Source organism: Stegodyphus dumicola, chromosome 6 (genome assembly GCF_044657685.1).
Source record: "Stegodyphus dumicola isolate Sdum_Otavi_A_Nest chromosome 6, ASM4465768v1".
Lineage (NCBI taxonomy): Eukaryota > Metazoa > Arthropoda > Arachnida > Araneae > Eresidae > Stegodyphus > Stegodyphus dumicola.
In genome coordinates, this window is record NC_140773.1 from 29892811 (window position 1) to 29964899 (window position 72089).

Consider the following 72089-nt stretch of genomic DNA (forward strand, 5'->3'; position numbering starts at 1 on the left):
TAAATTTTTCTCTTGAGTAAATTAGAAATATTTGCTTGTGCATGAAGTCTGCTTAAAGTTTCACAAGAGTGCTTTATTTCATAGAACACAGAAGCCTTTTTGAAAACTGCTCCTTTGAAACGAACAAAAAACCTAATTTTAAAATGCATACGTAACAAATAATACACACGTAAATTAGTATAAAACATTAGAATCTAATCTCCATGGGCAGACTCTTTTTATTCAATTATTGAATATGCTGACTATCTTAGAAGGAAAAATATGCACTTTTATTTAGCAGAGGCGTTCTGATAATAAATGAAACCTTTGCTTCCATAAGATCCGACGACAAGTAAAGATTTGATTGCTATTGAAAGAAATATTCTGGCATCCTTTAAGCCGATAAGCATTAGAAGAGTTGTATTAAATAACATTTCGCGAATTGAATGCACAGCATAGCTCAGAAGTCAATAAAACTTTAAACAATTTGTATGCACTTCTGTAATCTTAACAAACTGTCTAATAATACCTCAAATGGAAGAAACGTGCGTAAAATTACCTGAGTATTTAAAGGACTATTATTATTATTATTATTATCGTTACTACTATCATTATTTAAATTTCAATTTCATTTGCAAAAGATTGACATTTCACGCCTAAAATCCCAAACTCTTGCAGTATATCCGTATACTTTGTATTTCACTTGTTTATATATGCTACAGTGAAAATCATCATCTAAATAATATAAATGTCTAGAGCGTAACCAAAATTTTGTAAATAGCACCAACTGAACCAGGGACATCAGAAAATGAATCCTGCGGAACATTGATAACAAACCATTATCGCCAGTTTCATATTTGATGATTTCTGGCTAATTTTGAAGAAAATTTGGAACAGTCTTTAAAACTAGTCTCGTGAGCACAGAAGAAATCTGAAACGAATTTTACAGAGAATGTCAATGATTTTTTTTCCTTTCATTCATTTCAGAATTAGAACTAAATGAATGAGGCCGCAAATCCTTTTATATTGAATTTCTTTTAAGTACTATGAATATTACCGCCTTTGCTCAGTGTGCAAAGCTGCAGCTTTACTACGCCTTTTGCTCTCTGAAACTGTAATTTTCTGGGAGTAAAAGTTCCTAAAAATAGGTAACCGATCAATTATTTAAACAGAATTGGCAATACCCATCCTGTTTAAACGAAACATACAATAGTGTTTGCTTGAGCAAAGTTTCACTGTATTCTTCATTTGCATTAATTTTTATCGTTCAGAATTCAGTGGTTTTTCCCGTTTTCTTCTTCATATGGCTTCTTTATATCAGGATACTCTATCACCCATAAATGTACTTAAATATTCATAAGTACAAAATATATTATCGGAAGCATGAACATTTAATACATGCTGTTTTACGCTCTTTCTGAACTGTTTTATGACACTCGATGAACAGGAAACAATAATTATGGGCAGAAACGCAACATGTATATTTTACGTCTTACATAAAGTTATCTTAAGAAATGTTTTCAAAATAAATAAATGTTGAGAATAATTTAAGATTTCTCATCAACTAGCATGAAACGTACGCTAAGTACGGAAGCAAAAATTCAACTATCGCACAATATTGTTGGTCTGCAAAGTATATTTTACTTTTATTTTTATTTTTTAATCACTCTACGACCCGAAAAACAAATACTGTCCAACTGGTGTATTGAATTTCCTCGAAGATTTGCTTAGCAATGAAAAATCTTTGTATTAGGCTATGCTAATAATTCCATACCATATTTATAAAAAGATCAACTTTTCAACAAAAAAATAACTTTTAAGCTGATTAATGTTTTCATTTCTAGATGGTAACGTTTGCTTTATTCTATGTTTAATTATTTTTCCTTCCCCTTTATTATAATGTTATTATTAATTACATTTCCCGAAAATTCGTTAGTTTCCGATTGCATTATTCGTTGTATTGTATTCTGATTGTATTATTTGTATTATTCATTTTATATCGTTCATTGACCGTCAAGCATTTACCATGTATAAATTAACGTTGAAAAGAACAGCATCGAAAGATGCAGCTTATTGGGTAAAAAAGTATAACAGAAAAAAAATAATGTCCTTTAGAAGCGTTATAACTTCAATGCTCTAGGTGATCAATGCTTATTACTTTGACAACATCGTCTGAAAAAGGCCATGGGAGAAATATACACCTGTAATTGGCAGATATGCATCTAATTTGAAGGCAAGTCAAGCAAAATGATATCGGTGCGAAGCATAACTATTGTATGAGCGATTTACGAATCGTGTTTGTCCAGAATATTCTACTTCGATTGTGTTGTTAGTAGGCTGTATGAAAGCTACTCTTAGCTATCGAAAAGAGAGATAGAAGGCGTAAACGATGAGTGTGGAAGTCAGAATGGAAGAACCTGGCTTGAAGAGATTTACATGAGCTTATTCAACATGTATTCGACATGTGCCATTAGACTTTAGTATTTATCGGTATCGAAATACGGTACGGAATGTTGTGCACAAGACATGCATGTAGTCCTTCTATATGCAAAATATTGAATCTTTAAAATGAGATGACTCTGACTAGATTTTGTGCCATGGAATGCTCCAGATGACAGTTAACAGTCCCCAATTTTATATTTTAATTTTATTCATTAGTAAGGTATTGTGATGCTTCTTTGGCGAAATGAAGCAACTCCAATGATAGGACACAGCAATAACTTTTATTTAACACTAAAAAAAATGGAGTCATACAAACAAGAAGAGAAAACGTATTCTAACATTTAAAAATAAATTACATTCTTCGTGCGAGAGTCGCACGAGGCACTCGAGTCTGGTTTCAAATATTGCCATTCACAAATACCTTAATGTTCATCTATTTAAATTATTTAAACTACAAGATTTTAATATTATTTAAATCTGTTACAACCTCTCCCCCAATGGAGAGACTTTTGCCGAAGGGAAAAGTTCTGTAAATTTCGAAAGTTTATAAGCTCGACTTGCTCAATTGCTTAAAGAGAAAAGATAACTACTCTCTACTCTCATAAGTTTCCAAATTTCCAGGCCGAAAATTTTAAGTTTTAAACAAATGTTTTTACACCACATTTAAATAGAAAAAGATGCAAAATGATCAAATTAGTCTTCGATTTTTCCTTGACGGCGCCTAGATTTTTTCCATGGTGGACCAGTTCCTCGGCTATAATTCACAGCAAAGCATTTCCTCAGTTCATCTGTGCCTTTTGGATAATATTCATTTGTCATTTGCTTTCGATAATTGTTTTCTTCATCTATTAGTAGCTTCTTTGATATTAAATCAAAAGCCGAAAGATGATGATAACGCTGCATTGCAAAATGATTCTCAATATTAATTTCTTTATCTTTTTTCAAATTTTAGTGAACATCTTCCACGTTTAATTCTGGTGATTTAACTTCTTCAAATACATCTCTGGATTCTTTATTTTCTTCCTTCATCGGTTCCAAGATCTGCTCTTCAGCTATTTTTCTTTTCCTTTGAGCTCTAGTAGAAACTGCATTAAAATGGTATCACTAAGTTTACGTTCAAGTGATAAACTAATAAAATAAGGCAGTTCAGTGTTAACAGGAAGTAATAACCTGATATCACTAATATTACGTTCAGTGATGAACTAATAAAATAAGGCAATTCAATATTAACAGGAAGTAATAACCTGGTATCACTAATATTATGTTCAGTGATGAACTAATAAAATAAGACAATTCAATATCAACAGAAGTTACGTTCAGTGATGAACTAATAAAATAAGGCAATTTAATATCAACAGGAAGTAATAATCTGGTATCACTAATATTACGTTCAGTGATGAACTAATAAAATAAGGCAATTAAATATCAACAGGAAGTAATAACCTGGTATCACTAATATTGCGTTCAGTGATGAACTAATAAAATAAAGCAATTCAATATTAACAGAAAGTAATAATCTGGTATCGGTAATATTGCGTTCAGTGATGAACTAATAAAATAAAGCAATTCAATATTAACAGGAAGTAATAATCTGGTATCGCTAATATTATGTTCAGTGATGAACTAATAAAATAAAGCAATTCTTTATGAACAGGAAGTAATAAACTGGTATCACTAATATTATGTTCAGTGATGAACTAATAAAATAAAAATACGCACGATTATTCGATCTTGGTCGGTGCCTCCAAAATAATTAAGACTGTGATGCTTCTTTGGCGAAATGAAGCAACTCCAATGATGAAACACAGCAATAACTTTTATTTAACACTCAAAAAAATGGCGACATACAAACAAGAAGAGAAAACATATTCTAACATTTAAAAATAAATTACATTCTTCGTGCGAGAGTCGCACGAGGCACTCGAGTCTGGTTTCAAATATTGCCATTCACAAATACCTTAATGTTCATCTATTTAAATTATTTAAACTACAAGATTTTAATATTATTTAAATCTGTTACAGTATTGTTTATACAGGAAGGCATTTTCAACATTCGCAAGAAATATGTCTGCACTCCTAAAAATTGCCTGGGTCCATCATAACTCTTGTTAAATTATCTGACTGGTGCACCATACCGTGCCGGCTTGTTGGAATTTGCCGGGCATACCATCCTCATAAACGAGCAAATGGTATGTGCAGGATGAAACCCTACCATACTTTATCGTCACGGTCCGACATTTCATGAATGCCATATTCATAAAACGGCTTGTGGGATGTATTGGACTTTATCCTCACTCTAACAGTACCTTAATCCACTGAACTTTAATCTAAAGGGTAACATATTAAATAATTGGTGCAAACTACACATATTAACTTCACGCAACATTTCGTCGTGATAGTCACTTGCTGCGGAAACGACGAACATAACATGAACATAACATGAGTTTACGAGAGGATGAGTTATTTCTTCATTCGCTGGTTACAGCCGAAAACATCGCGGACGAAAACGTCGCGGAGAAAACAACGCAAGGCAAAAACGTCGTGCTACAAAACATCGTGTGAGAGAACATCGCAAAGAGGAAACATCGCAATTCTAAAACATTGTGGTACAAAACATCGTCGTCGAAAATAAAGCAGTTCAAAAACTTCGCAGTTTAAAAACATCGTCGAAGAAAATATCATGGTAAAAAATAAAGTGTCTACAAATCATCACATGACGATAACATCGCAGACATGCTTTTTTCAAGTTTTAATGATTGTAAAGGGATATTCCTATAATAATTTGTGAGCGCAAGATGTGAAGAAGGATAATTTTTACTTTTACATTTTTTTATAAACTAATAATTTTTTGCTGAGAAAATAAGAAAACTTAAGCATAGAAAATTAATACAACTTATAAGCACTTAATAGAATTTTAAAGCGACATAGTTAACTAAAAAAGGCCATTAATAAATCATTTTTTATAATGATTTAATAACTGGTAATTTTTCATGAAAAGTATAATCTATAAGTTGCATTTAATTTTCTATGCTTAAGTTTCCTTCTTACTTTTTTAAGCAAACATTTGTTAATTAATGAAAAAATGTGAAAGTAAAAATTATCCTTCTTCACATCTTGCGCTCACAAATCATTATGGGAATATCCATTTACAATGATTAAAACCTGAAAAAGCATGTCTGCGATGTTATCGTCATGCTATGATTTGTAGACACTTTATTTTTTGCCACGATATTTTCGACGACGATGTTTTTAAACTGCGAAGTTTTTGAACCGCTTTATTTTCGACTACGATGTTTTGTACCACGATGTTTTAGAACTGCGATGTTTTCTCTTTGCGATGTTTTCTCCCACGATGTTTTGTAGCACGATGTTTTTGCCTTGCGTTGTTTTCTCCGCAATGTTTTCGTCCGCGATGTTATCGGCGGACACCTCATTCGCTGGTATGAATCTTTGGTCGTCCCTTCAGATTTCGCCACCATTTTGAGGAGCCATGATCTGTCTTTCACTGATATTAATCGGATCAGGTATAGCTTAGCATTCTGACATTCCTCTTTGATTCATTGTGAAAAGTATACTTAAATCTATGCTTTTATGACGTTCTGAGTAGAATGCAGCCTAGATTTAGTTTGAAAATATTATTCGTTTTGATTATTGTTAACATCCCTCTTATTCTGTTTAAACAGTTTACGAATATCATGAACATAACATTTTCAAAACTGAGCGCCAAACAACATTGTTTATCTGTACCTAAATAAATATTATTTTAATTGTTTAATGCTTTTCTAATTACTTTATGATTTTGGAGAGCTGTAATGTGATATTTGTTATAAACCGTAGTTCAAAATTTATCTATTTTTCCTCTGCATATATTTAAAAAGCAACTTAAATTATTTTTAGCTTTAGTTTATTCTAAAGCCTAAACATTGTTAAAATTTTTGCCAGAGTAATATTTATACAGTCAACAAGAAATATTGGCTCCATTCAAAATAATCTGTCTGCTGCTTCATTCAATCTGGTTCAGTATTTTCCAGAGAGAAATTGGTCTGAAATGATATTTGACGCTGTCAGTAGGCTTGATTATAAATACGTTTAAATAAATATTTGTTTCTTAATTTTTCACAAAACTATATTTGGTAATTGTTTTTATCCACATATCTTGTGAACAAAACTGTTATAGGAAAATGTCAGTTTGCAGTAGTCTAAATGTAAACAGGTTCTATATCTAGGCTTTTCCTTCGTTATAGCAAAGACTGATATTATTCATCAAATAACATTTAAAAAACAACGCCATTCTTTCCTTACGGCTTTATAAACAAAACCTTATTGTCAGAAATTAATTGATTTTTTAGAGCTAGAAAAGTTATTGAGTGAAAAAATTATGGTTATCTAGCACGGCAAAATTCCAGATTTCCTATGCAAACATCACGCGGAAAATAATCTGAAGGAGTGCATATTTACTCAACTTTAATATCCACCAGTTAATTACGTTTCAGTACTTATTATTTTACGATATAGTTGCAAAATATAAATAAATATGTCTTATATTAATTAAATGTGTAAAACATGGAATTTTTCAAGAATGGTATGATGTACTTACTGTTTCAAGGTTTTGTAAATATAACATGTATAGTTGGACGTTCTGTAGCTGTAATCATTTTCCTAAAGGTTTCAAGTTCATTAATACTTATTCCGGTATAATTTAACTAGTATTTCCAAGTCTAGATTTCCGTATCGGAGCCAATTTCTTAGAGCAACAGCACCTACTTTAAGACAACCTAAATATAGTTAACTATGGTGTACTTACTCAGATGATCAAAGGAGAAACTTCTGCATATGAATCCGAAAAATTAACGGAAGGAAGACAGGCGAATTTAGTGTAACATAAAAATCTTCTCTAATTTTAGATTTTATTTCGGTTTTCACTCTACCATATTTAGTCAAGCCATTATTTTGCTTTCAACGCAGATTTAATTATGCATTTTTTATATTTATTTAATTTATATAAGACATGTTTCATTAATATTTTAGGATATTAATTGTGATAATTACAGAAATTTTCTTTTTCTCTCGAGGTTCTAAGTTACAGGTTTACATCAGATAACATGTTAAATTTTTATTGATTAATTACTGTAAATCCAGTTTCTTCCGTCTTCCGTCACCAGAATATATATTAGTTTGAGATAAAGTCTTCGCAAGCGCTCGTATCGTGTGCAAACTCGAGAAAGTTAGCGTGACTCTGTGACTTTAAAGGGGGAATTTTATATATTGTTAAAACGTAAGGTTAGTATCTTCTTTAACTGATGCCGACTATTTGAGCAGGAAATTAAATAGAAAGCAGGAAAATAGCAGGAAATTAAATAGAAAGCAGGAAAATAACAGGAAATTAAATAGAAAGTAGCATCTACTTAAATGCGAAATTCAGTGAAATCACGGAAGTAATAGTGGCTAGTATTTATTAACTTTTGTAATTCAAGATATTATTTTAATAAACCGTTTAGTTGACATTTTCTTTTGACAACGTTTTTAAGGTTAATTAGATTTTTATTTAGATGATAACAAATTGAAATTGATTTTAAGATGATAATTTGTCAGAGCAAGAGGAAGTTAAATATGACGAGCTAGATAGTTAATTCGGTTTTAATGTTATAAAGTTACTCACAGGTTTTCAGCTTCGTTTATTGAGTTCTTTTTTCTTTTGATTGAGGTAGCGATTAAGTATCACTTTTGCAAATTCATCAAATTGAAAAGAAACACTTGAGTTTGTAATATTTATGATTTTAAGGTATAGTAACAATAGCTTTATATTAATTCTACTCCTATATCCTTTACCTTATTATGGTAATGGCAGATGCAAACGATACGGTGAGAATTACAGTACTGCCATCTTGAAATCGTATGCGGAATTGTAATAGTAGCTATCGAAGATTTAGTGAAGCTCCCTGTGTTGGAAGCTTACCTGTTTCTCCTTGATATATCAAAGTGTATGTAGACTTACATATCAAAGTACATAGGTTCTAATGTTGAAAAGGCATCTTAAATTTAGCATTCCCACAAGTAGCTGTATTCTAAGTTAACGAGAAACTGAAATGTTTCATTTGTTTCTAATTTTCGTTGCGTTACTCTTAAAATCATGGTTAATAAACTTACATTTTAACTTGAATCTTAACATATGTTCAAGTAATAACTTAACATAAGTTCAAGTAACAGGTAATAACTTACCAATCTTTGTACATTTCTTCTAGTATCTGCCGGTAATGTGAGGCCAAGTAGTTCCAAGTTAATTTTAATGCCTTAGAAATTATAAATATAGGAAAATGGTTTCCTTCTTTTTGTCAAAATATTTTCGCTTTTCGCCCATCCATGAATTGTAGTTCTTAAAACAATTTTTAGTGTTTATTCATCATCAGTGTAGGTGAATAAATTGCTCATTAAATAACCGTATTGCAGCTATTAAATATTTAAAGCATGAATCATATTTATGGTCATCGCTGTCGACAATATGAGCTGTAAAGAAACTATTCAGATTTTACAATAAGATATAGATACCACTGGAAATTTCGTTTCAGGTGGGATTTGAAATAGATTCAGCATCAGGAATCAAAATTAGATCTTCCAGTTGCTAACTGCACATACTAACACCCTACATTTAGGACACGTATGACAGATTACAATAATTTCTTACATTACTTGAAAACCGACTAGAGAAGTTACGAAACCTGTTGGACGAGTCATTATCCGCCACATTTTAATACGACAGTCACTGATAAGACTAATAGGTTTACCGAAATCAGGAAAAATGCTAAATTCATCATTGTGCTCGCCGTGATTCGAATTACGGATTACGACCACTTTACTTTTCCAGATTACTGATGGAAAAGAGTGCTAATTCATTTCAAATCGACTAAACCTTGTCGTAATGCTGCAGAAAACTATTGGTATTGTATATTATGTTAAGCATACTGTACTTGTGTTAAAAATTTTTGAAAACATTTACTCAAAATTTACTTTTTTTATTAGATCCTTTTCAGCAAAATTTTGAACCCATTTTAAATAAAAGTTAGTTTCATTCAAAAACTTAAAAAAGGAAATATCTCTTGAGATTAAATCTGACAGTCAGGTAGGTTATAAGGTATTTCCTTCTTGCTTCCTGCATGCCTATGTGGTGTAGTTGTTTCACAGTGCGTATTCGAGAGGTACAGATTCGAGTCCTAGCTAGGGCATTGTTCATTTTTCATGTCTCCCGCCTAAAACAACTGACACTAAAAAATGAACGTATTTCCAGTTTTGAAACTGAAAGAGTCTCAGTTTGGAAACCGCTATCGGTGGATAGAAAACCACATCCATATGTAAAGAAACTCAATCCCATTCCATAAAATGATACATTCTCAGCAATATTATCACGAATGAAAATAAGTTAGAAAAATATTTACTAAACATTTTTAATATTCCATGTTTCTGAATAAATTTCGTGATTACACAAACAAAAAAATATTTAAACATATTTAAAAAAAAACATGTATTAATTCATAATACCTTCAGCTGTTAATTGAGAGGATCGAACTGTAAGCAATGCAACGTGTTATGAGTAATAAGTAAAGAAAGATTATGACGAAAAGACTAAGACAGCTTGTAAAAATATTAAGCTTTTGGGAAAAAGAAAAAGCTGAATCAAGCATGGCCTCCCTGAGATTTGAACCACAGATCTTCAAAATATTACCCATACGTATTCACCCAATAAACGACGAAAATATTCTGTAGAATACGATAATTTATATTCTTCTCCACTTAGAAGAGAAATAGGGAAAGATATGAGAACTTCTCGAAGCGATCCAGTATATGAAGCAGATCGCTCGTCATATTTTTAGTTCATGCGTCCCTGAAGTCCCTGAGGATTAGACGTTCTGAAGCGAGAAATATGTATTAAAAATCCACTATGCGTTCGCGTGTATTCTACCCAGCGATCTTCCAACTGCTACCTAAATGAGAGCTAATCATTGGACCACGACTGAACGCTCAAAGAATGCGATAACCTATGAAATATTCAAATTCTGAAATATAGAGGGAAGGCTAGATTCGATTTCTGCTCGAAGGTACAATCTTGCATCTAATCTGCATCATCTGTGCATTAACATTGATTAAAATATTTTGATTTGTAAAAAAAAAAAAAATGCATACTTGGTATAATAGTTGTTAATGAAAATGCATTTCGCTTAATATGTAGATTTCCAATATATTATTAAAACGACCCTATGCTTACTCGTTAACATGCAGATTAACTACTAGCCGGTAGACTAAGTTAATAACAATGACTCTGCTGAAGAGAATCAATGCGAGTCTTAGAGAATTTTAGAAAATCAGTTAAGGCTGTGACACATATTCATTTGTGAAGAAAAGGTTCTATTTTCTCAGTTCACACTGCTTTATTATCCAGCATTAATAATTCTAGCCGATGATTTTACCGTAAATCAACTTGTTTGTGTTTTTTTTTTTTTTTTTTTTTTTTTTATTTCTGCTGATCATTGGAACTTTAGGAAATATCAAAATTTTATTTTATTCTTGATGATGATTTTTACGGATTCCTGATGATGATTTTTACGGAATATTTTTTATCAATAATGTTCATGTATCACTTAACTATTTGCATTACAGGAATATGTTATTGCATTAAGGTTGAGATTATATTTTAAAAATTTCAGATTTTCTCTAACGGTGCTTCACAATAATTCAGTTGCTCAGAAAAGTACCTACAATAATTAATATATATATATATATATATATATATATATACATGACAATAGTAGAGTTATGACAACCCCACCGGCCAAGTAGTAAAGTCGCTGAACACTGATAAGTTGACTTGAATTCGTTTCTAGACGAACATGCTGGCTGTTTGGGCATTTTCGCAGTTTTTCCTATGTGTAACATGTATTGAATGTATTAGAGCCAGTTTTCCTTACTCTCCCCTTAGACAGATAACCTAGAGCGTTTTGCATTATTAAATAAAACGTACCAAATACAAGTTATATGATACTTATTTGATTGTATTTATAGATGTTTCTTGTACCGTATCACCTTTACTTATTACTCGTATAAGGTATTTCTCTCGCTTTCCTAGCGTGCCTTCGTCATTTAGTTGTTAGCAAACTGAGAAGGCGATACAAATTTTGCAATCTCTTTTGCTTCCGAAAAAAATCCTAATGATTCTACACTGGCGCCCGAACTAAAAAAAAGGGTGTTGGAGGATGATTCTGCTCACCCAGGATTTTGCGATTGGGTCCCCCAAAAATCCCCATTCGCCCTTTAAAAGGGGGGTATATAAGGTATTTCTCCCGCCTTACTAGCATGCCTTCGTGGTGTAGTGGTTCTGCACGCTGGCCCGGTATTCCAGAGGTCCGCGGTTCGATTTCCGGCGAAGGCGTTTGCTAATTTTTCATCTTCCCTACTTCCGAAAATAAACCTAATGTCTCTACACTGTTGCATAGCAATTGTCATAAGCAAATCTTTTTATACACGTATATGCTCATTTGAAATCGTACTAATCACAGTTCTGTAGAAATATTCTGATTACATATAAGTACTGTCTACCTTTTTGAGATTAAAATGAAGAAGAAAAATTTACTCCAACTATCTTTGCTTTATATCCATAAACATATATAGAAGCCTAAATTGGACATTTTTTGGGGGTATAAATCATTAAATTATACCAATGAAATCATAATTTCGATTTGTTTCATTTTACCTTTCCTGTAATTTTACATTATAAAGCTTTTAATAGAGAATAAATACAGATCATGACTTAAAAAGTTTTACTAGGCAGTGATTTGCGCTTTAAAAATAATTTCAGTAAATCTGTACAAAGCAAACTGCTCACACATTATTTATTTGCTTATTTTGTTTGCCATAAAAATTCTCTCTGTAGCTGTATTATACGACTTACGACTTAAGTGCAGATATAGATTACGTACACATTGCTCTTGAGAAAGGTTATAGAGTCATTAGGATTTCTGAAGTGAAAAACACGAAAAAGGAGCAATGCTCTCGCCGCGACTCGAATCTGGACTTCTCGAATAAGTGAGGAGTGGGCTATCGTAACACCACAAAGGCATGCAAAGAGGAGGGAGAAATTATCTTATATACTCACTTTTTTATAAGGCGATTGGGAATTAGAGAGCCCAATCGCAAAATCCTGGTGGTGATGAATCATCATCCACGCCTTTTGTTTCAGTTCGGGAGCCACTGTAGAGTTTTCAGGATTATCTATGTCAGGATGCTGAAAAATGTGCAATGCCCTCGCCGGAACTCGATCCTGGACTTCTCAAATACGCGCCGAGTGTGCTAACCGTTACAGCATGAAGGCATGCTGGAGAGAGTGGGAAAATACCTTATAACTTAAACATAACCTTGAAATCTGTAATTAAAAATGCGTATGAAACTGATATATACAATTTATTATGAGTTATATTCTGATTTTAATTACCATATTAAAGTAAATGAAGAAATATTTAATTAAAAAGGCAAAGCCTTTCTAAAAAAACTTCCCCGTACTTTCTTAAATAGTTTAATTTTTCTTTTAACGTATTGCAGATCCAAGTAGATATAACCCCTCTGAAACCCTCTTAGTTCATTTTATTATGCAGTAAATGCTGGCTATTTCTATGACATGTAATTAATCCATTGATAAATGATATTGGACACCACATTCCTTGTAATGAAATTTGTTTTTCTTTTTTTTCTGTTTGCTATTTAATTAGTTATATTTTTATTACGCAAGAAAAACAAGAAAATAGTCATAGAAAAGATTAAATTCTTCCACGTCAAGACAATTTTAAGTATAGATAACATTTCATTTTCAGGCTGTAATTTACTAATAAAATATACACTTTATAAAGTGCCATTTGTAAAGCTAGTAATGATTACGTTAACCTGTTTTGAACCATTATCACATTCTTAAATGCCAATCAGAAATTTCTAATCAGCCTACCATAACTAATTTAGTTCTCGTGCTGTAGTTTATAAAAATGGTCACTGGTAGTCTCGAACTAAAATGCCTCGAGATAATCGTGCTGGAAATACATCATAAACTACGAAATAACATGTTAAATAAACTTTACACTTAAATTTACCCAGACGCTAAGTAATTTCCTTTCCCTCAGCGAGCACACATCTAGCCCAATGAACGCTACTCAAATGACAAATATGCTGCCTCCAAAGTTTTCCTCTGATACCAGCAGATCCGTCATCTCCATCTTTTACCCGAACTCTTACCAGATGACTTCCCCTGAGAGGAGGGGGGGGGACTCATGCAACCTAGGAATATCCCCCAGAAAGAAAATCTTTCCTGCCCCTTTGGGTAATTTCTCGAGAATTTTCATTAGCTAGATAAAGCCCAGAGTTTAGTTGCTACCCTCGGCACAGTTTACGATGCAACTGGGAGGTATCTCGCTTGCAATAGCCAAGGTAAGCGTTTATGCGCCCTTGTGAATGGTTGATGGTTATGAGCCCCCCTCCCCTCTTTTTAGTTGTTCCGGGACGTGAAACCCGAACTTGTAGTGGTTCGACAAAATATCATTAGTCACATGAGACCTTGGAAAGACGTTCTAAACAGTTTTCCTGGGGTATCAGATATCAATCCATGTGAGTCACATATTTCTTGATTTCTTTTTTAACCTCCCGTTAACCGAGGCACATAAGTAACAGAGGTAATGTTTCCGGTCTAACAAAACTCACGCTTTCAGTGAACAGTATGTTTTCAGCAAGAATTAGGATCCTCACAAGTTCTCTTTTAATAAAAATATTCTTTCAAACCTTTTTCGGGTTTCTATAGTTACTTCAGACACAGCCATAATTACGCTTTACGTCTGCTAAGAGTTAGCAACAAGTTTATACTCCCAAAGCTAGCCAAACTCTTATATAATAAAACTTCCAAAAATTTCCATTTTCTGTATTTAAGCTTTCTGCATTCATATAAAAATGTGATAAGATTTTCGGTAAAACTGAGAAACGGGAAATGGTAATTTGGCTAATCTTTGGAATATGGTAACAGGTAGTTTGGCGACATTTTGGTAAGGCGATAAAGATTACTAGGTAAGAATTTAGCAATAATCTGAGAAGTACACAGTTCGAATCACAGATTATTTTGTCTCAGAGAAATTAGAGATCATGAGACATGTTATGTGACATTTTCCGAAAATTCCGATCGTGATTTTAGCTAATAAGCACTTAAAAACAATTTCGCTGCTAAAGTGCAGAATCGCTTATATCCACTTATTTGTTTGGCGCTTTTTACAAGAGCAAGAAGAATTCGATTTTTGTCAATTTTCCTTGACTTTTTCAGTAAAAATAGGTCGATGTGTACATGGATAAAGTCAAGAGTGTGCGCAATGTCATTTTTGTGCAATTCTGGGATGTTTTTTAAGTGAAAATAGGTCGACGTGTACATGGATACCGCGTATGTGCAATTCTTAAAAACTCGCGAAGCAGTGGGCGATTCTGCACTTTCTCCCAATTTCGCACCTAGTCTTCGTCATGAGTAAGCATTTTTGTTCCATGAAAGCTCTAGCATAAGCGTAATTCGGCTAGCAAATTGTTGGAAAAATGTTGTGTAAAAAATGCCTTTACTTCGTGTATACAAAATGGCGTCCAAAAAAAACTAGCAGGTTGCTGTAGCAGGTTTGGTCGCCAAAGTTTCGCCAAAAAATCGCCAAGCTACCATAATCCGAAGATTCACCGGTAATTTACTTGAAGCCAACAGCAGTTGTTAATCAAAAACTATATTAAAACATAACCCGAATTTTTTTTTTTTTTTTTTTTTTTTTTTTTAATTTAGTATTTAAGACTTTTATACAGGAGGAAAAGCATATTAGATTTTGGATACAATTGATAATGGTATTTTACTCGAAGTTCCGGAAAGATTTTCGTGAAAAAATTATATTGTCATACAGTCTCCCAGATGGTATAGTGGCCAAATGAGCCTACTACGATACCGAAGGTCTTGGGTTCGAATCCCGGAGAAGACATGGCTGTTTTTAAATGTATAGTGTATTAATTTTCAAGTTTTAGTTTTCCGCCTGAGTAAGCGTTCAATGCATTCATTTAGTTCGTTTGCGACAGTGGTAATTCATAACAGCACAGCAAATTTAGACAGTTCATAAGAACAAACGTTTAATGAAACCTCATAAGATTTTAAATTTAACGCGATAAGATACGATGAAAAGGTATTACATATCATCTGCAATGAAATTATTAAAATCATATTTAGCTGCTGAAAGTTATTTCAAGAATAACTAATCTGCTATTGCTACCCAGCGTCTATTTCGGCAACATTTCAACTTGGGACGTTATGGTAAAGTTTCAGATGGACGGACCATTGCGAAAGACATTTCCAGGTAGAGTAATTTCCCGTTTTGGTGACATTTCCTCGTCGCCTCGCTCACCTGATCTTTCAATGTGCCGACTTTGGGGGCACCGGAAGCAAGAAGTTTTCCGAACACGTTGTACCACCATTCCTGAGTTGAAGGATCGTATCCGAACTGCCGTCGCAATGTCCTAGGGAATACGTTACGCCGAGTTATGGCAAGCTTCCAACGCCGCCTAGATGAATGTCTTGTGCAGATGGGGCATCATATTCAAAAAGTAACCACACAATGGACAGACTTACACATTAGTAAATGGCATACTTTTAACTATTAATTGACAAAAGAAGTAATAAATAAATTATAGTTACTGCCTTATGGTGTGCGTTTACGTCTTCAGACATTATGATGTGCTTTTACGTAATATCCTACTATGAACGCTGCCGCACCCTGTACAATTAACGGAAATTATCAGCTTTATATTGTGCCCGAGACATTCTCTGCGTAATTTGAATGCAATCGATTTAATTATAATTTTAATCAACGTTAATTTCAAGTAATTGACAGAGATGAAATATGCGGATAAAATCAGTTTGTCATTTTATCTGATGATGCTGTTTTTCATAAGTTGTTATATCGATTATTTTTTTCGTTACTGGGTAGCGTTATTCTTAAAAATTAATAATAGATAATCTGTAATGTAGCCTGGATATTTTGCCGGCATTTGAACCTCAGATATTCCCTTTGCTAACTAAATGTATTAACCACATTACCACTAGGGTTTGCACACATAAAAGGGAATAAATAATTGCCCGAATGAATGCTATACTGGTTACTATTGGAAGCTTTTGAAATTTAGTGTTAAATCCATATGCTGTTTCACGCAGATTTTTTTAAACCGAAACTGTTATTCCTTTCTATGCAAATTTCTAGAATAATCAATAAAATTGGATCAATTTTAGTGCATATTAATTTGTCCAAAAACATGAAATTTGACATATTAGTGAACCGCACATTCTGCATCTCTTTGCTATATGCTTCGAGATTATTGAAAAAAGTCGCAAGTGTTAAGAATTTGAAGTTCTCTCGCAGAGCATTTGCCTTCGTGGAGGACTCTTTAAGAGAAACTGCCTTGTATACACGTTACAGTTAGGTAGACCACGAAAACCATCCATTCAATCATCCCATTAGCCTGGGTTCAAATTTGGGATAAACTGCCATATTCAGCTACCTTTAACAGTTGTGGCACTAGTAGAGCAAGAAGCACGAGGAATTCAAATTTTCGTGACTAAAGATGATAAAATTTTTAAATTTTTATCCGGAATAATTCAGTTCCTAAATAACCACAGATCTTAAATTTCCATCACTTTCCATTGGAAAAAAATCGGTTGATTCATTTATAATTTTAGCAGGATTAAGAACTTAATTATTATGTTTAAGAAAATATTATTCTTTAAAATAATGAAAATTAAAAGTACATTAAATATGTAAGAAAACATTTATTCATTAAACTTTCTTCCTCAAACGGCTCGATTAAAATTTTAAAATTAAAATGTTCTCACTAAAAATGTCAAATAATTAAAACTGTTCTGAGGGCTTTGCTTTATTTATTTTTTATTTTGAAACTACAAATCTGAGACAAAAACATTTAAAAGATTATTTAGATATGTAATTCTTTTGAAATCCACTGATATGGTTTTGCGTTTTTTATTTGCTTTGCCTCTTAAATAAATAATTAAAACTGTATGAAAAGCACATTTTAATCACCAAATCAGGAAACCATCCGGATCATAAATATAAAAATGCACGAAATTACGGATATCTCAGTTGTTTTTGAAAGATTCAGCGGGATGGGCCATAAAAAGAATAACTTTGATCTTATGTTAATGTGGGATGGCATCGTTCATTATAATCGGATGACGCGACAATCTGTGAGAATAAATCTTTAATTTTCCGATGATAGAAGTCAGACGATTCCGCCATTAAGACGATGATGCGACTGAAAGATGTTTACATGTAAACGACGGTCGATTCTCTTCATCTGTAAATATCATCTATGTAAATTCATCCTTCTACACATGTAATCATTTTGTAGTTTGTAGCAACTATTCATGTATCCATTAAATATTCAAGTAATTTGTAAATTGGACTAGTTTATTAGCCCCTAGACAGCCACAAAAGAAGTAAGTTTACAGAAATCATATCCCTAGACAGTAAGTACCGATTCTACAGATTTGGGCGCTCAGGCCACGATAAGCCTAGGAAGAATCATGATGAATATTACAAAAGAAATGAAGTAAGTTTTGTTTCGATTATTTCCACATTGTTACTTCTAAGAATAATGTTCTACGATACTGTGAATTAAGATAACTACCTTAAGTTCTATTCCTAGTATTTCAAGTTCTTTAAAGACTGGGCGTACTAAATCAACCAAACTTTTACATCAAATTGTGCTTGGAACTTGGGTGATTGAAAAAATAGAGCGAGATTGCGTAACTTTTGTGGTTTTCCATCTGATTTTAATATTGAAGAAACAAAACAAAAATTACTTAAAACTCTTTCTGAAAATGATTTTATTTCTGTGTGTAATTTGTTACATCTTAATAATTATGATTCAAATCGTGATAAAAACTGTGATTTAATATTGAATACTCTTTGTGATTTTAAGCTTTTAGAATCCGAAAGTGATAACGATGATGAAATATCTGAAAACGAAAGTGTTTATGATTCTGATAAAAATGATGATGTTAATTCTGTTAGGTCAGAATCACTTCCCATAAATATTTCAGTGGATGAAAACACTATAATGTCTAGCAATATTTCCCTACATTTTCGTGATATCTTTGAAACTGTTTCTGAATTTAATGGCAACTAATCCAGTTGAATCCTTCATTGGTGATTTAGAAGAATCTTTTAAATTATTTAAGTTATCGGAATTACAGAAAATTGTGTTTGCTAAAATATTGCTTACTGGTTCTGCTAAAGTATTTATTAGGTCTTTGAAAGGTATAATATCATGGGACAAATTGAAAGAAAATATTTTATCTGAATTTGGTTAAAAAATAAACAGTGCACAGTTTCATAATTTATTACAGAAACGACACTTAAAATCTGGTGAATCTCTTTCCGAATATTTAAATGCCATGCGTGAAATAGCCAGTCGCTGTTCTGTTGATGATTCATCAATTCTTGATTATGTAATCAATGGGATACCATATCAGAGTAGTAACAAAATTTTGTATAGGTGTAAAACTATTTCTGAATTTAAAGAGAAATTAAAAATCTATGAGAAAATTCGCGTTCCAGATACGAAGAATAAGGGTTATGCAAGTACTAAGACACAAAATAAAACACGCGCTATTCCTAGTAAGATTAAAGAGCCAAGGTAGTATAATTGTGGAAGTTTAGGTCATAAATCTAATTCGTGTAACATTTGGTTAATTTGCAAATTGATGCTTTAATAGATACTGGTAATCAAGTAACGCTAATCCGAGAAGATATACATAAGAAGATGGGTTCTCCTGAACTTAAGTCGGCAGATCTACAGTTAACGGGGTTTGGTAATGGGAAAATTAAGCCTATAGGAAAATTTGATGGTGAATTCGAAATTGATGGTTCTTACATCAAATATTTGTGTTATCGCAGAAAACAAGGAATCTGAGAATGATTCTGAAGAGCAACAAAAATGTTTATTGCAATGGAAATGGTTCTGAAGAAGGATTTGAAAAAGTTGTTAATTATAATTTTTTACTTCCAAAACTAGAAACTTATCCTGTTCGTATAGTTCCTGTTACAGTACAGAATGTGATCAAACTGGACACTTCATCTACAATCAAAGCAAGTGGCATTGATTCCTTGATTGTGATTTCTGATGATGTCCCGAGTGACGCAGATTCTGCTGTAAATGAAAATGATGCTATTAAAGATGAATAAGTGGAAAAAAGAAACTTAAGCACAAAACAATTAGATCTGAAGCCAACGAGGAGAAACGCCACAGCAGAAGGAGGTTCTGAAGAGAAGCATTTTCCCGAAGAAGAGTCATTTCCTAAAGATGATGAATCAAAAGCGAGTTATACTAGAACAATTTCAGTAACATACCAATACAGAAGCAAAAGAAGCCACTGGAGACAAAGAAACTACATAGACCATCGAAGAAGAAGAGAAGATTGAAAAGCAGAAGTCAGTTAGAAAACCTGATCACAACGACGCTGATACGGAAAGCAAAGACGGAACAAATAAAATTAAAGATGGTGAAAAAAAGAAGCGAACAAGCAGATTCAGAAGGTCCAGGAAGAAAACAAAAAGAAATAAAAACAAAATAATGAAATACCGATTTTGATGATTCCTTATTATAGACTTTTTCCCAAGTTGACAAATTTTCCCGATTTCACTAATGAACTATTGTAAGAATGAAAGGTTTGAAGGAAGACGGCTCCAAGAAGATGGTATCTAAGACGAAGCATTCAGAAGACGTATCCAGATGATGTTTAGGAAGACGTAAATACGAAGACGAATCCAGACGAATTGTTCCAGACAACATGAAAGGAAGACGTGTTTGTGAAATACATGTGTTCAGATAGACTGTTCAAGATGAATGAACATTGAAAGAGCATTTAAGAAGAGCTAAAGCCGTTATTTTTTAAGATATTAAGATGATGAGGGAAGACGGCTGAAATAAACCATTTAAGACGACTTTTCCCTTTGTACTAGCTATTTTGTTTTCCTATTTATTTCATTTTTCAGATCCCTAGATGTTGATGGTCTTATTACGAGAATGCGAGGCCGCATTCTGTCAGAATAGGCCGAGCAGTTGTGAGATGGCATCGTTCATTATAATCGGATGACGCGACAAAGCTGTGAAAATAAAACTTTTACTTTTCCGATTATAGAAGTCAGACGATTCCGCCATTAAGACGATGATGCGTCTGAAAGATATGTTTACATGTAAAAGACGGTCGATTCTCTTCATCTGTAAATATCATCTATGCAAATTCATCCTTCTACACATGTAATCATTTTGTATTTTGTAGCAACTATTCATGTTTCCATTAAATATTAAAGTTATTTGTAAATTGGACTAGTTTATTAGCCCCTAGACAGTCACAAAAGAAGTAAATTTACAGACATCATATCCCTAGACAGTAAGTACCGATTCTACATTAAAAAAGAAAGGCGAAGAGGAAAAAAAAAGTGTGTACGACGTGAACGCACTCATTTTATCCTTGCAAGGGTGAAAAGGAATAACCTATTCTCCTTCTTCCCACAACATTAAACAACAGGAAAATTTTCCCCATACGCATGCGGTGCGCTTATCGTATCAGAAAGTGCATTTTTTAGTTTGACATGTGGAGAAATGTAATATTACGTCTTAGGCATTATTATAAAAGATTCACAAAATTTATACTAAAGTCATTGTGAAGTTTTTTGTTAATTTCATGCGTTTATTTGTTTTGTTTTAATTTTACTGCTTTACTGCTCATTGTTCCACAGGGCTTGAGTTATGTCGTGAAATGAAGTAATAGCATGAATTCTCTGCCTTCTTTTATTCTTTTTTTAGCAATGGTGGATAAGTTATTTTACATATTTTAATCTTTATTTATATATTATATCATTTTGTTTGATTTTCATTTAATCTTATCACCAAGTCTCAAAATTTATGAAAATCTTCAAAGTTAGATTTATTCTCTCTTTTTTTATTCATCCATTCTGATTTCATATGGTAGAGAGAGTTCGCTTATTCAATTCATTAAAAAAATGGGGTTTATTAATATGCTAGAAAATATTTTTGACTAGTAACATTACAGGCGATTATCCTTCGTAAGTCTAATTTAAAGGTCCTTTAAACTTTACTAGACTGGCAAGCGAGTTATACTTTATCTGCGAAAGTGTAACAAAGTCCCAAGAACGTTTCTAATTCTTTTTTAACTTAAACTTGGACTTAATCACACAATTTGTGAGTACAAATCAAACTCCGTTACTTGCGGGTATTAAATATCAGGAAGTTGAAGTTACCAATTAAAGTGGATTCGTAGCTGGAGACTGCAGTAACTCGCATAATTAAACGTTAGCACAAATTTTTATTTGCAAGAATTCACTTCGGTTAGATAAATGGCTAATGCCCGAATACTGATTTAACAGACAGAGGCGTGAGAAAGTACAACTGCAATCATTTCTATCAAATTCTGTCTCTCCAACACTTTCAAGAAGCTCGTTTTAAACACCCTTACTCGTTTGCATCCTGGTAAGGATCAGTGAAAGAAGTAACAGTACAGATCTACTTAGCAGTAAACCTCGACGAAAGGACTGGCTGCATGGGAGTTTTCTTATGTGTAGTTTCAGTATGAGTAAATTCATCTTCAGACATTTTCAGGGAGGTAAACCTATCCTTAATATGCTAAACCAATTGTACTTTCATATAGCCCAATGATTTTTGGAAAATGGCTGTAAGCCAGAACTCACACAGGAATATTCAGACCTCACTTCCCAAGAAAGAAACTCAGCACAAATATTGCAAATTATGCTAATATTTTATAATCATTGTTATAAAGCAAAAATGTTTTGAGTAAAGAATTCGCATAATCGCTGCCTTCCCAAGAAACACTGAAAATAGTGATATAGTTCTATTATTATTTGAAAACACTAACTAAAGCAGTCATATAATGACATTAATATTTCAAATAAAAAGAGGAAGATAAGAAATATGAGTCATCAAAATGAAGTCATTTTTAAATTCCCTATTATTTTAATTATCTTAACATTTACCCATGACTACATATTGCAGGATATCAATTTGTGGATCTTCATCTTCAACATGTGTCTTTGTTTGGCCACATATACTATAACTGCAGTCCTATATTCCTTTCGATATTTGGGATTATGGTGCACTTTTAATGCTTTGAACACCTCTACAAAATAACTGGAAAAACTGCATCAGAAGAGTAAAAGGATATATATGAAAAATAGAAAACAAAAATAGCTGGGGGTATTGTTAATAAATAATGCAATATCAATTTTAAAATTTTAAGAATTCTCTTCCTTCCACAATTATTTCATTTGCTTTCATGTTGATGTTTTAAACTCAGAATATGAGACAGCATAAATATATAATAAAGTTTCATTCACTACTTAAGCATAAAATAGGATGTGTCTTCAAATTATTGTCTCTTTTGAAGTTTAAAAATTCAACCTCAGTGATGTGGACTTGCTTTTTTAGCACTATTTTCTGTTTCTGTGAAAGAAAATGAATGAATGTAAGGAAAAGCAAAACGTTTAAGGCAATCCAATGGAAATTTAAAACAATTTCAAATGTTTGAGAAAATGCTTTCGTCCATATTGGTTTCAATGTTTCTGGCATATGAGAAAGGGATGAGAGGATACAAACTGGCGATATGAGAAAATACAAAAGTACAATCAGCTTATATTCACCATTTGCGCATCTTGAGTAAAAACACTGTCCTTCTTAAAGTTACAAAATTCCACTTAGAGGTGTTGAATTGCCTTAACACCGTATTCTGAATTTCTCCTACAGATACGCCCTTTTCAGAGTAGCTTCCCGCTGTAGATCTGAAGAGATGCACATATATTTTTGAATGAAAGTGCAAAGTCAATAGAGATGTGCTGTATCACTATGATCGTCTACCGACAAGCCCCCAGCTTTTGAAAAAAGTTTAATCAGAGGCACAATCTTACCTCTGAAAATCGCTGTGCCTTAAGCGTCTTCTCTCTGGCCTTATCTCTTTACAACATTTCTATAGATTCCATTGTGAAGTGAGGACTAGGTGTCAAATTGAAAATTCGTGTGAAATGCATTGAACAGGAATAAAAATGGAATCTTAGCTGAACTTTTAACAACTATCTATCACATTGACAAGTCGCTGAAATGCTCTCGCAGCACAGTTCTCTTCGCTAACTTCAAAACTTCTCAAAATTTCATATGTGTTCAACGACCCCAAAAAATCACTGGAGAGGTATAGAGCAGAAAATGCATTGGAAAAATATAAAGGAAAAGAAATTCCCTGTTTTTTTTTTTTTTTTTTTTTTTTTTTTTTTTAAGATATACACAGAAGCAATTATCTATTGTGATCTTTATTTTAATAACTAATAAAATAAAGAATGTTAGTGATTTCATAATTATTTACAGTAAATTTACAGTAAAGGTAAGCTGATAGAAAGTATAAGGTCACAGGCTGCAGTGTGTTCCTCAACAAACTTAAAACTTTTCTTGCATATAATACCATACCAAATTAATCTGGCTTATACTGTGAAGATATGCAAGAAATCCATGTATGCATTTGTGTTTTAACTTAAAACTAATTTAAAAAGAAAAATATTAACCATATTCTCATAAATAAATTAATATTTCTACTGTTTGGAAATCTTCTGAAACATTATTTTGTATTAATAAGCATCATGTTACTATTTCTATATTTTGTTACTATTGTTCCAATACGAAAATTTGCAAAACTATTTTAGGCATGGCAAACCGGTGATATCTTCCCTCATTCTTTTTAGATGTCATTAGGTCTACTAGTATATTTTCTACACGAAACAATTCCGGACTTCGCCAGTAAAAGTACTATATTTCTTTGAAATTCAATCTCTTTGAAATCGTTTTTCACTTTAAAAGGTTAGTTTTCTGTCATAGTGGGAAATAGTGAATATTTCGGATCGTCGGCTCAGGCAAACATGAATGCTTCTCTGTAATGGCTGCTCGCGTGTAACCGCTAACCCGGATTAATGCAATGACGATTTTCGATCACGTAAAATTTCCTAATAATACGTAGAAGAACAAACACATAATCACAATCTTTAGTAGTATATGCAGTACGGGGAGCATGGTAGGTGGACTTTGAAGCACGTAAAACGTCCGAACGAGACTACTACCTGAACTGTTAGCCATTGAAGTCGAAGAGGAAGTACGCAATTATAGTCAGGGTGAAACAGAAATGTCAGTATTTGCCAATAACAGTTTCTGGAGGACCGTGTGTATGTAGGTGTGAATGCGATATTTGAAATACATAGTAAACACAGATACCAAAGCAGGAAAAGATGCAAAGGACATGAGCAGAAATATATACCTAACAAAATTGCAATGACAGATTACATAAGATTACTGATTTAAATATCGAAGAACAGCAAGCAGCCTTCTTCAGTTGTCATGGCTTTGATAATCTAACTTAGTACATAAATGATGCTATTCTGCACGTCAGGAAATTTCATCAAAAATGTTTCAGCAAGCAATGCAATATAAATCTTAATTTCTGGAATCTTAAGAATTCCTAATGAACCAACGACAATTCACGGCCTGTCTGACCACACCATTCTGTATAACTTGCAGCTTTAGCCTACTGGTTTTGCTAGCATAACCCCAAACAAGACAGGCAAAAGGGTCTTATAAATGACTATTTTGTTGTCAATAGAAAGAACGCTGTTACGAGCAATTAAAGGGGAGCTAAGGTACGTTCACGCAATCGGAACTTGGCTAAAATCTATGTGGATACCATGTGAGCCAGTGATATAAAGTAACTCCAAGGTAACGAGCCTGCTTGGTCAACGGGATGGAGATGTCCTACATGTAGAAAATAGAATAGGATCAATATTCCTCTTTTTGGTAAACAATACAGCAACAAATATTTCGAAATTAATTTTTATTTTCCAGGCTTATAGCCAGGACTCTAATGCATAGATGTGGTTTGGTAGTGACTTTGTAGTGCCTTGAGATGCATTTTTTGATAGAATTGCCGTGTCATCGGTGTACACAGCAAGAGTGATGTGTGGTGTTTGTGGGATATCGTTCGTGTGTTCGTAGTATTAAAGTATATTGGACCTAAAAGGGACACCTGAGGGACCCCAGCCTTAATGGCCCTTCTAGAAGAAAGTGATGTGTTTAAAGGAATGACAGGTCATCTGCTATAATGTTCTTTCTCCTGAATTATATTACGCTCCGCGGAAGCTAGCATTATTCATCTTCTGCTCATAGATAATGCAGATTTAACCTATGCTGGAGTGGTCACAATTTCCTATCTGTTGAATAATTAACGGTAAATTATCCATTGCAGATGTAGCCCTAGATTTTTTATAATGTATCTGAGACACAATATGAGACATTTGTAATTGATTTAAAAATCCGTGATCCAAAGAATGGCTGACATTTCTGTGAAAGATTGTAGCAGACTGTGACAGACGTTTGCGTTAACAATACTGTCCACTTCAACTCAAAATTTTGTGAAATCTAGCTTATTTAATTTTGTTAAAATTCAATGCAATAATGTTATTAAGCAACAGAAAATTGCTAATTTGAAAAGCGATACAGATATTCAAAGTCATTCGACGCAAAATACCGTTAGACAGTGCAAAGTCTGCGTTGTTACGCTACAAACATAATACCAGAAAGAAATATAAAAAAACCTGGCGCATAAAATATTCCTGCCTGAAGATGCACGCAATGTTAATGTTAATAGAACGCTTTTGTTAATCAAAATTTTGTTAAAGTTTTCCAAAATATGAAATAGATAATAATACAAATTCCAAATTTGGGCTTCCAGATGCCCATATTCGAATGAACATTATTCAAAATTTGATGTTTCTAGTTACCATTGGTTTTTACAGTGCGAGGAACATACATATATTCATGCAGATTTTTCAGCATTAGTTTCTGTAACTATAATGCAGGGCTCTAATATTTGGTGGCAACAATTTCATAAGAGATACGCCGTTTATAGTGAACCGACGCAAAGTGCCGTTTCGATAATGATAGCCCTTCTGGGCTAACGTCCTTTGGGCTAAACAGTTTATGATATTTTAACTTTTCTATAAACAAAAATATTGTATGGCCACATGATTTTCAAATTAATGTTTTCCTTTGTCAATAAACTTCCTATTATGTTAGATAATATTGCTCCACCTGACTTGAATTCTAAGAAAGTTAAACCACCTTTTCTGTGTGCATATTAACGTCCATAAATCTATATTCAGATATTCTGAAACATTCAACTACGAAGTACGTATCTCATGGCACAAAACTAGAATCTGTTAAGGTTGCATTGTTCATAGTTGACTGAAAGATTCATGCTGATTTGATCCAGGTAAGGATAAAAAAACTCTACAGTTAAGTAAATTGGACTTAAACTACTCATACGCGTCATAATCTCTCAAATTTAATAAAGGATTTATGAAAATTCTTTTGATCTAATAAACGTTAATTAGTCCAAAATCTCTCGCAAACGTGAAGCGAATTATCGCTATGTTTAAAAATGACTAATAAGTCTGGTAAATGTGTAAAGAACGCTAGTTCAGCTCGTGGTATCAACCGCAGCTCATAGTGAGGCAACTAAAGGAACAGTTAAATGCTATTTAGAACGTGGACTAGCAGTGAAAGACTATTAGAATTCAAATATACTTTTACGAAATGTAAAGGCGCGGTGAGATGGCTTCCCCGAAAAGCAGTTTTAGGATTACCATAAAACGGCAAAGGAGGGCAGGGTTGCCACATATGGAGCGAAATCGCCTATTTGGCGGCAAAATTGGCGATATACCATGGAGCGTTGGAGAACCTTCTGGAACGAATTCTTACCGGTTTAGCCCAGAATGTTCCCGAACACAAGCCAAAAGCTATATAAGCCCTGCTGGTCCGCAGTCAGGAAGTATGCGTCTCTCATCGAGTGACTGTGTCTTGTCTAGCGAGTCAATTCCTGCGGAAGCGATCGCATTGACAGCCGGCGAGCGAGTGCCGATAGGGTCGTCGAGTGCACCGAAAGAGTCTCGTGTTGAGCGCCGGAAACGACTGAACCGAGAGTCAGGAGCTGTGCTCTGTGTGTCGTGGAGTGCATCGCGAGTTGTAGCGTGGAGAGTCTCGAGAGTACGTGGAGTACCGAGAACGACCAAGCAGAGTCGGGAGCTGTACTCCGGAAAGCAGAGTCGGGTGCTTTGCAGGAAGCTTGTCTCCACCGTTATTGCCTGACAGTGTGAAGTCTGTGTCGCTGATTGTTTCAGCGTGTTTATAGTAGTTCATAGACGACTGTAAAACGTGTTTTGGAGCTGTCCTGACAATACTGACTAATAAAGTGTGTTTCGATACTTCATCAAGTGTCGTCGTTATTCACTCCAAATCTACGAACCCCGTACGAACGTGCACGAAGAAAATAACGTAACAACTGGTGTCAGAAAAGAGAAAAAAAACGCAACAATACTCTAAGCTGGCTCAGTAACTCTATTAGCGTATCAGATTCAAGTGTTGGCAGCGACAACATAAAGACGAATAGTTGAACTTATCAGAGAACCATGAGGAACTAAACCTAGCATGCATGCGCAGGACAAAAACACATCCTGCGTGTTGGAATAATAATAATTATAATGATAAAACTCAATACTAACTACATCTGTTTACAACCTGGTGATGAAACGAAAAGCAGAAGATTTAGTAAAGTCTGAAATTATAAACAACATGTTCACTTAAATAAGAACCATATAGATTATAATAAAAACTTTCCAAAATTCTATTAACTCGTTAAAAACCTATAAATACTCATGTTTGTTTATTCCTTGTTATTTGGTTTCCTTAATATATCGCTTCTCACTGAGTGCCTGTCTTGGTTTTAAAGCAGAGCCTTCGTAGCAGTGTCTCAAAATCCAATAGTCTACGCTTATATGAGGGGTTAAATTTTTGCAATATAAACAAATAATTAACTTAATGAGACCTACTTAGAAATTAATGGCTTAGATGCAATATTCACCGTTTGAATTTAAAAATTAAATTGCAATTAAAAATAGAATTTATTTAAGTAAAAACTCAGCTCTCCAAAAGCATATTAAACAAATGAAATACATTCAAATATGCTGTCTGATCGTGATATTATTACATGCTTGCACGAAGTAAAAGGAAGTATTGCAAACGTAGAAAATTCCAGGCACCATATTTCAACGAAAATATCCATTTTGACTGCTATAGAATGCAATTTAACGATTTTGTTTGCGTGGTATCTGTACGTAAGGACAGAATAAACGACTCTTTTACCACAAACAAATTATAAAACTCATTTAAATGGATTCAGAAGAGATTTTTTCGTGGCCGTCTGTACGTACGTATTTATGTATATATCTCGCATAACTCAAAACGAGTAGCCTTAGAACGTTGAACTTTTGTATGTGGGACTGATGTAGCATGTAGGTGTGTACCTCCCATTTTGGTTGCAATCGGGAGCACCAAAAGTATATAAATATTAATATATACATATATAACCAATTCTTTTGCTCGGCTCAGTGAGCTCATTTTCTTTTGTATTCTTATATGTTAGTAAATTAAAACTGTGAATTTTTTGCTTTAAAATGATTGAATTACGTTGTTATCTTCCGGCTGAGATTTTTATGCGTTTAATTAACCTGCAGGTTATAGTTGTAGAATCATCAGCAATTTGAAAGTTGTTTAAGTACGGCTAAGCCTTAATTTTTTAACATTGCAGCCGTATTTGTTTATATTTGAAACTTAGCAGAACAGGGTACTTGTTGCCAAACTATCGAAACTAAGCTTCGCAACAACAAAGATAACGTCTTCTTTTATTATTGAGAATTAAATCATGCTTAATTCATTCTGGAATTATCATTTAAGTTATTTAATTATTCTTTATATTGACTCAGCATAGCGTTAACAACAAATCCTTCAGTGTCTTTTTCCGAGCGGGACTTTTAGTTTTGTGCATCGAAAAATCTGCCTTTCTCCCTGTTGGCCGAATTGCTTGTTTTTAATTGTAATTTTTCTTAATTGCTTTAACTATATTTGTTATTTTATATTTTCTGTATCTTTAAATTTTTAATAAAGATATTTTGAGTTTTTATGCATTTTTGCTTTGTGGCGAAGTATTGCTGAATTAATTGAATGAGAAATATATCTCTAATGAAATTCTAAGACATAAGTGTTTGTTAGTAACAGCAACTATTTCCACCAGTTTGACTCGTACAGATGACTCGTACTGACTCGTACAGACTCGTACAGACGTTTACGAGTAGCGCATACGCATTAGGTAAGCGACGCTGAATCATCTGTGAAATTATTTTTCTTTTTATTTGTTTAATTTCTTTTACACATCGTTTTAGATACATTACAGCATTTCAATAGAACATGACGCAACGATTAGATAATGCTTCATATATATATATATATATATTTTAAATTTGGAGTTATAAATTGAATGCGTCGCTATGGTAACTAATTATAGTGAATTTTAAAGAATAGATTTATTCTATTGTGGCTTACGCGCTATCGACGAAATAAATTTTATTCAATCCAATAAGGTTAAATGAAATGCATTAAAAATGCGTATAATCTAATATTCCGTACAAGGAAGTAATATGGCATCAGACTGATGTTTTTTCAGCATACGACTGATATGCTATAACTGCGTCATTCCGTGCTTTCTTAAAATATGGTATAATGTAAGCGCCGGATTTAAAATTTCGCATATAAATGCTTTCTTACTGCGGAAACCTACGCCAGACTGTATAAAAGAAAGCTGTTTTTTCAAAATTTTGGAGTTAACGCTTCCTTAAATCTAATAGGAACACAAATAAAAATATTCTTGGTATATAAATGTGCTAAAAATCGTTATGCAAATAAATACCGACATAATTCAAGCGCTGTTTTGCATAATGGATAACTAAATTTTCAACGCTGAGAAAAATAACTGTAATCAATTCTCTACGTAAGCATACTATTTTCTGTAGGTTGTCAACAGTCGATTTAAAATATGATGAATGAGCAAAAATTTCTTTTTATCCAGCATTTTATTCGTTTACATAATAAAAAAAAGTATATTTATTAGAATGTCAAATCGGGTTGAAGCTTTTGAGTCAGAAAACGCTAAAAGCAAACGAGAGAAATGAAAGATTAATATTGGTCTTCGAATGTCATTATTTCGTGTTTCTGGTTTTTGTTGTTCGAAATCTTCCTAGCCATTATTTTATGCCTTTCAATTTTTATGCATGTTTTATTTGCTTTTTTTCCATTTAAATCATATTATTTGCTTTAAAATGAGAAATATGCAATAGTTTAATTGCGAAACGCAAGATCACAGAAGTGAAACATTTGAGTTTGCTTAAATGTACGTATAATGCATGGTTTTATTTTTTAAAAATATATATTTTATCATGTTAGAATTTTATGCCTGAATAAACTCAAATCGAAAACAAAAAGAGTTCCATTATTTTCTTTCAAATTTGTTTTCGTGTTTTCCGATAAATTATAAAAACACAAGTAAAAGTATTAAGCGTCCTGTAATTTTTAGCTATAAGCTATTCATAGTTTTAAGTAAGGCACATTTTTAAAATCTAGAAATAATTTTTACTGGAGAAGCTCTGATTAATGAACTGACTACTGATCAAATTGAACGAAGAAATTTTCTTTCTTTTTTATGTGTTCTCTTCATTCGTTTTGTTCTAAAGAGTTATGGAACTGCAGCAGATATTGAAGTCTGCCAAGATCTTATTAAATCAATATTAAAGGTAAAAGAAATGGATGAATGTAATAATGTAATTAAAAGGACATCGCGTAAAAGTTGAAAAAAAATATTTTTTTTTTTTTTTTTTCCCCGAATGCTCTTTCATTCTTTTCCAACTCAACCTATGCCAGAATTAAGAACTGTTTAATAAAGCGTACATCCCTATTGATATAACGGGCACTGTTCAACCGTTTCTTTACGATTTACAGTAACTTCACTCTTTCCGATATCTGGTAGCATTAGTTCATATAGCTTACTCTTGATCTTTGTATTGTTACGAAATGTCCAGGCGCGGTAAAATGGCTTCCCCGCAAAGCAGTTTTAGGGTTACCACATTTGGCGAGGAATCGTCCACTTGGCTACATTTGGCGCCAAAATTTGCGATATTTCAGGGACGGATGGAGAACCTTCTGGAACGAATTCTTACCGGTTTAGCCCAGAATGTTCTCGAACACAAGCCAAAAGCTATATAAACCCTGCTGGTCCGCAGTCAGTTAGTGAGTGTGCTTCATCGAGAGGGCGTGTGTGTGTGCTTCGCATAGAGTGCGAGAAAGTGTGCCTCGTCAAGTGCGAAACAGTTAGTATCGAGTTGGTGTCTCGTCTAGCGAGTCAATCCCTGCAGAGTCGATCGAGTTGACAGCCGGGCAGCGAGTGCTGAGTGGGTCTTCGAGTGCTCTGAAAGAGTCTCATAGTGTATCGCGGTTAGTGCATCGTCGAGAGAGCGTGTTGATCTCCGTGAACGACTGAACCAAAGAGTCGGGAGCTGTGCTCCGTGTGTCGTCGAGTGGATCGCGAATTGTAGCGTGGAGAATCTCGAGAATACGTGGAGTTCCGAGAACGACCAACCAGAGTCGGGAGCTGTATTATGGTGCTTTGCAGTGAAGCTGTCTCAACCGTGATAGCCTGATAACCTGAAGACTGTGTCGCTGATTCTGTCAGCGTGTTTATAACAGTTCGACGACTTTAAAATGATTTTGGAGCTATCTGATTAATATTGGTAAATAAAGTGTGTTTCGATACTTCATCAAGTGTCGTCGTTATTCATTGCAAGTGTACGAACGTGAAGGAAGAAAATAATGTAACGACTGGTGTCAGGAAAGAAAAACGCAACAGTATGTATTATTCATTTAAAGGCGTTCATAACATGTAGAAGCAAGTTTATTTAATTTATCTTTATAGTTTGTCAAAAAATAGCAAATTATAGGCAGGTCCTTTACTTGAAGTCCGAACGCATACTTAATGGTTCATATTAAGCTGCAATTGCATTTTGAATCTTAGTCCTCAGAAATTTTAATTTGTAATTTATTTTTGGTTACTGGTCTACGAGTTATAGGATTTTAATAAAAATTTAATTTCATCTTTAGTTATATTGTTTAAATCTACCAATGATTTTTTAAAATAAGAAAGTGAATATTAAATCGGCAATTACAGTATAATAAACTATTTTGTGAATTTGTTGAGAGTGGCGCATGGATAAGTTTCCACTCAATTGAATATTAACTTTATTGTTGAGCATTAAAATTCGTCAGAACCTGTTAAATAAACAATCCAGAATGAAAGGCTTGAATCTTTATTACATTTCCAATCAATAAAAAGTGTTGTAAATAGAAACATGTCTGAAGCAGAACCAACAAATATTGTTCCATTCTGTATAGCACAGCAAATTATATGAGTTACAAAACTGCTCACTGAATGGATGTTAAAGGTCACTGCGTCTCCAGTCTTCAACGAGTGGACTAAACTATATCTTAACTGATTTGGAGCTCTCTGTTTGTCTTAATTTATGTTTTTCCAGGGTGAATGAGAAAAAGGGCTATAAGAATATCACAACTTTTAAAAAGTGCATTTTTTACACATTGGATCGGTAAATGTGGTCTAGTAGGAAAAGATCCGCTACGTATAGCTAAGACGTCTCCAAATCGTATCCCTAGGGATCAGTATATTATCCCAGTTTTTATCTTCACAACATTTGATATAATTACACTATTACAACTCATACTTACACAGCATAATATTAAATAAGAATATAAAATGCAGTTTTTCAAAATGAAATACAAGCATAAGAACCTCACAAGAATTATGCACGAAACTTCGATAAAACAGGGCATATACTATAATGAATAAATAATACATTATGAAATCTAATATACAGCAACGTGTTAGAGCAATACCAACAATACTGATGATTCATAAGGTACAGACATTTGTTTATAAATATGAACGTATATGTTAAGCAAAAAAAAAAAGTCAGTAACAATGCACTCGTGACGCTAAGAAATTCTGCAAAAGGAAAATCTCTAAATAGATTTCCCAAACTTTCATAAATAAATGCCAGAGAGTATATAAATCTCCAGATAAATTTATTTAATGTTCCTACAACCGGAAATTTAAGAAAAAAATTATTAAATACTTAAACGAAAGTATATTTTAATTTAAAGAATAGGAACTCTCCTAAGATAAAACGTTTTTTCCCAGTCCTATATTCTCAGATGAATTTTGAAACTCAATTAGAAAATATAATCACAGGTTAAAAATCATTTTCTTCCCCCATTTGTTTTCATTTTACAAAAGCACAGCTAAGAGCATATTTTAAAAAAATAATTCTCGAAAGTAACTAGTCATTGGAGAATACTGACAAATTAATTATCTATTAAAGGAAGTATGACATGAAATACTGAAAATTGTTTTTAAAAGAGCTTAAACAGAATCATTTAGTGTTTCTATTTTTATATGTAATTGACTGAATGAGGCCATCAAATTTAAGTAAAAGAAATTCCTTTCAACACGAAGATCAAAATTACAGTAGACGTATTTTTCAATCTTATTAATTATTTAAACTACAAAAATTAAATTTTGAATTTTTTAAAACCAATCAACATTTCTTTTCCTCCATTTCTAAAACGCTTTTTTATTTACAGAGGATGTTTATGCATTTTTAAAAGATTTCGAAAAAGAATTAAAAAAAGCTTTGGAATAAAAATTTCTGACAACAGCTTATTATTTAAAATAATAAATATCGTTTGCTTTTTTTGAATTTATTCTTTTAAAATGTCGTACGTGAACAAGCTGAGGATTGAAGGGTATGTTTTTGCGCTTTCAGAAGAAAAATGTTCCTATTCCACATACTTTAAAAGCATTGTGAAGTATATGCTATTAAAATTTCGAAATGCAAAATGAGAATTAGAAAGCGAAAAACAACTAATCATTACTTCTACATGGAAAGAATACTTTACACGAATATCAAAAAAAAAAAAAAAAAAAAAGGAACGTGCTTGTTTCTAATGTATCTAAAGTTAAATAATTGGTAACAAAAGAAAATTTGCTGACGTACAAATCTTTAAATATATCTGCATAAATAATAAATAAAACAATAAACCACGATTTATAACTTAAAAAAGCTAAAATAGTGATGCTCACCAGTTTCCGCCGAGGCATGTGACTTAACGGAGAATGGGTTGTAGAATCCTAATTTGAGAACTATAACACAGGAGACAAATTAAAACACGTTGTGACCTTTGATGAAGCATGGATTTACATAAATGATTGCAGCAAAAACAAAGGTCTATTTATAATTCGAAAACGAAGAGAAGCAAATGTACGAATTGGTTCTTTTAATGCAAAAAACGTTCCTGAAAAGGGCTTATAATTATCGCAATATTCTCTTATAAGGGGACATTAAAAATAAGAACAGCGGGAAAATATTAAAAATCAACTATCTAGAGACTTATCAAGAGAAACTTTTACACCAGAAATTTAAAGAATAAATTCCATTTCTTTAGCCCAGTGATTTTCGAAGTATGAAGCTTTATTAAGGCAAAGCAACAAGTCAAACATCAAAAGTTAAAGCTGCATTCCTTGAAAAAATGAAGTTTGATACAGGTATATATATATATAAATTTTTAACCTATTTATACAAAGTCCGCGGCTGCTTCACCTATGGACTATTGTTCCTCTAGTATTTGGCAAAGAGATGTTGTTAAGCCCAAACCCAGAACGTTGATGGAACATAACAGATGGAATCTGGAAAATAGTGGAATATGACTGAAAATCAACACCCTTGGAAATTTTACGAAATACCTTTCTGTCATGGACATCACTGTATCAGATGGAATACTTCAGACACACGTTTTACATTCTAAACGGTAACTGAACTGCTCAGGAATTGTTCTAAATATGTGGAAATGCCCACGGAATTAATCTAAAATAACACGTGTCACGTTACAACTCTCTTGTCAGAACGTTTTTTCTTTCTTTTCGCCATTGACAGAACAGCTGGTCCACTGGGTACTGTGTCCTTAGGGAACTGACTACGTAAAGAGAGGAACATAGGGAGAAGGACTAGAGCATGGAGAGAAAGCGCATGGTGGGTTTGAGCACTGCAAAGGCGCTATTGCTTGCAAGGAGTACTGACATTGTGGACTACAATGTGCCCATAGTTGTAATGCTTACAGACAGTTGTAGAATTAAATTCTTAAAAATGATGCTAGAGCTCATTACCAAGAGCTGTACAAAATAGCTAATATGTTACGTACTTCTGCTAATTCAATACAAATTTTAGTTACTTTACACTGTAACGGTATATGTTCGTCCTACAAATATAATAAGGACAAGGTATAGAAACACGTACAGATGGCAAGATGAAATCTGTTCAGATACCTATGCATTATAAATCATCAAGCAAAGCAAATCATAAATTAGGTTAATAAAATTGTGCATGAATACATGCTACGTTTACCTATGAATTAAAAAATACCATAAAATAATTGTACAGAATGATTTACGAACATATTTAAGGTACAGTTTTCCTTTGTTAAGCAGAAGAAATATTACAAATTTATCTACATATTGTGCTCAGTGCAAAATTTTAGTTCAAATAAAACCAAGGAAGGCACATTTTTAGTATAAAATTTAAAAAATCAGGTAGCAGATTTTAGCTGCGAGTAAATGTTCAGAACAATACATGTTAAATTAATCGTAGTAGTAAACATTAATAAAGCAGATAAATATTACACATTAAAAATTAAGTAAATTAGTATTGCATTATATTAAGTAATTTGATATAATACATGCTGTCTTGTTGATGTCGGCAAGGTGTCTGAGGAAAGTAATAGAGAATTCACTCCAGGCTGTCAGCAATACACTTAGCAATGTTAGTACAGTCTCTAATGCGCTGACAGCATATTTATTCTTATTTCTATTTCTGATCATTTTGTTAGAAGTGTGAAAGAAAAATTTGCATGGTCACTTGAAAAGTAACTTAAAAACTCTTGTCACAGAACACTGGCTGTTAGCTAGGTTGTATAAAGATAAGTTAGCCGGAAGTATTAAGTCTTATGCAAAGACAACTCTTATTAGATCGTGCTGGTGATATGTGACCTAAATGTGACGTAGTATGGAAGAGCTGCTCTCCCCCCTTCGCAACCAATCTTATAATCATTCCGCTACAAGCTCAAGAAATGGACCTATGCCTGACTGTCTTCTAAACAATTAAGTTTCATTTAAATATCTATGCTAATTAATTTTTTTATTTTCTGCCTAATCTTATATAAAATTCATTAATGCAAATTTTATTTAACAACATGTTTTGAACTAACTGTATGCAAATTTGATACTTTCATAAAATTTTAGACCCATGAAAAGTAATGTAAATGAAAAAAAAAAGCTTTTAAATATGAAAATGTTTTCAAACAAATTGAAAATAATGTTAACATCAAATGAAAATACAATCGTGTAAATAAATTTATTAATGTGCCATTTGTGGATATGTAACAAAATGGAATGCAAATGCTTACGTATTATGTAAATTTTCATAAGATGATACACAAATCTCTGTATCGGTACTGGTAGTTATAGTGCATGCTTTGAGTAGATTAAACATACTGTTATGAATTTTGTATATATGTAAATGCTTTTAGCTAAGTTATGTTTAATGTTGCAATATCTTTTGTATAATGTAACAAGAAAATCCGAAGAGTGGAAGCTGTGCCAGAAAAATACGATTACAGGGGTAAGTCTGAGGACTACTTTGCTAAATTGGCGAGATATTACCAAGCTGGAGATGGTTTTAGCGACTGATTTTCGTCATCAAATTTGGCGAGAAATAACCAAAAGGTGACAAACTTGGTGACATTTTGGCCCAGTCACTGTGTAACTCTAAATGGTACTGCAATTGAATAACTCTAATTTATCCCTATATGTAACCGTATGGAGATAAATTTAAGTCTTCGGGGGCAAGGGCCTTTTCGCTTAATCACATCCAGCCCTTATATGCAACTTTAATAGTATATCTCTTCCAATAATGTCTAGAAATGGAAGATACTAAAGATTTCTCAGCGGCTGAGGGAAAACCTGCATAAGCGAGGCAGAGCATCCCTTATCAGTTTGAGAGTTGATTACAGAGTATTGAGATACCTTCGGTCTTTGAGGACAGGGGATCAGTTCTCAGTTTATTCAGTTCAGAGTTGACTACAGGTTATTGAGATATATTCGGTCTTTAGATGCTCTCGCTCTTTAGATGTGCTTTGCATTGCGTTCTATGTAACGTTTTTAGTAGTTTAAAGTGTAACTACTGATTGTGCTCTGTGATACCGAGAAGAGATGTACAAGGATTTTTATAGAAAATTCCAGAACTATAAAGTGGTATAAAGAATTTCTTTGGGTAAAATAAATTTTATGAAGCTTTATTTTATGAATTTTCATGGGCTCTGTGTGCATTCAACGTGTTATGAACTTATACGCACATAGCAATACTTAAAACACTTGAAATACCTCAGGGACTTGCATTACAATTCGACAATTCTATCTCCATCCATCAGTTATGAGAAAGCAGAAGTCATTACTAACACAAAAAGTGATTGATACCTCCGTAATAGCATAATAATTAGCTGCTTCAAGTTTTAGCACAACAACGAGTTCATGTGAATGATTCTTATTTGTGTAGACATAACATGCAACCAATTTTTATAAAAGTTTTTTGCTGAGACTTTATGAAAACACCCATTATTTGACAACTTTAATCTACTGAAATTTCTATACGACTGAATACGTTTAGGTTAACATTTTCCTGGTTTTCTTAACTTTTCTTCGTTTCAAAATGAATACTGAACGTGTCAGAGGTTTTAGTATAACACACAGCCATCTATCTGTCTTAGATACTTTTCTGGAAGCCAGACTCATCTATTTTGCTGTCAGCAATAACTGAATATATAAAGAGAAGAGTCACAGTTTTACAGCATTATCATATGAGTGCGAACTGAATGAAATCAAGTTTTTAGATTATCGATATTTGTTATTACGAGAACTATGCTGAAATTTTATTGATTATTTTATTAAAATTTCTTTTTAAAATCAAGATAATAAAACTTCGCCAGTGTGCTATTTATTATGGTAAAACGTAAATAGGATTTCATGCAATAACCTTACACATATTTCGCTAGAAAACTTTTGATTTACATTGAAAATGAATAAATATATTAAATTATAAATTTTAAAACGACATTTATCTTTCTTTTATTTTAAATTTTGTCCCAAAATATGATACAGAAACCGTCAACTGAACATAAATGAAACGATTATCCCAGTATATCGAATGCATTTTTGAATTTTTAAGCTGTCCAAAATTTCTCCATTTTACTTCAAAATTATATTTTATTATATGTGATGACAAAAGGTTAATTTATTTAATTCCGAATGAAAAATTTATCTTTTATTCCGTTCGTTCTAAAAGTCAAACTTTAGTGAAATATACTAGTTGGTGTTTGATACACATCTTTATTACTTGAAAAAGTACTTCATTTATTATGTCACATGTACCTAATATCTATTCTACATCTAGAATAGTCTTAATAGATTACAAGTTATATATATAAATAAATGTTATAACATTTGAGAAAAATTATAAAAAAAACAAATAAGTAGTTTATATTCTATTAAATTTCTTGTAGAATTTCTTTAAATTTGAAAAAAGGACTTTTAATCAAAAATAATGAACTTAATACATTGTCCTCATTTTCAGTTTGTCGGTAATATTCGTTTCAATAAAAAATAATGAATGTTCTGAATAAAAACATTCAATGAATGTAATTTAAAGTACACGTAATCTCTTGTATTAAAATTATTCATCTTCTCAAATACTGAAATACCGAAATAGAAAATGTCTTACGGTATTTGCATAATTATAATGATTTTAAAAATGAAAATGAATAAAGTAGAAAGGAGACTAACCAAATCAAATTTGATCAAGTTTATAGTAAGTATTCTTAAAATATTTTACACACAAACCTATCAACATTCAGAAGAATTCACTTCAGTTATCGAAGATGATGATGACACCAAAGTCGATATCCATAGTGGAAAGATATAGTCTCTTGAACAAAAATTAGAATTAGAGATAACTAAGCAAATATCAACAAACCAAAATACAATACAGAAGTCAGTTACATCCAAAATTATCCGACGAGAAATCGATTTATTTGAAGAAGAGGAATTTAGAGGTAAATACTTGGAAAAATTATATCGCGCATTGCTTAACAGTACCACCAACTAGCGCAGATACTGAAAGAGCATTTTCGACAGTTGGTGACTTTTGCACAAAATTACACAAAATTACGTTCCAGGCTTAATAACAGTACAAATGATGCATTATGATTTTTCAGATCACGTTTCAAAAATTTCTAGTAGTACCACAGACTGAATAATGATATTTGCACTTTTTTTGTGATTTTACATAAGATGTTTCTTTTTATTTGTGATTATTTATATACTGTTATAATTTATGAGTTACAAATGATTTTATATGATATTTACTCTCTCTAATAAAACTGGCAAATAAAACAAAGAAATACCTGTGTTTCCTTTCTTTTTCTAAAATTTCTACTACCGGTATTAAGATCTAAAAAATACCGAATACGGTAATCAACTTTTGGTCCAAAACTGCAATCCCTACACACATTTTGCAGCTGATTGCATTAAGAGTTTACAACTAGATGTTACAGCAGTTTTATATAAAAAAATTGAACGTTCTATGGCTAATCGCTTTCGAATTATACGAGATGCATACATACATACGTATATATGTACGTACAAACATCACGAAAGAAATTCTTTTTGCATCCATTTTAATTCCATTTTACGATTCGTTTTCGGAAAAAGTGTTCTTATTTTCCAGACGTCACACCAAAAATCGTCGAACTGGATACGGAAACTATGAAAAAGGTTAGATTCGTTGAATTATGTGACCCAAATGTTTTTGCGATTCTAAAAATACTTCCTTTACTTCAGCAAGGAAGTAAATACGTAGTACCTGAGATAAATCCCTTCATACGTGCTAAATTTCCTTCTCATATCATCGTCGAGGAAACAATGGACTGTGCCTGAGACAGACTTGTATTACATTAACAAAAAAGGAAAAACCGAAAACTCTAAATTTCATATATTATTCAGCGCAACATATGATAAAAGTATTGTGTGCAGAAGTTAGAATAGGGCATTTGTATTTCTTACATGAAGTGGTTTCTTATGTAGGTGTCTCAGTCAATAGGAATTATACATATCATTCCTTGTTGGCAAGATAATGTATATTTACCCTCCTGGCCCTACGCCTCGGATGAGAAATACTTATTATAGTTACCAATCATCATGTAAATTATTTACTTCATTTTATATCTTGAATATCTTCAGAATTCGTTGTTTTCCTTTTTTTAATATCAAATAGATGTCTTGGTGTAATTCTTTTGAATGTAATATTCCAATTTAAATTTCAATTTAAAAACTCGGTTTGTTTCTTCTGAAAAAGTATGTTTGCTGTCATACTTCTTTGTTAGTAACCAATACCCCTGCCGCCATTCTATTTGATAGTATCGCTAACCTCGCATTTTGAGAGACTTGACAGAAAACGATCTATTCCTTATAAATCATGCCGTTCAGTCCATAAATCAAAACACTTTGAGAAGTCCTGACAATAACTTCAGGCCCTCCCGTGCCAAGGCTTCAACCACAGCCGCTACTATCGATGGCTGGATAATCGATGCGGCGCTTTTCATCAATGGAGGAGTTCATCGCAGCCCAAAGTAGTAAAACATAGTAATACTTTTGTCATGTTTCTCATAAATTTATCGCCAGATAGAATTTTTGAAGAATATCATTGTCATAGAAATATGATTAGTAGCATCCATTGGTATCTGTGGCGCCTAAAATGTTATCGTTCTATCGATTAATGTTTTGTTTTAATCGAAACGCGCATTAAATGCTCTTTTCAGATTTTGTATTTTTCACTTAACAGGCAAATAACCCTCGAGTGCTTTGCCATAATAATAACCTAAACCTAAAACGTTTCCATTTAATGTACCCCGTTAATAAAGAGAAAAATAATGTATCGAGCTAACTAATATAATAAATATCTAATATAATAACTAACTAACTAAAATATCCAACTAATATAACTAATGGATAAAATAAATATGGCTGTGAATAAAGAACAGATTATTAACAAATAAATATTTACTTTACGTGAGAAATAAATTGATTTCTTTAATAACAGAAGTACAGTTAAATATTCGTGAATTTATCTTCCGTGTGTGTTTCCGTGAAAGACCGAAATCTGGAGAATTTCGATCTTCTACGGTAAATATCAGTATTCACAGAGTCGCTTTTTGTATGTTCAAAATATTTTCAAAATGTCCTTATTTCTCACCATGCACTGATGGTGAATGCTGAATAAAAATATTTTTGTTATGTTTTTAAATCATACGTTATTATGAAACGTATTATGATATTATATGTCAAAGTAGTAGAATACTTAAGTAACAGCACATGCAAATAAACCGTTGAAATTGAAATTAACACTATATTCTGAATGAGAAAAGAAAAAAAAAACATGAATAATAATTACCTAATTACGTGATTGACGTTACGTAATCTTATTTATTGCAAAAACGTAAACTGTTATGACACTTTGAATTGTACAAGAGTCAATGGCTTTCACGATGCCTCTCTGTCTGTCTTTTCGGCTTCTTCTTCCGACCTCCTTTAGAGAATAGCTGTGCTTGTCGACATACACCGATGATGATCCAAATATATAAGAATATAATAAAATATTCGGTCTTTCATCAACCTATTTGGTTTGTGTTGACATTCACTTGAGAATGTAGACATTCTCCATTTCGGCCTTTCACACTAACACACACAGGGTGTTTATAAATGAATAGTGCGATTAATAATAAATCGATGTATTACTTATATGGTCAAACCTTATAGCATATGGAACGGAACAGTTCAGTTGCAAAATGTAATCGTCATAATTGGTGTTCATCTTGGGTAATAATCAGGTTTCTAACATGTCTCGAAATGAGTCAGCAATCACAGTTTCTTGTTCAAAGAAAAATAGGCGATATACTTTCCTGCCGGACACCAGCCAGAAAGCATTCACTTTTGGAGACTGTGTATATACTGTAACTGTGTATATAGTTTCTCGCTTCCCTAGATACGGACATTGCGTTTAGTGACCTTGCCATTTACACAGAAAGTGACTTCATCGCACAACATAAGTCTTTCTACAAAACCAACTTCGTCCGTTTATAACTGCCCCTCTTCACAGAACTTATGACTTTCCACGCAGAACTTTCTACACCGTATTATTTGACGTGTTCAAGTTCCTCCTTGCTTTACTAAATGATTTGCAAGGACTTCACCGAAACTCCTCACCCACTCTTTTAACGTTTGTATCAGACACTTGAGGTCGGCCATAAATCTTGCCTTAAAAAGGCATCTAGTTTTCACAAAATATCAGTTTCACTCTCAAATGTTATTCTTGTGGTGTGGGTCTTTCCTCAACCTTTGCACGAAACTTACGCTGCACTGTAACAACATATCTGGACATCTCAAAACAGAGGACATGGAAAGACCTTTCCTGTTGCGTCGCCATCTTGGAAACTGACACTGCGGCTGCGCAGTACTCATGACAAGCAAACAGTAGGTAGTGCATGAGACACTTGGACAGTTTCTAATGCTTACGATGCACCTTTTACCACGGGCAAACTAATATATTGATTTATTAACTCCATCATTCATTTATAAACACCCTGTATAATAATAAAGGATTTTATAGGGTCAAAGATTAAAAAAATCTTGTAAGTATCTTAAGGTGGGTATTTTCGTTATATCACACTGTATATATCAATAAAAATGTTCAGTTACCTTCTAATAATACTCCAATTTTAAGTAAAATTATTCGTTTCTCTAAATTAGGTTTCTTTGAAAGTAATTTATGGATTTAACGAAATCATTTCCCAGATCATTACTGCTAATCATAATGAGAAACTATTTGAAATGTGGGTTTCATTATGTTCTATTGTCTAGAAGAATTTTTCCTTTATAGATTATTGATCACTAACTCATCTAATACTTTGAATATATCTTCAGAGCTGTAAAAGCATCGATAAAAGAGAAGTAATTAACTGTATGAATATATCACTTATGTGTTACGAGGAGCAATCACATTTAACAAAGAGGTTAGCTTTTGTTCACATCAAGATCACTTTTTTGTCATTTATATCCCTTTCATGAAACATTATTAATCGTTTAAAATCCAGGTTTGCTTTTAGCTTTGCTTAATTTAGAAAATTTTATTTCATATCATAAACTTCTAATTATATTCCAAAAATTCTGTAATTAAAATCCATAGAAATACTATATGCGCAGACTTTACCTTCCGCCTTGTTCCATATATATTCTTTGGTAGAAGTCTAACCTTCTTGCGGCTCTGACGGTATGCTTGGATGTGTAATACATTGATAATACAACAACAGGAAAACGCAAAGAAACGTTTACGGAATTTCAACTTCTTTTGTTGAGTTCGTTTTTATTTTTACTTCCTTGTACGAAGTAAAAAGGAAGTATTGTAATCGCTAAAAGTTTCAGGCAGCATATTTCAAAGATAATATCCATTTTGACCGTTATCGAACGCAATTTAACGATGTATTTGCGTCATATCTGTACGTAAGGACATAATAAAATAAGCTTTTCCTTCAAAAAACTTATAAAACTGCTTTAAAATTAATTCTGAAGAGAATTTTTCGTGGCGTCTGTAAGAACGTATGTACATACGTGCGTACGTACGTACGTACGTATCTCGCATAACTCAGAAACGAGTAGTCTCAGAACGTTGAAATTTTGTATATAGGACTGCTATAACATGTAGATGTGCACCTCGTATTTTGGTTGCAATCGGCAGCACCAAACGTATATAAATATATTTATATATATATCCACTCTATTACCCGGCTCAGTGATCTCAGTTTCCTTACTCTTATATGTTTATAAATTGTACATTTTTTGCTTTAAAAATGATTGAATTATGTTGTTTTTATCTTCCGGTTAAGGATTTTATGCCTTTAGTAAATCTGTGTGCAATATGTTTAGAATTATCAGCAATTTAAAGTTATTTAATTGCCGCTAAGCCGGTTTTTAATGGCGGCCTTGATGTTTACATTTGAAACAGGAAACTAGTGGATTTGTTGCCAATCTAGAGAAACTTAGCTTCACAATAACAAAGATAACGCATTCATTTATTATTGCCAATTAAATCATGCTTAATTCTTTCTGGAATTTTTTCGAGGAAATAAGCGTTTGAGATTTACTTTGTAATTTTTAATATAGATATTTTGAGTGTGTATGTATTTTTGCCTTCTCGCGAAGTGAGAACTGAATTAATTAAATAAGAAATACTTAATCTTCTGTGAAAAACTGTTTCTGTTTTGTTTTGTTTGTTTAATTTCTTTTATACATCGTTCTAGCTTTATTATAGTATTTGAATAGAACATGTGGCAACAATTAGATAATTATTTAAATGATATACATTTTGTGCATTCTGAGTTATAATATGAATGAAATATAATACTGTTAAGTAAACCTAGCGCCAGAATGTCGCTATGGTAAACAAATAGAGTGAATTTTAAAGAATTCATTTATTCTATTGTGGTTTATACGCTGTCGGCGAAGTAGATTAAATTCAATCCAATAAGTTTAAATAAAATGCAAGAAAAAATGCGTATAATTTAATATTCCGTACAAGGAAGTCATGTGGTGTACACATCAGATTTTTTTAATTCTATAGGCATTTATTTCTGATGTACTTCTTATCACTTCAACGTTTTAAATGATAAGACCATATTATTATAGAACCATATTAACGAATATTTTTCCAAAAACAGTGCAATTTCTAAATACCTAATGTCAACATGTCTCATTTCGATCGATACATTTTCTGTCTGTGAATCCCCTCCCTTATTGAGAAGAGTGTTAGCATTAATTTTGTTAAATATCTTTCATAAATTAGTGTTGAGATTATTTTTATTATCTATTCGATTATTTTGTTCTTAGTGTTAACAGAGTTAAAAACAAAAGCGAAAACAATTTGTTTAAATCTCACCTTGGAGGAGACACTGGAGTAATAAAAAAACGTAAAAAGAAGGTAAATGAAAAGAAAATAAATTTCGTTTGGAACATTGCATTTAAGAAAAAAAAAATAAATTTTATCTTTTTATTCATTATACCGTTTTTCGAATATTTCCCTATAATTAATATGCCAGAGAAATATGAATCGGTTTATATTTCCCGGTTTATATTTTCCTTTAGTTTTAACTTTCTCTTAAGGCTCTGGTATTAAACTTAGTTTAATTTTAGATGAAAAATTTCTATTTTCTTCTGTTAACAAGCGTAAGTGCATATGAATGTTTTTACTAATTTGTTAGGGCAAAATTACATCAGTGATGATTATTATTCCCTCCATATTCTGCTATTTCATTCTACATGCTCTGAATAAATGCATGCATTACTACAGACCAGAGATAAGATATATTTTTCTTCTAAAAATGTTTCTTCAAATAAAAAAAATTGCAGAATTTTTTGTTGGAATAAATATTTTTTGGATTAAAAAAGGATTTAGCCTTTATTAAATTGATAATGTTTCAAAAACTAACTGCTTATATTACTTAAGTTTTCCAAGTGTTTACGAATAAAAGAATTTATTAAGTAATCTCACTGGAAAAAGGGAAAAACAGATATTTCATTTCATAGATTTTTCGTAAAATCCAGAAAATAAAATACGTTTCATTTTTTCTTTATGATCAAATTTTCATGGAAGAAAACAATTGGTTGCTCAAAATAATTTATTAAAATATAGCTCAACCTAAAAGAAAAGATATTTAGAAATCGCAGATATTATAGGAAACAAAAATTCTGGAATAAAATTGGGAAAACATATTTCTTTATTATTTTAGAATAAAACGAAGTATATTGTTTCATTTTTAAATAGAATTTGTAAGATTATTTTTCGATAAGATCTATAATTTTGTTCGCTATTTAATTTTATAAGACAGACTAGAATATCTGAAAGACAACATAAAATACTGTGTTTCTTAATTCATAAGAAGACAGTAACCCGTTAAAAATGTTTTGTTTAAAAGAATATTTAAGAATGTTTTGGATAACCGAGTCAGATATTACACACATACGCATCTATCTATCTATCTATCTATCTGTATCTATCTATATCTATCTATCTCTATCTATCTATCTGTATCTATCTGTATCTATCTATATATATGTATGTGTGTGTTCTTTTTGGATCGCGCTGGGGAATTACCTCAATGTTTGAAAATTATAAATTTAAATACAGTGTGATTTTTTTTAAGTGACAGTGTTTGGAGCGCCCTGCAGCGCGATCTAATAGCCGAAATGGCACCGAACTTGGTATTTAGACTAATCAAGACATGGGAAAAAGGATTCCGTGAAAAAAAGTTTTAGTTCCAAAAATCGCGGCTAGCGCATTTTGTGGCGCTGCTGTAGCTTACAATAACGAGAATTAGCATAAAACGCGGGTATCAAAGAAAAATGCAAATGTTGTGCGATGACAGCGCCAGTAATAGGGGCTATAAAAGCAAGTAGTAGACAGCACCGACAAATAATCTCAGCTGAAGGAAACGAGCTCCAGTGGACATGCCTCTCACGTTACCGGAACGGGCGTTACTGGTGAAGCTGTGTTTTATTAACTTTGCATTAACTATTGTATTGAACAATATGGCTTATTGATCTTATATTGAATTATCTATCTTGTCTTGCATCTCGTACAGAATCATTAGTATCGTTTTACCTTGTATTGGTATATATCTGTATGTGTGTATATATGTATATATGTGTGTATGTATATATATGTATATATGTGTATATATATATATGTATATATAGTTGTATAATGTATCCTCTTTACCTTTTATTGGTATTTATATAGTTGCATAATGTATTTATGTATTGTATCCTTGCTTTGTACACTAACTATTGTATTGAACTTACCATCAGTATTAAGATCATTACATCATCGATATCATACTATCAGCATTATTATCAGCCTAGTATATAGCAGCAGTAGCAGTTTTGTAATATTTAGCATTGTATCAGTTTGTAGTACTGTTTGTAAGTATTCTAGTAGTAGTTTTGTAGTATTGTAGTATGTAGCAGTAGTAGTTTTGTAATGATGTTTACTCCTTTGGTTTTCTATTGTTATCGCTATCTGTATGTGTTTTGTTCTAATTATGTCTACGTGATTATAGTATTTATTCAAAACTGGCACTTGCACCTTTGTAATCTTATGCTTTGTCTAAACTACAAATGTACCCTTTATTTATCAATTTATTTTGTTTTTGAGCCCTTGTCTGGCCATGTATTTGTTGAACTTTGACTCAATAAATACTAGGCCCGCGCGGTTGGTGTGAACATGCTTCTGGGGCTTCTTTGGTCTTTTGGACTGCCACCCGGATGGCCTGGTCGCTGGGTTTCGGTGTATGGTGCGAGGCGCCTGTGTGGCCCATCTGGCTCAAGATAGAGGTGGACGTGTTGCATATGCCAATTAACCATTACAGTAAAGGGATGGTGCACACGTCCCCCGTCAACTATCAACTATCAACTATCACATGAATCAATGTAATGAATCCGCAGATCTTCGGGAATTTCGAATCAGAAAAAAAAATACGAAAGGGGCCTTTATCGCTGAATGGTCTTAAGAAAATGATTAAGAAGTTCGAGGAAACGGGGTCACTGACCATTCGCGCTGGGAGACGACGTAAACCAGTATCAGAAGATGTAATAACTGATGTGGCAACTGCAATTGTCGAAGGATCGCAGGAAACCATTGCTGGTACTAGTAGGGCACGGGGTGTAGCTCGACAATTGGACATGAATTATTGAACGGTATGGAAAGTTTTGGGCGCGTTATTGGATTTTACCCCTACAAAATCAGCCGCTTGCACGACCTGAAACCAAGTGATTATGATAAGCGAGTGACATTCGCTCTATAGTTTCTTGCCAGGGTAGAAATTCTTGAAGCTTTCCCATGGCACATTCTGTGGGGAGAGGGGTGCCATTTTTATCTCAATGGGTCCGTAAATGCCAAAATAACTAAATTTGGGCTTCTGAGCAGCCCCACAGCGTGCACGAAATCCCATTAAATTCCCCCTAATTCCCTGTTTGGTGTGGTTTCACAGCTGAATTCGTAATTGGGCCATTCTTTTTTGAGACCATCACTCCGACAGGACCCCAAACGTGCACCATAAATGCAGAAAGATACCACGAAATGCTGCAAACGTTTGTTATTCCACAACTTCAACAAAGAAACCGTCTCCAACAGACAATTTTATGCAGGATGGTGCTTCGCCACGCATTAGCAATAAGGTAAAGCAGCTGTTGCACCAAAACTTCACTGATGATAGAGTAATAAGTCGCAGTTTTCCAGTTACACGGCCGCCTCAATTCCCTGTCCTCACGCCATGCGATTTTTGGCTCTGAGGTTATTTGAAATCTCAAGTTTATGTTGGTGGAGTATCAAATTTGTCTATTCTAAAGGACAACATAACAAAGGCAATGCGGAATATTCCTCGTGATATGTTACATACGGCTCTGGAGAACGTTGTGCACAGAATAAATGGTGTTTTTTCTGAGAACGGTGCTCACATTGAATGTGGTCTAATTCCTCACCGGGGAAGTTAATGTAGTAAATAAACATTAATAATTTAACTGTACGATTGTATGTCTTGATGTCCCATGTCTTGATTAGTCTAAATACCAAGTTTGATGCTATTCCGTCTATTAGATCGGGCTACAGGGTGCTCCAAACACTGTCACTTTAAAAAAAAAGATCACCCTGTACAATTCGATATATTTGTGTCTCGCGATTAAAATAATCATTTTGGTTAATTTTATAATCTTGAAAGTATTCCGTGATTATTTAGTTTACTTCTTGACTTTATTGCATTTAATTAATTTTACCTCTTGGCAGTATTGACCTGTAACACTGTAATTGATTAATCCCCCCCCCCAAAAAAAACGGTGGGCTATTCATTGAACAACGTATTTAGCATAACATTGGACTTTACTTAGCATCACAGTAATATATGACTTATAAAATTTACTATTGTCATAATTATTATCCTTTCTGGTTTTAAAAAGTCATAAGAGTTGATTTATGGTGATCTAGGGTTTGCTTTGTATTTTGTATAACTCAGAAACGTATAGCGCAAAATGTGCAACGACTATTGTATCTTGGGTATTATTAATCTGGATTCTGAATTATTTTAAAAATTCATTTTTTATTCTTTTTCACGAAAATGTGATTCAAAATCTAATAAAACTGCCTTTAAAGCAACTGCAAAAATTAAAAATAAGCGGTATATGAATTTTGCCAGTAGATTGAACATATTTGATAATTACAGAGGCCGTTTGCACATTTTTAGATAATTTTCATTTTATTTACAAAATTATTTTACCTGAAATTGTGTTTTTTAAAGTTTTAAATGCTACGTTAATATACCATTTAAATACTCTGTCTCAAATACAATTTAAAATTATCATTTGTGTTTTAATTGCCATGTTAATAAACGATTTAGATACTATGTTTTAAACACAGTTTAAAATGTTCCATCTATGTTTTAAATAATTCTGTCCCTTATTCTTCACAATTTTTCTATATCGTAATTTCCAAGACAATAAAACCTTTTTTAGTACCGAAAGAGGTATTTATCCCATTTCTCTTTAACAGCTTTCCAAAGTCTAAGAAGCATTGCGAGTCTACATTTGAACAAATCGCTTTCTAAAACTCTAAAAGTGCATAACTCCGCGGATGATATACCAGGGGATTTACAACAGATATGAGTGAAGTGTGTGATTTAGTACGGATATGAGTGAAGTGTGTGATTGAGTACGGATATGAGTGAAGTGTGTGATTTAGTACGGATACGAGTGAGTGAAGGCTTTGATACAAGTTCCGCGTTCTATTTTTTCTTAGAATTTTGCAGTGCATTTTGTCGTGCGGCTACGTGCTTTGTCTTGATGCATCTCTACTGAATGAAGGCACTATGGATAAATAGAAGGTATTTCATATTTGAGAAATTGGTATTAAATATTACTGATAATATGTGGAGTTCACCTTAACAGTTTTCTGAAAACTCTTTGTTTTTTATTTGTCCTTATATCAAAATCCAGTAACAATTATAAATCCCTTTTGAAAATGTTGTTTAGATTATTTTCTCTTCGAAGATTATAAATGGATGTCTTTTAACTGCGGTCATTTAAATATACCCAAGATTCATCTATTATGACAGTATTTTTCCATTTTTATCCTAATAATTATATTTCATAAATAAATCTGCAGCGTGTTCTGCTTTCGGGGATATGATGTGGAGAAAAACATGCACGTTACATTTTATCCTTTCTTTCAATATTCAAGTCTACATTAGTCACTTTGATTTACAGTTGATACGGAGAATTTTAATGATAATGCAATTGTCTTTTTTTTTCGCAAATTGCCCTTAAGCATTAAAGTTCCTCCCGTTTTCGCACCTTTGCAACATTCGAAGTATTCAGTTTTTCTACTTGTATATGCAATTTATACAACTTTTTCTGCTTGAAGCTGAACTTTGACTTTTTCCCTTTCTTATTGATAATATTAACCACCCTTGCTTTGGATACAGGAAATTCATGATTTTCACAGCATTTTTTAATAACTAAATACGAATAATTTTCTTCGGAAAGAGCACAAACATAATCTTCCGTCCATTGCTTCTTTAAAAGCGCCATTTTTTGCATGAAATCAAAATTGTCGGATAATAGACATGCGCTTTCAAAAATATAGTTGCAGTTAAAAAATTTCCAAGTGGGCAAAAGTAGCCTAAAAATGTGCAAACAGCATTTGTATTTTGCTGGTAATAGTCAACCACATATGAAAGTTGAAAAGTTGTTCAGTATCTCTAGCGTCATTCATAAAACCATTACCACATCATTTAGCCAATACAGAATCATAAAATTTCCGCCACTTAAGACACTGTAGAAAACTATGCAGAAAATATATACTTATTTTTCTTGGTACAGAATCATGGATCGCAGGCTGTTGCGCGGAAAGACAATGTTCAACTTTAGAAACTTATCATTCTGTTTTCCATTAGCTACCTCATTTTCGTGGGAAAGTATTTTCAGAAGTATTTTCGGAAGTACTCTGCATTTGGAGAGGAAGCTGTTCTAATATCGCAGAAACGTGAAGTGTTAGGTAAATATCTGGCAGCAGTGTTCGAAAATAACTTTCATAACTTTCGAAGTGAAGTGTGATAAAATAGCTGATGAGTTGTCTCTACGGGAGGGACGAAATGTGTACTTTTCAGTTTCCTGCATCATCCAATTTAACAGAAAAATATGCATCAATGCATATATACATTTACACGTACATGTGCTTCAACTTAAAGTTAAAAAATGTATTCTGTGTTTCGTATTTTTATTATAGAGGAGTTTTCGAATGAGAAATCAAAAGATTATGAATTGAATTACATCACTTTCTCTACATCCTTCCTTCTCTCTCTCTGTATATATATGCGTGTGTATGTGTGTATATGTATATATATATATGGACATAAGTGTGCCCGCGCGTGTATTATTAAATTGAATTGAAAATTTACAGTCAATGCATACTGAGCCTGGAATAAAGAGCTTGTAATAAATTAAATAATTACATTGCAAAAGCAATAAACCATTATGAGAATCATGAAAACGTGTTCAGTTTGAAATTCAATTAAATGCAAAAAGCAGGAGTGAAAAATTTTAAAAATTAAAGAAGAATTTATATTAGAAGATATTTCTCCCACCTCCCTAGCATGCCTTCTTGGTGTGGCGGTCTGCATGCTGGGCGCGTATTCCAGAGTTCCATGTTTCGATTCCCGGCGAAAGCGTTTCTCATTTTTCATCTTTCCTGCTTCCAAAAAAGATACCTATCCCTGAAGTGGCGCCCGAACTAAAAGAATGTTGGATGATGATTCTTCACACACAGGATTTGGCGATTGGGTCCCCTAAAAATACTAGTCGCCCTAAAACTCCCCAAAAGGGGGAGTATATAAAGTATTTCTCCTGCCTTACTAGCGATTCTTCGTGGTGTTGTGGTCTACATGCTAGACGCGTATTCCAGGGGTCCGTGGATCGATTAGCGCGAAGATGGTGCTCATTTTTCATCTTTCCTGCTTCCAAAAAAATGCCTAATGGCTCTACAATATTACGAATGCATCCAATTCAAGGAATTGGTGCATCAGAAAGAATAAATGAATCAGCCTGTTTCTGAATTGCTAATGATACAAATTTAGAAAATTTAAAGCTTCAATGTACTCCAAAGAATTTGTGTTTTCATCAGTCCAACTCATAGAGGCTGAAATACAAAACGAACCTTGCCCAAATTCATAATTAATAAATGCTCAATTATAATTAGGTGTGATAAAACATGTAAAAATAGTATACATACCATCTATAAATGCAATATAAATCAAGTCAAACAGAATAAATATTTAAACAAGCACTAAAAAAAGTTTTAGGCATTTAAGACATATGTTTTGTTTTTCTACTTTATTGTTAATATTAATTACAATTATGCCGTCTATTGCTCCGTAAATTAAAATATCTGAGGTTTCTGGTGGTTGTTGACACAAATAAATTTCTTAACGAAGAGGACGAGATTATAAATGATTTTAGAATATTTGCTGGTATTATAATGTTTCGTCCGACGAAAAGTTCATAAATCGTTTCCAAATATTAATGGTGAATAGACGTTTTAGTTTTGTCAAGTTTAGGCATTTAAAACAGATGTCATATATTTCTAGGTCACTGTTATTATGAATGACAACTATGTTATATACACATCTGAAAGTGCCTCCCAGACGGTATATTGGTTAGGGTACCCTGACTGAGATACCAAATGGCCTGAGATTGAATCCCTGAGAAAAGATGGATGCAGAATTGCCTATCCCTTCATAGGAAGTAACGGTGGCCACCTGTCACGTACCTCCACAATAAAATGGTCACCACTTCTGGCCTTAGTAGTGGCCAATGCCGTTATAAGAAAGTACCAGCCATTGGGGGAAAAATGTCTGATAGTCTAATATTTCACATAACTCTTTTATCAAGACATATTTATTTCTGTTACCCAAGCATGGAAAAATACTTTAGCAGATATTTCACAAAATTTTATATTTAAATTTATTTTACTTGATTTCACTGAAAACAATTTCAAATCATTTATATTCAACAAAATTTCCTAGATTAAAGAATAACGAACTTGCTTCAATTAATTGAAAAAATGCAAATATGTCCTACACTCAGTCACTGAGACTAAAAATGAACATCTCATTTGTGTTTTAACTTAAAAATATTCTGCTAAAGAAAAGAATAAATCTTCTTGCTCAGTACAAAAATAAAATAGATTTCTATCAAGACAACTAAAAGAATTCCAGGAAACTTAATACTTAGAATTAACACAAAACTTTAATATAGTAAATTTAAGAATTAAAACAAAACTTTAATATAGTAAATTTAAGAATTAAAACAAAACTTTAATATAGTAATTTTAATTCATCTTTTGTTTGTTGAAGTTAGTCATCCTTTTGTGCAGAAACTGCTAACAGAAGGGAAAATCTGCTGTTCTGTTGAACCCTTAGACTTTGACGTGGTCCAGAGCTGCCCTTCTTGTTCATCGGCTCTTTTCTTTTGAAAGCAGCTCATGTTTTTCCTAAGCCACCTTCTTGATGTTGACTCGAGCTTATAGTTGCTGGCTGTTTCTGGGTTCCTGCCGTCAACGCTTCTTGTTCCGTGCCGAATCTTCTGACCTGGTTTATCGGACGATTCCGCTGCTTCCTCTGTTTTTTTGGTTTAGCATAACATGACAGATTATCAATTATCTCACAATTTCCTGCTCTGTTGAAAGCCCACTTCAGTTAGAGCAGATATCAGCGACGTTGTAAGGTATTTATTTATTTTATCTAACCAGTTTTTTTTTATTTATTTTTTTTTTTTTTTATTTTTTTTAGTACTTTTACTGTCACTTCTCGCTTTCCCGCCAGAATAATAATTTTAGATCTCGCACATTCAAATGAGATAGGAAGATATGGTATTTAATGGGAGGTTTTAGACTGCTTAGTCAGAGTTTTTCTGTGTTCTTAAGGCCACGATTCAGGCTCAGTGCGTGCGCTGTATTCGGTTGCCCGCGGAAATATTCGCTACTCCAAGTATAACATAATGGAAGATTTTCTAACATGTGTGAGTTCTAATACATTTCAGCAGGTAAAGTCCGTGTATTTGAAGATAGAAAGAATAGGTAACACATCATAATTTCAAAAGTTCATCAACTGACGATGACATGAACCGAAATGCACTACTCCTAACTGCCAACAATCCACGGTAGACGATGAAAATCAGGGGCGTTCGTATGAAGATGGGTGTGCAATTAACCAATTCGAAGCAATGTTTAAAAATGCTCATAATTGCAGAAAACCCGCTACATACAATAAATCTGTCAAATTATACAGTATGAACTAATATAATTGTGAGCATAAAAATACAGAGGCAAGGCAAGAGATAGAAATGTAAGCAAAAGCAATGAGACATGGGTAGGTAAAACACATAATACCAAATTCATTATGCGTGTCACAATATTTATGAGATATATCTTAGTACGGCCTTCGGCCATTTTCTATTTTCACAAGCACGATAACCGTAGTTCAATATACTTTAATAGTTGAAATTCTGCATTAGCATTCTATCTTAAGCACTGCTTTACTTTTGCCATTAGAGCTTGAAAGGGTAGGCTTGAGCCAATTTGCGCGTATCAGTTTTGTGTAGCCTTTGGGCTATCTAAGATTTAACTTAGTTGGAAATGCCTTATTTGTTGAGTTAGCCACAAATGTCGACGGTTTTAACAGAGACACAAGGACTGCCTTCTGTTAAATTATTTGAGATAATAACAAAAAGCTCTTTCTTAAATGTCTCTTCTTAAATTTCCTGTTTCTTACTGGACATAAGTGATAAGTCGCGCAGATCCGTTCAGAGTCTCGACTTAGTGCATGCTTCCAAAAAGAGTGAGACTGTATAACGACATTTTTTTTTAATTCTGAGCTGCGATTTTATGACATTAAGTGCTATCACTTCAAGAGCAATGTGGATTTAAGAGCATTGAATTCACTATGCACAAACTTTGCAGTTGATGAAATTCATGAATTATTTAGATTCTCATGAGCACACAAGTATGCCCAGATAAAAAGAGTACACCTGTAGTTTTATTTTCATACACTCTAATGTAATCTTAAATTTCACCCTGAAATGTAATTTACCTTTCAGCCTGTGTTAAGTAATACGTTGTTATATTATTTAATAGTACCGTCAGAATGTGCTGTTTAATAGCCCCTTTTCAACCACTTTTACCTCGAGAAAATTTTACAAAAATAAGGATATGTCTTCTGAAGACTTTTGCCGAGTGATTGGATAGATATTCTGGTAATACAGTAAGATAAATCCGAGTCTTTAGATTAAACACACTGATTTAGCTCTCGGTGTAAGAGCTTTGCCGAGTGCAGCGTATTGAACAATAGCTGAGTTTATTACTACAAAATTTCTTAATTTCCCACAAAATATGGAGTAAATAAATAGCAATTTCTAAATTCAAAATTTGGTTTTTGAGTTGCTAGTGTTAGGGAGGATTATGTGTGTTCTAAAGATTCTGCCACTAGATCTCCACAATGACAGGAATGTAATACAAACATACAGATTCTTAATTATTTAATAATATAATGTTTTCCTTTCTGTGAATTATTGATATTAGAAAAAAGATTCAACAAGAGAAGTGTGATTCAACAAGAGAAAAGAAATGAATTATTGATATTAGAAAAAGATTTACCAAAAAATTAAATGATTAAAACTAATTAATATTTTCGTAATTAATGATAAGGTCCGTATAAAACACAATAATTAATCTCGTTTCTCAGTGCTATGTAAATATATTATTAGTCTTCCCTTTGGTACTCAAATTTTATTTCTTTACTGCTTTTAGAGTTGGGGGAGTTGACACACGTATTTCAAATGAAATAAAGAGGTATAAGGAAATTTTAATTTAATTTATATAATTAAAAACTTATAAAAAATATAAGTAATTATAATCTTCAATTTTCTTTCAGGTATTATAAATAGAAGTAGCCAAATAAATTTTAATTTGTATAATTAAAAACATCTAAAAAATACAAGTAATTATAATCTTCGATTTCCTTTTCATAATATGCAAATTAAAATTAATTTGCATAGTTAAAAACTTGTTAAGAATAAAAGTAGCTAAAATATCTTCTATTTCCTCTGGACTGTTAGAAATACAAGTACTCAAATTTTCTCACAGTGCAAAATTTATTTTATATAATTAATTAAAAGTTAACTACCTAAACAAAGATTTACCTCTAACTTGAAATAAAATTTAAGTTCTGGGAGAATCCATTAATTTAGAAAGCTCTAGGCAGTAAATGTCTAAATCTTAGTGCTTATAGACAAATGAAGAGATATGGAAAGAATTATTGAAGAGCTAGCAAAATACTATACAAGATCCTACTTAGTGTTAACTTAATTTCGTCTTAATCTTATTAACTAAAGCAAGTAAAATTTATTTCTGCAATATTCGTGTGTAATATGTATAACAAATAAGGGAATAACTAAAAATCTTCGTATATATTCATTTTGCATGCATATGTACACCGCTCTTCCTAGCCATAATTGAAATTAACGTCTTTCATAGGAGATGCCTGCGGTTATTTTACAAGATAACTGAAGATTTATTCAGTGAGCTCTTGTAACATTAATATGAAATTTATTAGACTTACACTTAGTAACTAATTCGGAAGCATTTCCAACACCGCTGAACCGTGAGGTTATGCGCAGCTGCCAAGAGTAAGTGTAAAAATATGTTTCATTCAACCCAAAACGAAGAGAATAGCAAAATGTTAGTCCTGGTATAATAATCCCATTAAGTTTTCCCTTTCCCTCTTACTTTTTTCATGGCTGTTTTAGGAATACTTAATAAGAGGGAGAGAGAGGAGAAAGTTATAAAATTATTGATGAGTCTATTACGGAAAGTGCAACCCATCTAAACCGGTCATAAACATTGAAGGTTTGTTTACTTAATGTTACTCATCATTATTTCAAAATTGTTGCTTTCAAAACGCAATACAAGTTTAGTAAAATACACCCCAGATGTAAGGAAACATCCTTAATGCCCTCAAAAAATATGTGTTATGGGAGTATTGTGGATCTCTAAATGGAAATGCAAAAGTCCTTAAGGAAATTTGGAAATTTTAAGTACAGTTTCAGTAGTCCACAGGTGACTGAAAATAATACTTTCATATAAAATGGAACTTTCGCGAAATTGTGTAAATTTTTTTCTTAATCTGAAGAGTCCGTGTATGTTTGAAACTTTCGAAGTTCACTTTTATGAAACCGTTCTTTCATTGAACTTGCTATTTTTATTTAATGTTAAACTTACGTAATAATTTATTTGTTGAATTTTGTAATGTAATTTTTTGTTTATATAATGTAGGGTGTGTATAAAGTCCCGGACCCATTTTTATGTTTAATAACTCATAAAATAATGAAGATATAAACAAACTTATGGCATTTATTGATTGAATAACTTATATATTTTCCTTTTCAGGTTTGAAAATCTTTACTTTAGTAAATATCGTCTGCGCGTGTGGTTAATTTCAGATAATTTCATTTTGCAATAAAGTCTTTCATTTTGCAGTCTAAATATCTGCACTTTTCTAAATATCTTCTGCTTATTAATTGCATTTTTCTCTCTTTTGTTTTTGGCATATTTCTGGCATTGTTAATCGTCTTAATGTGGGCATATGAGGATCTCAAATCCCCCATGAATATCATGAAGCACAAAAGGATTCCCCAAAGTTTAATGTGTGGTGTGGACTAATGCACGACCGAGTCATTGGGCCTTTCTTTATTAAAAAAAATCTGATGTATACATCACATGACTTCCTTGTACGGAATATGAAATTATACGCATTTTTTCTTGCATTTTATTTAAACTTATTAGATTGAATTAAAACTACTTCTCCGACAGACATAAACCACAATAGAATAAATGCATTCTTTAAAATTCACTTTGTTTACCCTAGCGACCCTCTGGCGCTAGGTTTACTTAACAGTATTATATTTCATTCATATTACAACTCAGAATGCACAAAATGTATATCATTTAAGGAATCATCTAATCGTTTCCACATGTTCTATTCAAAGACTATAATAAAGCTAGAACTATGTATAAAAGAAATTAAGCAAACAAAACAAAAAAGAAACAGTTTTTCACAGACGATTGAGTATTTCTCATTTAATTAATTCAGTTCTCACTTCGCGAGAAGGCAAAAATACATACACACTGAAAATATCTATATTAAAAATTACGAAGTAAATCTCAAACGCTTATTTCCTCGAAAAAATTCCAGAAAGAATTAAGCATGATTTAATTGGCAATAATAAATGAATGCGTTATCTTTGTTGTTGCGAAGCTAAGTTTCTCTAGATTGGCAACAAATCCACTAGTCTCCTGTTTCAAATGTAAACATCAATGGCCGCCATTAAAAACAGGCTTAGCGGCAATTAAACAACTTTAAAACTGCTGATAATTCTAAAAATATTGCACACAGATTTACTAAAGGCATAAATTCCTTAACCGGAAGATAAAAACAACACAATTCAATCATTTTTAAAGGAAAAAATGTACAATTTACAAACATATAAGAGTAAAGAAACTGAGATCACCGAGCCGGGTAATAGAGTGGATATATATATAAATATATTTATATACGTTTGGTGCGGCCGATTGCAACCAAAATACGTTGTGCACATCTATATGTTATAGCAGTCTTATATATAAAATTTCAACGTTCTGAGGTTACTCGTTTTTGAGATATGCGAGTTACGTACGTACGCACGTACGCACGAACGTACGCAAGTACGCACGTGCGTACATACTTTCGTACAGACGCCACGAAAAATTCTCTTCAGAATTCATTTTAAAGCAGTTTTATAATTTTTTTGAAGGAAAAGAGTATTTTATTCTGTCCTTACGTACAGATATCACGCAAAAACATTGTTAAATTGCATTCGATAGCGGTCAAAATGGATATTTTCGTTAAACTATGCTACCTGAAACTTTTCACGATTACAATACTTCCTTTTTACTTCGTACAAGGAAGTAAAAAGACGGTCTCATCAGTCGTATACTTGGACATGCTGGAAAACTTTGTATTTCCATAACTAGAAGAGCTTCAACCACATGTCTTTTTGCAACAAGATGGTGCACCACCTCATCGTTCATAGTTCTTTGAATGACCATTTTACAGGAAGATGGATTGGGCTTGGAGGTCCAATTCCTTGGCCACCCAGATCACCTGATATAACGCCGCTGGACTTTTTCCTTTGGGGATTTGTAAAGGACAACGTTTACAGGAGGATAGTGTCGAACATGGAGGACCTACAAGCCAGAATGACAACCGGAATAGCCTCTGTGGATGCCGACATGCTTGCCGGTACCTGGACTGATATTGAATATCGAGATGATATTTTTCGTGCGACGAAGGGGGCACGCGTGTAAGTTCATTGACGAGGGTCATGAAACGTTTTGACTCTATCTAACCATTTATGTTATTAATTTTAAACTATCTTTATTATTTTATGAGTTATTAAACATAATGGGTACGGAACTTTATAAACACCCTGTATATATATTGCTTGTATAATGGTTTTGTAAAAAATTGCAATTTTAATGTTGTAGTTGAGATATGGTAAAAATTATGTTACTTTTCTAATGAAATTTCGAAAAATTAAACTACAGTCGGAGACATACGTTAGATTCAGTTTTAAATATTATTACATGCATACGGGTTCGTAATAAATTGAGTGCACACAAAAACACTTTACAGTTCTGGAAGTTTTGACAAAAGCACATACACAACTCTTCTCTGTGTCATACAGCACAATCAGCATTTACACTTCAAACTACTAAGAACCTTAAACACAATGGAATGAAAAGCTGATCAAAAACGCAAAGCTCTCACGAACATCTCAATAAAGTCAGCTCTGAGCTAATAACTGAGAATTGATGTTCTCTACGAGCATATATAGTTTTTTCCCGGCTGCCAAAAAATCTCTAGTATCTTCCATTTCTCAAAATTACTCAAAGGTGTATATTGTTAAAATTACATATGAGGGCCGGTGACAGTTACAGTTACATATAGAGATTAAATTATAGTATTTAATATCTATTACAGTTATACAAGGACCGGAGCAAAATGGTCGCCAAGGTTGACGACGTTTTGCTGTTTCTCGACAAATTTGGCGAAAAAATAGTGACTAAAACCATCGCTATCTTGGTGATCGCTTACCAATTTAGCGAGACTGCTGTTCATCTTAGTGTTAAATAGACTTGACACTGTATTCTTACTTTTCCGGCAAAGTTTTGTCTCTTTTAAATATTTCATGTTACATTATAGAAAAAAAAAATACTAGACTTTTACATATATTTCACTAACTTTATTTATATAGGTAAAAAATTCATAACAATTAAACATGAATCTCAAATTATCTCTCACCGAAATTTTGGCCAAAGATCTTCCAGTTTAGTTCTTCAATGTGCATAGTAATAGATTACACCATGATAACACTAATGAGAGAATACAATTATTCTCTCAATTATTATTCCTTATATTCTCCCTTGTATTACCATTCTAGAGGGGAATAGGAAGGACAGACTTGATAACCACTTGACCATATCCAGAGTTTATACAGGTTTAGTTTACATTCCATTTTAAACAATAACATCATTAATATTTTCCCCTCCTAAAACATGAAAACTTAGCAGAGTTTTCACCGTGATTTGAGCCTAGATCTTTTAGTTTGCTACATTAAAGTAATAATCAATTGTATGATACGCACGTATGCGAACAATTTCTTACACAATAATAGACACTCGTGTCAAGAATTTGGTGTTCATCTAAATACTTCATGTATTCAACCAACTTAAGAAACGATGTAGCTTAACAAAACATGAAGCGAAAGCTGAACGTTTTAATAAATTTAATTTTAATAAATTTAGAGTACATTTCAGTCGAATATATTTTGCTTTAAGCGAAAACGTATTCATATTTTAATGCATTAATTTTGATACACGATTTCATACACTAAGTGAATAATCATTTATTAAATTATTAAAAAATATATTGACATTATAGGGATATTTTATGGGAGTTGTTAGCAGCAATTATCACAAATCATTTTATAGCGTGAACAGTTGATTTGCGTTAACATTAGCTAACTAAAATCCTTCAGGAAAAGCTACACTTATAATAATAGGCGTATTATTCCACCTCTCAACATAATAATCAAGCTGAAATTAAGCATGGGATAATATATATTGAAATGTTTTCATTTTACTCTTTTATTTCATTAAAATCATATTAAAAATGATTCCCTTTGTATTCCCCATTTTAGTTTATTTTATTGATTTATGGTTTCGCGCATGTAAACTATTATTATAATAATAAATAATCTTATAAAAGCTTTTTAGTGATCACATGCTTTATGTCGTACACTATGACATAGGCAATTGTAAAAAATGACATAGCTTAGGTATATTTTTAGGGCATAGAATCTGTGCAACTTTCAAATTTATGCCTCGAAAATATATCAGGTTGCTTTTGAATTTTGAATGATGAGGAGTAACATTAAATAACATTACAAAAGATCTCAAGGCATTATGAATGCAAATTAACAGAAGGTAATTTATATAAATTTGCTTCGTGTATAAGCAATATATGCTAATAAATATATTCATATTTTTTGTCTGGCAACAACGAGATCTACGAACTTAAGCGTTAGCCAGTGAAAACAGCATAACTGGAAATTCTCTATTGTCAATCTTAATTCACATACACCCTATGACGATTTATTTTATTTTTGCACTTTTAGCTATTGCATAATTTCAGTTCTAACAGGTAATATTTTTTTCCTAGGAACTGTACCTACGAAAATGGCTGAAAATAGAAAATGAAAACAAAGGAAAATTGGAACAACTGAATTGGGAATGGTTGAAAATGGCAAAGACTCCAAATGAGAAAGGATGAAAATGGGAAAAGTTATGAGAACGGCTGAAAACTACAGCTGGAAACCGATTGGTTTTTAGAATGAAAAACAATCTTAGAATAGTAAAATTTTCCTTCTTACGAAATAAATGATTTTCCAAAAAGCCTAATTTAAATACCTGCATTATTATCAAATAATCGGTGATATTTTAGTACGAAAAGAATTATGGTAGTTTTTACACCATCATTAAGTTTAATCGTATTAAGAAATTAATGAGTACCAAAAGGTTGATAGAGTAGGTATACAGCATTTTTCAATTGGGGGATGAGACAAGGACGTTTTTCTTCACTAATATTCCATATTTTTAATTAAGATAATTCAAAAACTTTCAACTGAATATAGACATTCTTTACAGAGAATTGAAGAGTGATGAAATGATTAGAATATCTATAAAACCGAAAACATTTCCATGGAAGCAACTACTCCTTGTTATAATAATAATTAGGTAATATTGTTATGCAAAGAATAAGCATTAAGATTCACTAATTCTACTTATTCTTTGAGGTTATGCGCACATTTACTTTAGGGATATCACATTAGCAGCAACAGATTAAACAACTCATGGAAGTTCAGATGCTGCACATAACGCCTTTTACGTCTTCTCTGTACAGCTGTAACGACAATCAAGAATTTTGGGTCAAGGATAATGATAAATCAACTGTTATTACCTTTTAAACAGTTTAAATCAACCGTTACAAGTTAACTGTCAGTATCTGAGAACATATATTTGTTTGTTAACGTGACGGGTTAACCATTTACATTGAGAGAGAAAGCACAGGAGAATACAATAATTCCTTACCTTCTCCGCCACTTAAAGGTCAACTGGGGAGAGCCGCAAGGTTCAGTCTACTAAATATGTACAATTATGAATTTATCATATTTTAGTTTTGGCGCCATTTTAGACTATTAAGCTTTCTAGCCAGATATGCAAAAAATCAATCACGTCTTAGCTGGGTTTCGAATTACTGATTACTCATTCGTTTCGAATCACTAACATTGTCAGTTTAATAAGACTACTACGAGAATATGCTACGGAAGTGGCAATAATTTCTTGCAAATTGGAAAGCTGTTAGTTTTGGAATGAATTTAATATATTTTTTTTACAGTTACATTTAAATTTGCGGCACTCGATTTCCAATCGATTTTAAAATGATTTCCAAAACTGAGGTATTAATTATATATCTTAAAACTCTGTATTTATTGACGGAGTTATTACAGTTCGCTTTATTGTAGTATATTAATTGTCGCATAATTAAACTAGTAAGCGATCCTTCGATATTTCTATCCGTAAAATGGCTAGTCCAAAAAATTCTCGAACAATGTCTCCTTCTTTCACGGTTAGACCTAAACTAATCTGAGCTCCACTTTTATTGCTCAACTCTTTCGAGAAACTGTGAGTAATAAGAAGGGGCGATAGCTGCCTTCTTCTTTTCATTCAGAGCAAGCCGCAGTTCCCAGCAATTGCTTACACCCACCTCCAATTTCAGCATGCAATTAGGTGATTTTCAACACTCTACTGCCCAGACATCTACTTAAACTCTCCTACCTATCCCTCCAACATTTGTAGCCGGAGAATAGCACAAGAAAAAGAAGAAAAGAAAGATGAGAAGATGCTATACTTGCTCTAAAAGGAGAGGTATTAAAGACGCATTGTGAATATTAACGACGTAGCCTAAAGATATTTCGAGGCTCTAAGTTTAGATTTTCTCTAGGCGTAGTTCTGAACTCGTAGGTAGTTGGTTATGTTAAAGACATCAAAGCTATTTGTGTCGAAACGTATGCTAAGAAAGGACGTCTTAAAATGAACAGGCTCTTTATTTATTTTACAAGTACAGAAGATAGGAAAAAATAGATAGAGCTGCAATAAATATCCTCACATTCTTGATCAATAGTGCATTTAATACGAATGAGGAATGAGGACTTCCGGAATAATAGATGCAATCAGATTTTAAAGGATTATTGTAAGGATGGCATGTTGAAGGATTATAGCCATTACAAATTCCAGACTTTTCAGCTTTCATATTTTGAACAAGGCACACAGATATTGCTCTGTATACAAATAGAGATACGTTTCAAAATTGGAATATAAAGATATATCAGGCTTAAAAATGCAGGTCATAGTTTTACTCACAGTTTAACTAACAGTTATTTAAAGCAGTTAAAAAAGATTAATCAAGCAGTTAAAAAATTCTCATCTCAACACACTAAAAGGCACACTCTTGTTTTAGGAGATTATAAAAATGCTGTTGTCATTCCCTTCTCTCCATCAATTAGCTATAAAGTTGCACATATTTTGCAGAAATTTAACTTTCGGTTTGTTTATTCTCCCATCAATAAAATTCCGAGTTCCATACACAAGGACCCCATTCCGGATATGAAATCCTGGGGTATTTATAGGATTCCTTGCCAGTGTGGTTTAATTTACATTGGCCAAACTAAGAGAGCCCTAAAATTTCGCGTCAAGGAACATGAGGCATATGTTAGAAAAAAGGAAACACAGAAGTCGTCTGTTGCTCAACATTGTTGGTCCGAAAATCACACTTTCAATTTTTCTGCCGCCAAAATTATTCAAAAAACATTTTCCATTGGAGAAGTGGATTTTCTAGAGGCATTTACCATTTAAAAAAATCTTTCTGTTCTAGTTAACGATCCTAATTCCAATCCATCTTTGCCTTTGGCCTTTAAAGAAATTATGTTTTAGTTCTGGTTTCACCAACAGATGGCGCCACTTGCTTATTCTTGTCCAAGCTTCTTATCTTATCTAATCATTATTTCCTATCTTGCTCATTTGCGGTTTTGCAGCTGAGGATGGTGGTTCGGTAAAACCACCAAAACTAGTCCTGTGAAAATTTTGAAAATATAACGCTGATTTTTGTTGTTTGACTTCTGAATTAGTATTTATTCGGCGTGTTATTGTGTCCTAAAATAATACTAATTTTATATACGAATCATGTTAGAAGTGCGATTAAATTTTAGAAATTCAAAATCGTAAAAGTATAAAACACGAAATCAGAAAATATCAGTACTGTTTATTCTGTTTTAAAGAACTAGGTATTAGCGTGTAAAATTCTGATATTAATTTTGCACCAGCTCCGAAAGAAATTCATATTTTAACGTGTTCATTGAAATTAGTTCTGAACATACATAATTCGTTATAACTGATTGGGTTTTATCTTAAAAATATTTTGTTGATGGCTGATTATCAGTAAACGCATATCATAATAGTTAAAAAAAGTTATTAAACAGTGTGATATACTCAGAATTAATTTTTTGATGAAATGTCACAAGTATCAAACTCGAGGCATTCCGAATTAATCTCGATGTAAAATACTTGCTGGTTTAAAATCGCAAACAAGCATATAAATGTATCGTTAACAGGCAAAATATTTGCTTGGAGAGATAGGCACTCATTATTATTATTTAAAAAAAAAAAAAAAAAAAAAAAAAAAAAAAAAAAAAAAAACAGGCTATTTGCAGAAATTTATCCTAAGTAGTCTGCGAGTGCATTTTTTAGAAATGAATGATAAATATTCTACCATTGCATCTGTAATGAAGAGAGAAGTTGAAAAATGTATAATAACCGGAATGGAAAACGAATGTGTAACATGTTGATGCATCAGTTACACCGCAAGAGCTAGTAGGAGGATTTAAGTTAGTTATTTCCTCCAGTTTCAATGCTTAAAGAGATTGAGACCCTATTTACCTTTAGCAGTTATCTCGCTTACCAATTCAGTTAGAGCTACAAATGTGGAAAAAGCAGGATTTTGAAAATAAATGATTAACTAAAACAACCGAGTAAATAGTCGATTAACTAAAAACAACCGAGTAAAAATGCGGTCAGTCCTATGATCGAACACGAATGTAGTAGTTTTACTAGCAACAAATATTTGCAAGGAAGTACCTGAAACAATTATACGTTACACGGGATTTGAAGCAGAGTTCAAAAGCATGTTAATAGCTTCTCTTTTGTCATCACACTACCCAGGATGTCAAAATGATTAATTGTTAATTATGACTAAATGTTAGAACGTTTCTTAACTTTTTAATTTAGAACGAACTCGAATCAGTTCAACCCCCCCCCCCCCGAGCAGAATGCAAGATCTTCTAGTAAGCCGAGAGATATTCTGACTATTATATTCTTAAGCGGACCAAAAGGTTTGAATTGATTTGATTTTTTATTATGGGAAAACACGAGAGGGCTATCGGCCTGAGAAGAGGGATTCATTCGTGGAGAACTTTCTAAGGAGAACTGGTTCATATCCACGTCGCCACGTCGCCAGTTTAATTCCATACAATGATACAGAAAAAGCAGCTTGGATGTGAATATCTGACTCTTATCTGACTCGAATACATAATGCAAACAGTTAGGGACAAAGTAAGAAATGCATTTGTAATCAATATATTCATTTAGCATAGCATGTAAATGGAATTTAAGGTTGAATTAATTATGCGAGAAAGACATATTAAACATATTTTAAATAAATGTAAAGTGAACGTAATGCAAATATAATAAAAATAAATAAAGATAATCCTTTTGCTACTATTTCATCTGTTGAATATTAAGAAAGCGAAATTCTGAAATAGGATTTTCAACATGTTTCTTTTATGTTTATCCAATCTCCCTAAGCATTATTATATGCAAGGCAGGAATGTCTAAACTTTAATTTACATAATCTGCCGTATTGCGTATTTCATCAATCATGCAGGAAAATAAATACAATTAGGCAAATTTAATCTCGGAAGGCAACGTTTTCTACACATTCTTAGCTTTGAATCGAAAGAATAGCTCGATGATAATTCCCCTAAAATTCCTTATAGAATAAACTCTTATTTTATTAATCAGCTTTATTATTTGTTTTCAAACATAAGTGAACTCTATTTCATTTTATGTTAGCAAACTGATATTTATATTTCGTTTTTAATGCACCTGGACTAAATGAATTATTTTCAAATCAAAGCAATATTTTCTTTAACGTATCGCAGTTGCATAGACATATTTCATCATACAAAAAGAGATACTTTCTAAAATAAGAAAGATTTAAATAATCACTAATTTTTTACCGTTATTTTTGAATTCGAGATCAATTTACACTATTTACGTTACAAACCCCAGGCCCTTTTCAAAACTGTAACTTAATTAAACTTTCCCTTTGACCATTTGTTCTGTAAATATTTAGTTCTGCGTAAATAACAACGTAGTTTACGGCTTCTATAACTGAAGACTTTTTCTTTAAATAGATGAAGCTAATGTAATTAAAACATATTTGCTGATTTTTTAATCTCGTAATAAACAAAATGCACGGCGTTTTGATTAAACTAACTTAGTCCTTGGTCCTTTTGGATGACAACTATGGAGGCGAATTTATATTCATTAAATAATTCTGTTCTAACTTCTGCAATATGACAGCTGTTTTTAATTATGCTGCGAAACAGACTGGAATAAAGAAAAATACTTTAATGAATTTTATTTTTCAGCGAATTTATCAGGTATTGTTTTGGAACAATCTTCTTACTGTTTTACAAAAATGTCGTCGTTTCCACGTAAGACACATTTTATTTGGAGATGCTTCATTTGAATGTCAGTTTAGTTGGTATTTTCTTCAAAGTCTACCTAATTATGACTGAGGGTTAAAATAGCTGAACACTGATAGTTCGATGCGGCATCGAATCCATTAAATAAGTTGGATCCTTCGGGAGCTTTCGTGATTTATCAAAAGAGTAACAAGATATCTTCTTTCACGAAGGTTTCTACGAAGACATATTCTCCTAAGCAAATAACTCTCAAATCTTCCAATAATCCAAAAAAAGTCCTAACACTTATGATAATCTCTTTGTAAGAAATTTGAAAATATGTTTCTTAGCATTTATCAGTTCTACTATTCTTTCTCAATTTATTTCAATTTCACATGTGTAATAATGGGAAAAATTTCTATGCTTCTCACTTAAAGCTCTGGGCTATTTGGTGAAACTCAAATTGGAGTCCAGCAAATAAATTGTAACTGATTTTTAGCACACAATGCTGTGTAGGGTTTCAGAAATTTATCAATTACTTTTTATAGTTGTTTCTTTCTCTCGTTATGCAACAGTTTCTTTATTTGGTTGTAAGGATTATGTTAATTTATCTAACACTTAAATTTTGAGTTAAACTTCCTTTTCTATCATTTCTGAATTTCAACTTACAACTTACCGCCAGAACGTAGTTTTAGAATCACGTTTGAATGCAAAAGAGGAAGCGCGGTATTTAACCGCGAAATTCTATTGACTTAGTTAGAGAGAACCAGAGAATTTGGCTAGCACGCGTCCGCCTTTTTAGACTACTCTCTCTTAAGCTCTTATTACGCTCAGCCGTACTTTAGACCCTTGATAGCCTCGCAGTTCAGCGTTAAGGAGCCAACTCTGTTAGACTTTTGATAGCTTCGGCTACATCTTTTTAGTTAAGATTAGTTTAGTTGAGTTCTTAGCCTCTTAGGTTGAAGCCCGAGTGCCGGCTTTTTTGTACAATTCTGTTAAACCTTATTTCAATAATAAAGGGTCTTTAACCCTTTTCAAGTTTTGGTTACTGTCTCACGAACTCAAGCGATTATTCGCTTCTAGTTCTTAAGCTTCTTCACCTTCAACTGCAAATTAAAATAAACAGTAGAGAATCTTACATGGTTTCAAAGTAACTTTTCATATGAAAGTCCTGAATATTTGTAGCTACATCCATAATCAGATCTCAATTAACGGTCTGGTCGTATGGACGATTTCACTGTTTTTCTCATATATATCGTTATTATAAGCCAATTTCGCTCAGAACGGTCTTCCGAGAAGGCATTTTACCTCGCCAGATAAAACTCGCAAATTTTATCTTAATTAAAATCAATTAGACTAGCAACCTGACTGATATGAGATTTAGTGCATACTCAAAATGTTTATCAACCTGTCTTTTACTACATCAAAAATATATTTAACGGAAAGCTCAAATGAAGAGCCCGTTATACTTTATTATTTTCTGTTCCGTTTCGAAAATCATATTTTCAAAATGAAGAGTCTAATATATGAAATTTGTTTTCCTTTTTGAAACCTAATCTGCAGTATGTTTAATATTACATTTTGGTAATGCAACGGTATTGATCAAAGCAATTAGTTTACCCGGGAATAAAACTGCACGGGTTCTTTTTGTTTCTGAAACTAGATTATTGAGTTCTGGATGAAATCTGCAATTCTTAAAATACACAGTTAATAAGAGAATAAGCTTGAGTTGAGAAAGCAGGTTTCTAATTTTTCCCTTTCTTTCTCTCTATGATAATATGTATATGCCTGGATAAGCAGTACTTGTTTAGGCAAAGATGCATATTTAGATGCACAACTACTCAGGAATCTGACAGAGAGAACTTATCGTATTAGGAAACTGCTACAGTTAAATTAAAACTCACCTGCCTCTCCGCTTTATTTTATATAGAAATGCATGCATATGATTTGAATATTTCTTTGAATTTCTTTATAAGACGTAATGTTAATGAATTTTTCGTGAATAGTGTTTGTACATAGAAAGCATAATATTTGCATCTCATTAAAGTAATACCTATCAACATCTCATTTGGAATGAAATTTCGATTGTATATTTCACGCTTGGCTTTTCTATTTCAAATCGATTTTTCCGTGGAAAAAAAAAAACCCTTCTGTTCTTATGTATAACTAAGAGAAGGCTTGTTATATCTACATGAAGCATGCATAATTATTAACATTTATCTGCAGGCCGAAATAACTTCTTCATTATCTAGAGCTACTAATTTTACATTATGCACAATAAGCTTTGTATTAAATCGTAATACTACGAATATTAATATAATTAATTCTAATGGTTACATGTATTGTCAAAGGGTCTTAAATTATTTCACATAAAATAAGATCAAACCTGTGCTCTTATATCCTCCTTTTTATTTCGTTAAATCGCACCTATTTTAAGAGTTATCATTTAATAATAAATAGCTTCAATAATTATGTGTATTCATTTCATTGATATATGAAAATGATTTTTATGCTAAGATTCTTATACAGAGTTATATACACTGAAAGCTTTAAGGTAATTAGCTGTTATAGTAAACTCTCGCATTTGGTAAGACTTTAATGGAAACTAGAAAAAATAATAAAAATTAAAAGAAACTATTTAGTATATTGCAATCAGCATTAGGCTCGCTTTACGAAAACTAGATTTCAAACGAAAATGATAAATTTCAGCCATGTTTGTTCCCTTGAAGGAAGACAAATGTAGGGCACAATATTCATCACTTACCTATTCAAAAGCTAAGTAGCCAAGAGAACTTTTAATGCTCATCAACTTAATGTTACTTTCTTGTTGAGGAGGCATATTAATCAACAAAAGGGGACACTAGAAAAGCGAAGGGGAGCTGCGCTCGGCAAAGAGCAATGATTCAGTTCGCTAAATTCAGCGTTTAGGAATATGATGACAGATTATAGTCCTCAAGATAGACTTTGTTTAAAGAGAGTTTAGGAAAAGATACTTAACTTGACCATTTGGAGAAGGTTAAAGGTATCATGCAGGTGAAGGTGAAGGCTAAGTCTGTTTGACACCATTGTGAATTTTATGGATGCAAAATATGGCTGAGTAAATTACAGAGTCATATATCCTTAGCTTAAATTTAGTCTATACGTTTGCTGGTAAAGCTAGTGATTGGAGAAACAAATGCCTTTTTACTATCGATTGAATGTCAAGTTTACTACCTCAGGTTTGTTGTTTGGTGTTTGTATGTATCTATGCATTCTTCCACTTTCAAATCAATGATATCTGTTGAGACCTTTAATAAAATTCATTGCGCATCAAGCCTACTTCAGATTACGTTTATAGAATTAAAATTATGTAATTAAATACATTTTTTTCGTGTGTTAAAAAGTTCAGGTCGAAGAAGATGAACATTATTTCTAAAAACATAAAATGACTCACGTTATGTAGTATAAAATATTTTCTCTATATACAACGAAATCACATATTTCAAACCCCTGTAAGAATTTTAAAATTTGTATTCAAATTTTAAGCTATTTAATCATTGAATTTTATTTTTACACATTAATTTGAAATTTGATGGCATTAACTTGCTTTTATTCAAATATATGCTATTTCAGAATCAAGCCTAAATACTTTTTTAAGAGTTGATAGATGACATATGGCTCCAGTTTAACAAATTAATCAAGTAAGGTAAGTTTTGAGATCACGATAATTGAAATATTTAGATCTGTAAGAAGTGCAGATGTTTGGATTAGGCATGTCTTTGGCAAGAGTCTTTGCCACAAGGTG